Source organism: Apodemus sylvaticus, chromosome 2, assembly GCF_947179515.1.
Source record: "Apodemus sylvaticus chromosome 2, mApoSyl1.1, whole genome shotgun sequence".
NCBI classification, from domain to species: Eukaryota; Metazoa; Chordata; class Mammalia; order Rodentia; family Muridae; genus Apodemus; species Apodemus sylvaticus.
Window position 1 is genome coordinate 53,327,625 of NC_067473.1, and position 53,720 is coordinate 53,381,344.

At 46.1% G+C, this 53,720-nt stretch overlaps 2 protein-coding genes across 2 annotated transcripts; both read left to right on the forward strand.

Annotated features, from left to right (window-relative positions):
• The first annotated feature begins 11,768 nt into the window (after positions 1–11,768).
• On the forward strand, positions 11,769–14,858 carry Hilpda (hypoxia inducible lipid droplet associated). The gene is made up of 2 exons (XM_052172454.1): positions 11,769–12,114; positions 14,029–14,858. Exon 2 carries the CDS (start codon positions 14,085–14,087, stop codon positions 14,277–14,279), a length of 195 nt encoding a protein of 64 aa, XP_052028414.1. The 5' UTR covers positions 11,769–12,114; positions 14,029–14,084; the 3' UTR covers positions 14,280–14,858.
• A 7,558-nt stretch (positions 14,859–22,416) lies between these two features.
• On the forward strand, positions 22,417–33,096 carry Garin1a (golgi associated RAB2 interactor 1A). The gene is made up of 5 exons (XM_052172455.1): positions 22,417–22,569; positions 25,183–25,364; positions 27,603–27,852; positions 29,574–29,692; positions 32,907–33,096. The coding sequence occupies exons 1-5, from the start codon at positions 22,417–22,419 to the stop codon at positions 33,094–33,096; spliced, it is 894 nt and encodes a 297-aa protein (XP_052028415.1).
• The last annotated feature ends 20,624 nt before the right edge of the window (positions 33,097–53,720 follow it).

Consider the following 53,720-nt stretch of genomic DNA (forward strand, 5'->3'; position numbering starts at 1 on the left):
CTAGCCTAGTCTACAGAGTGAAATCTAGGACAGCCTGGACTACACAGAGAAACCTTGTCTCGGAAAAACCAAAAATCCAAAAAAAACAAAAACCAAAAAAAAAAAAAAAAAAAAAAAAAAAAAAAAAAAAAGACAGGTTAGCTCAGTGCCAAAGCTGGTAGAGCAGCTGGGGCTGGGAAGAGAACACCCTGACTCTTTGTTTCCCCTTTCCTGACAAACCTCCTTCTATTCTTGGCTTAGTAGCGAACTCTCTGTAGAGTAGATACCTCCTAACTGACAGCCTCAGTGAAAGCGCTGCAGCCCTTCCTGAGAGCCCTGTCTCCATCGCCCTGTCCCCTAGAACCCGGAGGGAGGCAGACAAAGCTGTTTGCTGTTTCTGGCTCTCAGTGCTCCCTATCCTGGATTCACCTGGTTATGTCATTCAGGGTTTATGTCTCTCAGCTGATGAGTGTGTGTCTCTAAAGAGCCCTTGTACTGCTCTTAAAGGTTATTACAGAGCTAGAAAATGCACAGCAGTGGTGGGGTTACTTCCCCAGCACGTGTGAAGCTCTGGGTTCCATCTAGAAGGTGGAGGAGGAGCAGGAGGAGGAGGGGGAGGGGGAAGAGGAACAGGAAGAGGAGGGGAGGAGGGGGAGAGTAAGACAAGGGAAAAAGAATAATTAGGATTGCTCTGAGAGGTTTAAGATTTTTATTCTTATTTATTCTTATTCTTATTACTATTACTATTACTATTATTATTATTTTAGACAGGCTATTACTATGTAGCCCAGGCTGTCCTAGAACTCACTCTGTAGACCAGGCTGGTCTCAAGCTTGGAGATTCATCTGCCTCTGTCTCGCAAGTACTGGAATTAAAGGTGTGTGCCACCACTGCTGGCTAACTCAGTGGTTTTTAAATATTACCGACTTGTCCAACTCTTACTACTAAATCCTTGTCTTCCACAAAAGAAGCCCCACGCTGGTTAGCGTCACGCCCTACATCCTCCTCTCCTGGCTTCTGTCAACCACTCAGCTGCTGAGTCTTTTTAGATATTAAGATCTGCACACTAGTTGCGAATATTTTACCTAGACTGAACCTGTCCATCCCACCTAAGCCACTGAGGCCCGGTCACTCCCCAGCCTAGAGCATCGAGAAAACCAAGTTTCTTAAGAGTTAAAAGGTCAGGCCGGAGAAGTGGCTCAGTGGTTAAGAGCACCGACTGCTCTTCCAGAGGTCCTGAGTTCAATTCCCAGCAACCACATGGTGGCTCATAACCATCAGTAATGAGACCTGATGCCCTTTTCTGCTGTGTCTGAAGACAGTGACACTGTACTGTGAATACAGAAAATAAAAAAAAAAAAAAGAGTTAAAAGTCAGCCTGGGCTACATAGCTCCAGGCCAGCCTGAGCTACAGAGTTAAAGTAAGTGAAAGACTAAGACTCTGTTTCAAACAAAACAAAAGACAGCTCTTTAGAACTCAGTGTGGAAACAGTCTCCGAACTAAGTTTGCTTGATGGGCAGTTGATCCATCCAGCCCAGGAGACACTCCCGAGTCTGTGTGTTAGGACAGGTGTGTGTGTGTTCTGAAAACCTTTGTGCCTGTCATAGCTCAGAGCTGTTGACATTCTTATTGCCTTCGTCACGCCTTGTGACCCGTAATGTCTGGGATAAGGACAATGGCTTTCATATTGGTACACGGCTCTGTATCAATGGCATGTGATGTTGTGGTTTTGCACCTGAGACCAAGCATAGTCTATCCCCACAGTAGATTTAGGTTTTGACCTGGGGTGTAGCTCAGAAACACAGCCCTTACCTCATGTGCTCAAAGCTCGGGGGTTCCTGAGCACTTCTAGTTTGTTCTCAGCCAGACAAGAAGGCAAGTCTCTGCTTTCCTCGTTCCTAAAGCCCACGCACCTTCCTATAAAAGGGGTGCAGTGTGAAAGCTCCCAAGAGTCTCCTGAGGAGAAGACTTAGTTTGTGAAGCCCTTGGAGGGAAAAGATAGAAATTCAAAGTCTTTCCAATGTCTAAGAACAAGTCAAGGACCAGTCAGTATCCAAGTGCAATAACCAGTCCATCGAGGCCAGTCTCTCGAGTCACATTGCCCAACTCACCAAGGACGGATATTTTTAGGTGCCAGACAGGACAGGAAAAAATGCCAATATCATCAGATCCCAAGAACTGTCTTCAGCCTGCTCTTGAAGCCGGGCCCCTAGGTCTGCAGGGTAAGGCAGACGACAGGCCCTGCTCTGGGCTGAAGCTGCTTTCCTGGCCCTCGTCTCTCCCTGGCATCACCACACACTTCACTTGGATTGTCTCCTCCAGGGCTCACTGTCCACCCCGTTTCCAGGAAAAGCACATTGCTGCTCTAAAACAGGGCGGTGCCCTGAGCGAGATTCCCAGTTTTTCTGTCTGTATTCCTCAGCTGAGGACATGTGACTGTCCTGTGGGACTGTTCGGCTACCTATCTCTCCCCTGGCCTCTTCCTCATCCAAAACAGGCTTAACCCAGTTCTGCAGCTGCGCTCTATTGAAACAGGACAGGCAGAAACCATATTTATGCTCTAAATGAAAGCACAGAGACTTAGCTATTTTGGAGAAAAAAATTGAGATATGAGATGATAAATTGGGGGCATTAATTTGGCCTCAGTTCCCAACATTTCCCCTAATTCTTTGTTTTTGTTTTTGGCATGTTATACTTGAGCCTCTGATCTCTTGATTCTACCCCCCCCCCCCCAAGTGTTGGGGTTACAGACATTCCTTACATGCTCACGAGGTACCCTAATCTTTCACTTAATTTTTTGGGGGAGAGGGTGGATTTTTCTTTCTTCTCTTTCTCTCCCTCTCCCCCCCCCCTCTCTCTTGGTTCTTTTGGATTTGATTTTTTCGAGACAGGGTTTCTCTGTGTAGCCCTGGCTGTCCTGGAACTCACTCTGTAGACCAGGTTGGCCTCGAACTCAGAAATCTGCCTGCCTCTGCCTCCCGGAGTGCTGGGATTACAGGCGTATGCCTGGCTCTAAGGTTATATATATATATATATATATATATGTGTGTGTGTGTGTGTGTGTGTGTGAGTGATAATAATGATATATATCTTTTAATGATAAATATTGTGTATGGTGGGGGTGGGGGTGTGCTATCGTGTGCATGTGGAGTTCCGAGGACAACTTTAGAGCTGGCTCTCTCCTTGTAGTTCTGGGGACTGAACTCAGTTCATCAAGCTTGTGGGGCAAGCCCCTGGCAGGCTTAGCCCTCTCTCTGGCCCCTCTTTTCCTCTTTTTGCCGCTCCCAGCAGCAGCTTCTGGCCTTCTTGGCTGGGTCAGGAGGCAGCAGGACATGCCTCCTTCCTCCACTAGCCAACTTGGAACTGAGCCACAGGGTTAGGCGGCTGGCAGGAGAAATGTCTGGGCATCTGGCTGGGATGGAGTTGCTAACCAGCTAGGGAAAGACAGAGTGTAGTTAAGGCCAAGCGTGTGTCAATGCAGCGTGTGTGTGTGTGTGTGTGTGTGTGTGTGTGTGTGTGTGTGTGTGTGTGTGTGTGTGTGAGAAGAGGTCATGATGTAGTAATTATGAATGAAAGTAGCCCCCAAAACAGGAAATCCCCACTGCACCCCAATACTTCTACTCACGTCTTCTCCTCACCTCCCCGCTCTGACAAGAGGCCCGCTTTCCTCGGTAGTTCCACAGCCCCTCACCAGGCCTTGTGTAGCTCACCCCAGGCTTGGTCCACTGGCTCCCCCATGCTCACAGCTGATTGTGGGTACTAAGATGTACCCGCTGGTTTTGTGTGTCGGTTTGACACAGGCTGGAGTTATCACAGAGAAAGGAGCTTCAGGTGAGGAAGTGCCTCCATGAGGTCCAGCTGTAAGGCATTTTCTCAATTAGTGATCAAGTGGGGAGGGCCCATTGTGGGTGGGGCCATCCCTGGGCTGGTAGTCTTGGATTCTATAAGAAAACAGACTGAGTAAGCCAGGGGAAGCAAGCCAGTAAGGAACATCCCTCCATGGCCTCTGCATCAGCTCCTGCTTCCTGACCTGCTTGAGTTCCAGTCCTGACTTCTTTTGGTGATGAACAGCAATGTGGAAGTGTAAGCTCAATAAACCCTTTCCTCCCCAACGTGCTTCTTGGTCATGATGTTTGTGCAGGAATAGAAACCCTGACTGAGACACAAGGCAAGAGGACAGATGGGAGGGACGCTCCAGCCAGGGTCTCACTTCAGTGACTTGGAGCAAGAAGAGTATGAAAGGTCTATGTGGATGCTTACCTGAAGCTTCCAAGATGGCGTGCTCAGTGGGAGGCAGCTCGCAGTGAGCTCTTCCATCTGCATAGCTTCTTCTGATGGACTGTGCAGGAGCCCCCACTGAGACAGAGATGGGAGTCCTCCTGCATCTCTCCGGAGCTTTTCACAAAGCTGTTGCTTTCAAACATCCTTCACACTTTGTAACAACATTGTTACTCTTCTGTAGCCTTGATTCAAGCAACCTTGGATTGACATCCTTACAAAGTTCTATACTGAGCGTGTATGGGCTTTCTCCCCCAATATTAGCTCTTAAAAGCAATACAGCATAGCTACTATTATTACATAGCATTCACAGTGCATTATGTGATACAGGTGTAATCTATGCAGAGGGCAGGCTCATGACTAATCTAAATTAAAGTTTTCGAAAGAATGTGCAAAAGCCACATGCAAAAACCATGGCAGTTTATGGACGGGACTTGAGAACCTGCAGCAGCAATGTCTTGAGACCAACTTCCTACGGATACCTAGAGGTGACAGGAGCAAATCCCCCCCCCTCCTCACTTTCCAGGCCTCAGCATGGCTGGGTATCATGGCCACGCCTGCACTATGAGCGCTCAGGGAGCTGAAGCAGTTCAAAGCCGATCTGGGGGCTCAGCGCCAGCCCAACTTGGGCTATGGAGGAAGACCCTATTTCAAAAACAAGCAAATAAAAAGGCTGGGCACAGTGGCTAATGCCTGTGATCCTAGCATTCAGGGGTTAGAAGCAGGAGGATCCTGAGTTCAAGGACAGCCTCAGCTACATAGATACCTCAAAGTCAGCCTGGGATAAACCTCTGACTTGAGAGGAAGAGAAGAGGACATTGGAGGACGCTATTATGTTTGGTTTCTTGCTTTCTTTTCTTCTGCTTCATTTTTTCCCCACCCCACAGGGTCCACCAGGCCACCTTGACCTTGAATTCACAGCAGTCTTGCCTTTGATCCCTAAATACTGAGATTACAGTGTGCACCACCATGCCCAACTTTGAATACAACTGTCTAAGAGACAAGAGTTTGTAGATCACTAATTACTAAACTTTAATTTTTTTTTACTGTTCTATAGTTTTTGAAGTTGGTCTGACTTGGTGGTCCACACCTGCAATCCCAGCACCTAAATGGAGATAGGAAGACCAGGAGTTCAAAAGCCAGCCTCAGATGCCTGTTGAATTTGAGGGTAGCCTGGGCTATATGAGACTGTCTTTGAAAAAGATACAAGTTCTGCGCCGGTGACATGATTCAGCAGCTAAGGACACCAGCTGCTCTTCCAGCAGATGGGTTTGATTCCCAGTGCCCACTCCATGCAGTTCTAGTGCTAGGGGATGTAATGCCTTCTTCTGGCCTCTGAGGTCATCAGCCACTCATATGGTGCATGACATACATGCAAGAAAAACATCCATGTGCATAAAATAAATGCACATAAAATATATTGGAGAGCAATTGAAGAGAAGACACCGCATGCTTGCCAGGCATGATGGCGCACACCTTAAATCTCAGTTCTCAAGAGGCAGAGGCAGACAGGGGTCTGGGAGTTTGGGGTCAACCTGGGTACATAGTGAGTTCCAGTCTAGTGAAGGCGCACAGTGAGACCCACAAAACAAATCCACAATGCCAATTCCTGTCACCTGCACAAACCTGTGCACACACATACACACACACACACGATCCTTTTCCTTTTCAATCTCAGTTTTCCCCAACAATATCTAGATAGGCCAAATTGGCCTCAAACTCATGAGTCTTCTGGCTTAGCCTGGCGTGGTTTATTTACTTAAGTACATGTTTATTTATTATGTGTGCACCCACGACTATGTGTGTGGTCACACGTGTGCGCATGTGAGGGTCAGAAGGCAACTTGAGGGAATCAGCCCTCTCCTTCCATCTTGTATGTTCAAGGACTAGTACAGGCCGCAGGCTTGGTAACAGCACTTTAGGTAAAGACAGTTCACCAGATCCCTGTGTCATTTTAAACCCTAGGTTCTCCCCCACATTTCACTATTCACCAATATTCCCCAGTGGGCCCAGGCAACAGCAGCCTGTGGTGCTGGTGGTGGGGCCCCTGAGTCCACGCCAAGCTGCTCTGATGAAGAAACCGTGAGCTGGAGGAGAGGAGTGACTTGTCTCAGCTCTTGTGTTTAGTAGCCAAAGAGCCAGATTCTGGATGGAGGCTACTGGCCCAGCTGGGCTGGCAACATCATTGTTTGTATTGGGTGCCTGCCCTGTGTGCACCTTTGGTGCTTCCTCTAGATGCCCTTTCCCCCTGCTGGCTTTCCACACCTTGCCCTGGCCTTTCCTCTCACTCCCCCTGGCATCTCACTATTTCACACAGTACAGAAAAAACAACACATGGGATGGATGGAGAAACTGGGTCAAGACTTAAGGCAGGCATGCGGGCAGAGCTCAGAGGTAGAATGTGTCCCAGCATGTGTAAGGCCATGCGTGGTCCAATCCCCACGACATCAAGGGGGTTAAAAAAAAAACCCAAAGAGTTTAGGCAGTACAATTTCAGAATATTTGTAAATTTTAATTTTTCTCTGATTATAACTGTAGCAGATACCAGTGGGGGGAAATTTGGAAGATAACTTATCATGTGACTCAGGATAAAATGTGTAACAAATACTGATAGAGCCAGGTGTACTGGTTAACACCTAAAACCCCAGCACTCAGGTGGCTGAGGCAGAAAGATTGACGTGAGTTCAGAGCCAAGCCACACTACCTGGTGAATTTCAGGCTGGTCTGGGCTCTAGAGTGAGACTCTGCCTTAAACACCATAACAAAAACAAAACCACACCAAAAACACTGGCAGTCATTCAGTAGCTGTTCTTTTATTTCCAACATTGTATGAAAATATCTCATTTATAGCACGTGGTTCATTCGGCAAATGTAAAAGTACCTACTTTACATCAGGCATTGCTCTGGGTTTAGGTATGTAGCAATTTTCAGAACAACCGGAATCCTCATCCTCACCAAGCTACAGTCTAATGGGAGAAAGTAGGCAACAGGAGACGGATTTGGGGGTGTTGGGCACTAGGGAGACAGTGAAGCCACGGAGGGGACCCAGGGGCGTGTGGGGGCTGGTACTGAAGCAGAGGGGCTGTTTAGGAAGGGCACTGTGAGAACTGACTTTAAGGTAGGGTCCAGAAGTGTGACCCAATCGTTCTCCCACTCATTCATCCAGCATTTAGTAAACATGTCTGACACAGAGGACCCGGCAGTGAATAGACCTTTACAATATGGGTCACACATCCTCCTGTCCAGGGCAGTGACTGCTGGGGTATCTTAGTCAGGGTTTCTATTCCTGCACAAACATCATGACCAAGAAGCAAGTTGGAGAGGAAAGGGTTTATTGAGCTTATAGTTTCACACTGCTGTTCATCACTAAAGGAAGTCAGGACTGGAACTCAAGCAGGTCAGGAAGCAGGAGCTGATGCAGAGGCTATGGAGGGATGTTACTGGCTTGCTTCCCCTGGCTTGCTCAGCCTGCTCTCTTATAGAACCCAAGGGCACCAGCCCAAAGGTGGAACCACCCACAAGGGGCCCTTTCCACTTGATCACTAATTGAGAAAATGCCCCACAGCTGGATCTCATGGAGGCACTTCCCCAACTGAAGCTCCTTTCTCTGTGATAACTCCAGCCTGTGTCAAGTTGACACACAAAACTAGCCAGTACATGGGGGTGGGGGGGGGACTGTTTTGTTTAGTGTTGATTTTTCCCCCCTTTTATTTTCTTCCTTCTTTCCTTCCTCATCAGATCCCTGCCCATGCCAGTTCTGGAGCTGGCCCTGAACTCTCTAAGCTATCTCAGCCTCCTCAGTGTTAGGATCAGGATGTGACCCGCCTAGTGTCACACTCAGCTTCCACAGCCTACCTCTGTCTCAGCCCCTCGGGTTGCTACGGCTACCTGGGAAGAGCAGAAACCTTGCTCTGCTCTACTTAATAGTTTGAAAACTGAAAAGTCCAAGATAGGGAGCAAGAATGAGTCTGTCCTAAATCCATTCTCTCTCTCTCTCTCTCTCTCTCTCTCTCTCTCTCTCTCTCTCTCTCTCTCTCTCTCTGTCTCTCTGAGAGAGGTTATATAGTTTTGACTGTCCAGACTGACCTCATACTCACAGAGATCCACCTGCCTGTTTCTCATGAGTGTTGGGATTAAATACCTCTAAGTATTTTTCATTTGAAGATATAAAAAGTCTAAAGCAAATATCTACTTTCCTCCCAAATAAAAAGACTGGCTCACCTTCCATCTTTGTTCCCTAAGGCTTCCACCCCCATTGTGAAAGTGTGTGGTAGATACTTTTCTATTACTGTAATATTCTGACAAACCTGTTATGAAATAGAGCGGGGTAGTCACTTTTCTATTACTATAATAAGGTATCCTGACAAAGGCAACTTGGAAGGCTTTTTTTGGGGTAGAATTTGAGGGTACCTGTCCATCATGGCAGGACTGCAAGGCTGGCAGCAGGAGCCTGAGGCAGCTGGTAACATTGTATCACATTGTATCTACCCTGCAAAAGTTCAGCTCTCTCCATTCAGTCCCCGACCCCTACTATAATGAACCTAATCCAGGAACTCCCTTACACACTTTCCCAGGAGTTGTTTCCATGGGGTTTCTAAATTCCATCAAGCCAATAATCAGGATTAACCAATACAGAAGGCCCCAGTAGCCCAGGCTGGCCCCAGTTGCCCAGGCTTGCTCCAGTAGCCTAGGCTGGCTTTGAACTCATTAATACAGTTGAAGCTGACATTGAAACGGCCCTCTAGCCTCAACGCTCCAGTACTAGGACTGTAGATATTCAACACCAAACCCAGTTTCCTGTTTCCTTCCTAAATGTTTCCCTGGGCTTTCTTAGTTCATCTTATCTTTCCTTTCCCACACTAATCATTACTAAAAATATTTTTGAGTTGCTGTAATTTGAATGGACCCATTTGTTTCCTAAATATTTAACCACTTTCTCTGGGCAGCTCATTTCCTTTTGACCTCTGTTTTCTTTTTTCTTAAACACACCAGAGGTTGGTTTCCTTTGTAAAGGCCCATGGGTTCTGTTATCCGAAGATGTCCTTATCTTACTCTTTTCAAAACAAATAAATGTTCTTGTCAGGAGCAGATCGCTTGTGCCGGTAATCACAGCACTTTGGGAGACTGAGGTAGAGATGAAGAACTGGCCAGTAAGACTCTGACTCAAAAGTTAATCATCTGACTTGATTCCTATATAATACATGCAATAAATTTCACATGAGTTATGAAATTTCTGGTGTATGTGCATGAGTAGGGGTGGGGAGACAAGCTAAACAAGGACTTACAAATCTCCCAAGTTGCCTTCACAAAAGATAGATATATATATAAATGACCCTGAACTGTTCATCCCACACATCCCCAGTGCTGGAATTCCAGGCATATGCCACCATCACACCTGATGTATGCAATGCTGGGGACTGGACCCAGGACTTGAGCATGCTAGGCAACAATGCCCAAGGTTCAGCATGTCATTCAGTGGTTCTGAATGCATTCAGAATTCTGCAACTATTACTAATTTCAGAACATTTTATCACCCACCATAAAAAGAAACCACCTGTGGGTATGATGGTTTCAATCCCCAGGGGCCAGAGGCAGTCCATCTGCGTTTCAGGCTAGCCTAATGCATATTTTATATGTAAGGTCTTATATAGCAAGACCTTGTACCAGAAACCAAAGGGGGGAAAATGAAGAAATTGCTCACCTTTTAGTGTGGTGACCACTAATCTATGTTGTCTCTTTTTTTCCAGGCCCTGCTCACTCCAGTCCTAATTTTTTTTTTTATATCTATTCTGGCCTGACATGTCACCTAAATGGAATCATGTTTGTGTCTGTTCTGTTATTTTGTGTGAATGTTTCACTTGTGAACACCACTGCTAGTTGTGAGCTGCCACGTGGGGCTGGGAATGGATCCTGGGTCACCTCTCCGGCTCTGGTTTCTGTTAGTTAGCATAACATTTGTCTCATCCACATTAGGACATATATATATATATATATATATATATATATATATATATATATATATATATATATATATATATATATATATACAAGTCGGTTTTGTTTCATTTATTTTACTTTTTCAAGACAGGGTGTCTGTGTGTAGCACTGCTATCCTGAAAGTCAACTCTGTAAACCAAGCTGGCCTTGAACTCGAGAGATCTGACTGCTTCCCTAGCCCTGGGATTAAGCCATTTTGTTTTAAGACAGTGTAGCTTGTAGGCCAGGCTGGCCCCTAACTTGCTAGGTACTGAAGATGGCCTTGAATTTATATAGCCCCTCCTTCATCCACCTCCCAAACGCTGGGAGTATGGGTGTGACGTTGGGCCAGATAAGTGCTCCCTATTCCATCTCCTGTACTTACTTTTTCTTAACATACCATGGAGACTGTGTTAAATACGTACGGACCTTTTCTCTTCCTGGTTTAAGGCAATCCCTGTACGAATGCCCTCACGATCTATATAACCAGCCTCTATTGATGGGCTTTCTCAATCCGCAGTGCTGGGAGTCCATACTCCACAGGAGGGGGTTTACCCGGGGGTTAATTCCCAGAAGTTGAACTCTGGGTAAAGGGGTACAGACACTGTGTATAATCCTGAACAGCACTGATGTGAGCTGCCCAGGAAGCCTGTCGTCTGCCGCACTGCACGTCTCTTCTTCCAGGCATCCCCGCCCTCTCCGTGACAGACAGATGTTCTAGAAAGTAGGGGAAAGGTCACGGCGGAAGTCAGCTTCCTCCCTCCGACTTTGTTTGGTTTAGAGGCGAGGGCTTCTCCCACACAGAACTGGCTCTTCCCCGGGTTCACTGACTAGCTAGCTGGTCCTGGAAGTCGTGAGAACGCATCCTTCCCCCGTCCCACACCCCCATACCCCGCCCTTTGCAGTAACTATCGTGTTCTCCTGTTCACTGTTAGACTCGAGGGCTTCCCCTACTCTCGGGAGCCCAAGGAATCTTTTCTGAGATTCCCTTTTGGGACAAGCACCTCTACTTTGCCTTGGTTAAGGCCGGCACTTTCCAGGGATGAAGCGTAGATCGTGACCTCATCTCTAATTCAAGTAAAGGCGCCTTTAAAAGAAAATAGCTTACTTTTTAAAGGCATCTAAAAGCCAATGCCCTAAGGACCGGAGCCACTTAAGACAACAAGGTGATTTGTCCAGACGCCGTAAAAAGCCGAGACCAAGGCCAGGAGGAGTATTTTACTTTCACTTGGGAAGGCTCGAGGCCAGACGCAGCTATACGATAAGAACCTGACTCAAGAAAGGAAGAAAAGAAAGGAAGGAGGAAGAAAGAAAGAAGGAAGGAAAGAAAGAGAAAAGACGAGGATAAAAGAAAGGAAAAAGAAAATAAAAGACGAACGAAGGGAGGGAGGGAGGAACCCCCGCCGGGCCTTCACCCCGCGCGTGGCTCCAAGAGCGGTGGTCACTTCAAGTTCCGCATCCAGAGATGGGGGAGGGGGAGGGGATAAAGTCGCCTTTCGGCTCCTGATTTCCTAAAAGGCGGCCGGCGGGGCTGAACCTCATGCTGTCCACTCCCGACCGCAGTGAATCAACGGTGAGCCGCGTGCTAACCGTGACTCCCCGAGCGCTCCGCAGCAACGACGCGGCTGACGCAGGGGCAGGGTGAACAGCGGACGTGCCCCGAGGCGAGCGCGCGGGTTCAGTGCGCGTGCGCGCTCTCCGAGGGCGGAGCCTCGCCCAGAAGGGGCGGGGCCTCGGGCGGTCCGTTTCTCTTTGCTACTTAATTCTATCCAGAGCGGTGCTTGCGTGGAGCTTCCACGTTTGCGACTCAGCGGACCTTCCTTACTCCTGCACGTCCTGGTGTGACTGTGAGCAGCCGTCTCCCGACTCTTCCTCCTGAGGTAACTGGCCCAGGACTCCCCCAGGCCGGAGGCCGAGTCCTGGATCCCTCGCCGGGTCCGTCGGGCTACCTTCGTTTGCGTCAGGCAGGGCTGTGCACTTGGAGCCTTCTCGGGCTCTCTGCGTGCGTCGCCCAGTCGATGAACTCCATGGGCCACCTTTGTTTGCCCACCAATTTCACCAAAGTACCTTAGCCTTCCCTTCCTGTCACCACATTTGAGGGTTGTAGTAGCTGCCCCCTTGAAGGCTGGGTTCTTGTTTGTAGGACAGCCTTGTGGCCTTGTGTACCTTCCAGAATGCCTGAGCTATTTGAAAGCATTCAAATATGTTTGGATACATTAACTAGATTTGCCTTTTTGCTACTTTGTGTTTGCTACTTTTTCTTTTGTGGTGCTTGGGATTGAACCTAGACTCTTGTATGTGCTAGGTATGTCTTATACCGCTGGGCTGCATCACCTACCAGCCCTTAGGTTACTTTTGAGACAAGTCTTCACTAAATCCGCCAAATTAGCTTTGCATTCTCTATAGCTAACCTTAAACATGCATTCGATCTGCCTCAGCCTCCTTCATAGCTGGGATTACAGGCTTTTGACATCCTTATTGTTTATAGTGATATTATATTCAAGAAGTTTATAAGTCCCCTGGTGATGGTGGTTGTAGGAGGCAGACACAGGTGGATCTCTGTGAGTTCGAGGCCAGCCTGGTCTAGAGCTAGTTCCAGGACAGCCTGGGGTACACAAAGAAACCGTGTCTGGGGATGGGGGGGTAGGAGGTGTGTTGCAATCAACTTGAATGTACAATACAGGAGAAACTTATAGAGCAGTTTGCTCTAGGACATATTCCTATTTCTTATTCTTGGGGTACTACAGCATGCTAGGCTAGGCAAGCACTCTATACCACTGAGTTATATTTCTCAGCCCACTTTTTTACTTTTTGAGTCAGGGTGTCACTAAGTTGCCCAAGCTGGGTTTTAACTCACTGTGTAGCTCAAGTATGCACCACCAGCCACACCTAGCATTTTCTTGTATTTCATATATATACACAATATATATGTATATATGTATATGTATATATATTATACATACATACACACACACACACACAGATTCATGGAAGCTGTTGGCCTCCATGTTTTGTATGCTGTGCATCATGGGTGTGTGTAGAGGCCAAAAGAAGATGTCAGATTCCCTAGGACTGGAATTACAGATGGTTGTGAACTGCCATGTGGCGGCTGGTCCTCTGCAAGAGCAGCCGGTGCTAACCTCGGAGCCATCTCTCCAACCCTATTTTCTTTTTTCTTTCTTTTTTTTTGGGGGGGGGTGGTTGTTTTTGTTTTTGTTTTTGGATTTTTTTTTTTTTTTTTCCCCAAGACAGGGTTTCTCTGTATAGCCCTGGCTGTCCTGGAACTCACTCTGTAAACCAGGCTGGCCTCGAACTTAGAAATCCACCCGCCTCTGCCTCCCAGAGTGCTGGGATTGCAGGTGTGCGCCACCACTGCCCCGCTCCCTATTTTCTTTATGCTGATGTAAGGTTAAGTCCTGGCACTGTAACGTAGGGTTTGTACCTTGTGCTTGGTGGGAATAGTCTTAAAGAGAGGTAAAGGTAGTTGGGTGTGTGGGATGTACCTGTAGGCCCAGCACTTAAGAGGACTGATTGCTTGCGTTTGAGGCTAGCCTGGGCTACATAGCAGGAAGAGGTAAAGACATACAGTTGTAAGCAGCGTGCTCCTGACATTATCCCAGCATCGTGTGTATTTGTTCCCCAGGCACGGGGTTTGCAGTGCCCCTATACTTGGAGGCCATGCCAGGAGCAGACTTGCAGTTGCCCCTGTCTCCCTGGCCGGCGGGGGGGCCCCCTCTTGCTCCTGAGAAAAGTAGGGTTGAGATGAACTCAGACTCTTCTTTCTTTCTTCACAGCATCTGGCAGCAGAAAACAGCTCTACCTCCCTGCAGAGGAGCTGGGCACCGTCGCCATGAAGTACATGCTGAACCTCTATGCGCTGGGGGTCTTGCTGACCCTGCTTTCTATCTTCGTTAGACTGATGGAGTCACTGGGAGGCTTACTGGAGAACCCATTGCCGGGGAGCTCCGGGATCACGCGAGGTCAACTAGCCAACACACAGCCTCCCAAGGGCCTTCCGGACCATACTTCCCGAGGAGTGCAATAAACCTCCCTCCAGGCATCAGCCATACTTTGACACACTAACTTCAGCATGTCCAACCACACGGTCCACTTCCCGAGAGGCAGCATCAAATGTCTCCGAAGAACTGTTACTGGGCCTGGCAGGGAATTTTTTTTGGATGTTCCCTTACCCTGGAAAAGAGCCTGTTTGCTGTAGAGGTGTGAGTGGGTTGTCTGTGACTCTGGGATGGAGGTGCACCAGTTTCAGCTGTTGGGAGAATGGCTTTTGGTTTTGTTTGTTTCAGCACTCCGTCCTAAAGCCCTCTGACTCGTTTGGACCTAAGTATCTTCGTTGGTGTACTATTGAGTTCTTTGGACAGCATCTTAAGGGGTTGTGGGTTGGCTGTGAAGACAGAGGGTGGATTATCCAGCGTCCAGGTCTAAGTTGTACATTGTGTTTTTTCTCCAGCGTAATACACATGTGTTTGTGTATAATGTCTAAAGGGCTATGGGATAATCAAGCCTGCTCAGGGTAGGGGTGTTCTAGCCACTATGTGGCTTACATAAATTTTTCTAATAATAATAAATGTGAATATATATATATTTCCACTGTGTGTCCTGGTGACATGCCTGCCCTTGAAATTAGTAAGGAAACTGTTTAAATTCTAGATCTGTAAGTAAACTTACAGAGATAGCTAGGCGGGTGGTGGCGCATGCCTTTAATCCCAGCACTGAGTTCAAGGCCAGCCTGGTCTACAGAGTGAGTTCCAGGACAGCCAGGACTACACAGAGAAACCCTGTCTCAAAAACAAAAAACAAACAAACAAAAAAACCCCAACAACAACAACAACAAAACCTTACAGAGATAATCTCTATTTTTGAGGCAAGATCTCACTGTGGAGCCCTGGTTGTCCTGGAAGTCACTATGTAGACCAGGCTGGCCTCATAGACACACCTGGTGCCTCTTTTGCCTCTCTAGTGCTGGGATTAAAAGTGTGCACCTCTACCCCTGGCCATTTTTACTTTCGAGATAGTCACATGTATCTAAGGCTGGCCTTGTCCCCCTGATCCACCTGCCTCTACCTTCTAAGGGTAAGACTATAGGCGTCTGTCTAAACTTAATATTTTCAAATTTAGAGCAAGAAAATGCTCAAAGCTTTGTTTAGAAACTGAATATGATAGTATATGCCTTTGATTCTCAGCACTTAGGAACCTGAGGCAGGAGGATTGCCAAAAATTCCAAGGACAGCCAGGGCTGCATAGCAAGACTGAATTGAACTCAAACAAAAAGTTTTGTTTAAATGTAAACTTACCTTGGGGACGGTACCTTTCAGGTCTGCACTGATATCAGCCAGCTACCTGAGCCGAGGAAACTCAACCTTGGCCCCCCCCATGGCCGCCCCCATGGATTCAACAAACTGTAGGTCTAGCTTTTGATTGTTAGTGCTCAAGATTGACCATAAAACAACTATAGTAGTTACATTGCATTAGGTACTATAAGTAATCTAGAGATAAGATATAGTTGGGGGCTGGAGAGATGGTTCAGTGGTTAAGAGTACAAACTGTTCTTCCAGAGGTCCTGAGTTCAATTCCCAGCAACCACATGGTGGCTCACAACCATGAGATCCGTTGCTCTCTTCTGGTATATCTGAGAACAGTTACAGTGTACTATTATAAATAAAATAAATAAATCTTAAAATAAGTGCAAGATTACCACACTTGAAAGAAAGGAAGAAAGAAAAAAGATGTAGTTGGGTCCTTTGCAGATAATATGCCATTTTATATGACACTTGTCTCCAAGGCAGTGTTGTGGCATAATCCCCTCCCCCCCCCCAGAACCATTTGGCCTTGTGACTGATCCATCTCTATAAAAGAGAACTGCCCTCTCCCAGCCCTGCCCCAGTCTAAGTGAGCCTTCTTGCCGACCTAGCCTATCTTGTTCTCCTCAGTGACTTATCCAGCTAAGTGGCTGTTTGATTCTGCTTGTCTGTTTAAGTCAGCTGCGAAGCGTCTGCGTGCTGCAGGTGATTTGCCTGTGAAGGTCATAAGTAACCTAGACTGGCTTTGAAATTTAGGATCTTTCCACCCCAGCCTCAAGGATCTGGGATTATAGCTACGTTCCAGGTGTTTCAGCCCTCAACCGGATCCCAGCGGCTTCGCCTACATTGAACAGTGGAAGGAGGGTTGTTTGTTCTGAAGCAGTCTCACTACATAGCCTAGAACTGATAATGAATAGCTGACGAGTGACCCGGACTGACCTCAGAGTCCCATCTGCTTCAAGTGCTGGGATTAAAGGTGTGTGTCATTAGGTTGGACAAAGAGGCTTCCTTCCCACAATCCACCTCTCTGATCCCTGCCCTGCATATGAAAGTATTCACTCTGATTTATTTATTTATTGGGTCTTGCTATGTAGCCCAGGCTGGCTTCAAATTTGTGATTCAGTTGTTGGGGTTAAAGACACGTCACACCTTGCTTCTGGGCACTACTGGTAAGCTAGTCTTGACTTTGCTGAGGTTACAGAAAGCTGCTATATTTCATTAGTGTAGTTCTGTCAGTCGTGTATTTGGAGGGCTAGTCTTAGCAGCACTGGTCAACAAGCCAAATGACCTCAATTTGACCTCTAAAACCTACACAGTAGAAGGAAAGAACATTGCCACAGCTTGTCCTCTGAAGTCTACACATGCACTGTACCATGCTGGCGCGCGCACGCACGCGCACACACACACACACACACACACCACCACCACCACCACCACCACCACCACCACTACCAGACACACACACCAGTACCACACACACAAAGTAAATGTAGATGAAAAATTTAACGTAATTGGAGGACTGGCAAGATGGCTCAGTGGATAGAAACTTTTACTGCCAAGCCTGATGACCTGAGTTTGATCCTGAGGACCCACAGGGCTGAAGGTGAGCTCCATCTGCAAGTTGTTCCCTGACCTTCACAAATGTGCCTCCACCCCCCCAAACAAACTAATGTATAAGTAAAAAGTATAACTGGGAAGCAAACACGGTGACACACGCCTGCCTTCCATGTAAGCCCATCTCCGTTGACTTTGTTTATGTGCACATAACCGTCTCTAATTTAGAGAGGGTCTTGCTGTGTAGTCTACACTTCCTTTGAACTCTTGGCAATCCTGCTGTAGTCTCCTAATTGGTGGAGTTCCAGGGGGTCACAGGTAGGTACCACCATGCCCAGCTAATTCCAATATTACTATGCATCAAGGACATACTAAGTTATAATGTAGCACGATCACTAAAAGTTTCAGTGGTATAGAACCGTTTTCCCGGGTCCCTAAAAAGAAGCAGGTATCTAAACAGTGTGGCCCCACCTGCTCCTGCTGGTTGGTACTCCATGATCATTAAGCTGAGCCCCCTTCACCCCACCCCCACCCCTGCCATTTCTCTCGTCTCCCAGACTGCTATTAACCTGGCCTCCCATTATCATGTATTAGATGTATGGGAATGTGGCTTATACTTTATTTTATTTTATTTTACTTTATTTTTTGGTAGAGCTTAGCTACATTGATAAACTTGTGCCTCACCTAGCTTGTTAAGTTTGAACCCGATATTGTGTCATTTAATTTTTTTTTCCTTTGAGGGAACTTATAGTAAGGGTGTCCTACCTACAGGAGAGGTGTGAGTTATCTACCAGGAAGGCCATTAGTGGTAGTCATCAGCATTCCCTAAGTATTCCTTCATTTGTTTGTTTTGAGACAGAGTCTCACTGTGTAGCCCAGAATGGCCTCAAACTCACAGCAGTCTTGCCTCCATCTCTTGCGCTGGGATTACAGGTGAACGGCTAGAAGCTCACTGTTGATTCCCATGTGGCTGGATGAGGCTATGTAAAATAATTCTACTCAATCAATTCTGAGTCGACGTAACATGCCTATTCTAGATTGGAATCTGTAAGGACTATTTCCCAACCTTTAGCATCCTCCCCAAGCCCTCTGCTTTGGTAACTAAAACTGACCTATATGGGACTTCATCACTGGTATTGACCTTGGAGTAAAGAAGCCACAGAGAGGGCTGGAGAGATGGCTCAGTGTTCACAACCATCTGTAACTCGATCTGACTCCTTCTGGAGTGTCTGAAGACACATATAAAATAAATAAATCTAAAAAACAACAACAAAAAAAGTCATAACTCTCAACTGATCCCCGGGGAACGGGAAATCAGCCTTTATTGTGTGAAGCTTTAGATCTTGGGGAGAGGGCTGGAGCAGGGGCAGGAACGGGGGCAGGGGTAGGGGCAGGGGGGCAGGGTTGCTCCTGCAATGTAGCAGCTTAGTTGGATCAATCCATTGCACACAGCACCTACAGAATTCCAGACCTTTCCTCTCTGTTCTTTCTCCAATAACACATGAGAAAATAGAGGAGGTGAAGATTAAAAACTCAGGAGACAGCAGGTGTTGGCAAGGATGTGGAGAAAGAGGAACACTCCTCCACTGCTGGTGGGGTTGCAAATTGGTACAACCACTCTGGAAATCAGTCTGGCGGTTCCTCAGAAAACTGGGCACGTCACTTCCAGAGGATCCTGCTATACCACTCCTGGGCATATACCCAGAGGATTCCCTAGCATGTAATAAGGATACGTGCTCCACTATGTTCATAGCAGTCTATTTATAATAGCCAGAAGCTGGAAAAAATCCAGATATCCCTCAACGGAAGAATGGATGCAAAAAATGTGGTATATATACACAATGGAGTACTATTCAGCCATTAGAAACAATGAATTCATGAAATTCTTAGGCAAATGGATGGAGCTGGAGAACATCATACTAAGTGAGGTAACCCAGTCTCAAAAGATCAATCATGGTATGCACTCACTAATAAGTGGATATTAGCCTAGAAAATTGGAATACCCAAAACATAATCAACACATCAAATGAGGTACAAGAAGAACGGAGGAGTGAGTGGCCCCTGGTTCTGGAAAGGCTCAGTGCAGCAGTATAGGGCAAAACCAGAACAGGGAAGTGGGAAGGAGTGGTTGGGAGAACAGGGGGAGGGAAGGGGGCTTATGGGACTTTCAGGGAGTGGGGGGCTGGAAAAGGGGAAATCATTTGAAATGTAAATAAAAAAATATATCGAATAAAAAATACTAAAAAAAAGAAAATAGAGGAGGAAACAGGCTTAAAAAAAATCTTTCGTGGACTGGAGAGATGGCTCAGCGGTTAAGAGCATTGACTACTCATCCAGAGGTCCTGAGTTCAAATCCCAGCAACCACATGGTGGCTCACAACCATCTGTAATGGGCATCTGATGCCTTCTTCTGGTGTGTCTGAAGACAGTGACAGTGTACCCACATACATTAAATAAATAAATCTTTAAAAAAATCTTTCGTAATAATCCTCTGACTCAGATTTTTATATAGCACAGAAACACGAGGTTATTTGAAAAGCTTCTGGTTCCCCCCATAGTTTCAAGAGTGTGAGAAGTGTTGTATCTGTGTGTGTGTTCTTGTATGAACTAGTACATGGCACGCGTATGTTCTTGTATGGGCTTGCACATGGCATGTGTGTGTTCTTGTATGGGCTTGTACATGCCATGTGTGTGTTCTTATATGGGCTTGTACATATAAGCTGTCAGAGCACCATTTCACGATGCAGCCTCAGCTATGGTGTAGTTCAGGTGGGCCTTGAATTTGTGATTCCCTTGCCTCTGCCTCTTGAGTTACAAACATGCCCTGGAACCATCTAAAATTCAGAGACTTGGGGACTTGCTACGTTAGGAAAGAACATCACAGTGGTGGGAACACGTGAGCAAGGAGGGAGAGAGCTAAGGCATAGCAAGTGTAAAAACCTCCAGCTGCCAAGTTTTAAGTCTGTTTTAACTGGAGGTCTGAACTCTATTGCCATCTAGTGGATGCTGAGGAGAAGGGAATGTGGCATCGTATTCAGCAGAAAAGGAGGGGAAGGAAGTGGGAGAAAAGAAGGAAGAAAAAACTATTTTGAAACAAATGGGATTAGGTTTTAGAATTCTATAAAACTTCAATATTTAAAATAGCATGAGATGATCCTATGACTAGACAATTTCAATAAGCTCTGGGAACTGGGAAGTGGCTCATGGGTAAAATTATCTGGCAATTATGGCAACCTAAATGCTGATCCCAGAACACATAGAAAAAGCCCATAGCAGCAGCCCGTGCTTCTGTGATCACAAGGCCCAGGAGAACTGAAGGAAGCTTGCTGCTGCCCACCTAACCTGGGGTACCCAGTGCAGAGAGGCCTGATTTCAAGATGAAAAGGTAGTGCCCAACACCTGAGGGCTGTCCTCTGACCTCCACACACAGCATGTGTGTGCATGGCCACACCCATTGCAAGAACACACAGATGGCTCGGCAGTTAATAACACCGATTGCTCTTCCCGAGGTCCTGAGTTCAATTCCCAGCATCCACATGGTGGCTCACAACCATCTGTAATGGGATCCGATGCCCTCTTCTGGCGAGTCTGAAGAGAGCAACAGTGCACTCACGTACATAAAGAAATACATCTTAAAAGAAAAAAGAAAGAACACACGTGCAGATACACTCACTTATCTCACACACAGAGAAAAGAAAAAGAGAAAGAAAGGAAGACAGGAAAACTAAAGAAAAAGATGTCTCAAAGTGAGTCGAGGGAGTTTCATTGCAATGAGGGTACCGCTGATTTCAGAAATCTCCACAAAAGGGCTGGCCACATGACTCTGAGGGTTAAGGCATCTGCTTTAGAGCTTGACAGACCCGTGTCCAATCCCCTAAAGGGGGAAGGCGAGGACCCTCAAGTTGTCTGCCCATAGGCATGCCCACGCATATATGCTCCAACAGAAAACACAAGCTTTTATTTTTATTTTTATTTATTTTTGATTTTTTTTTTTGAGACAGGGTTTGTCTGTGTAGCTCTAGCTGTCCTGGAACTCACTCTGTAGACCAGGCTGACCTTAGAAATCCACCTGCCTCTGCCTCCCAAGTGCTGGGATTAAAGGCGTGTGCCACTACCTCCCAGCAAACACAAGCTTTTTTAATCCCAGTCCTCGGTAGAGGCAGGAGGATCTCTGTGAGCTCAAAGACAGCCTGGTCTACGTAGTGAGTTCCAGGACTTCCAGGGCTACACAGTAAGACCTTATCTCAAACAAACAAAATTAGAAGCAAATTAATAGTAAGAGCCTGGTTCCATGCTAGAATTCCTAACACACCCAGTCAAAATATCTTAGTTTCTTAAACTGATGTGCTGCTTTTCAAATGTGTTTATTGACCAGGTGGTGGCACATACCTTTATTGGGGGCCTGGCCAGGTCACTGTCTAGGGAAGATCATTGTCCCTCTGCCTGGGGTAAGGGCCAATCTTTAGAATGTGAAAGTTTATTGCTTGTTTGTGGTCTTCTTCTAGTCCTGTGCGCCCCCTTGGGAGGCAGAGGTATGTGGCCCTCAGAGCTTGAGGCCAGCCTGGCCTACATACTCAATTCTGGGGCATCCAGGACAACATACTAAGACTCAATTATATGATAGAAAAGAAAACTGTTTATAAATACTTTGAAGTTTCTCTCCAAAAAGTTTTTCTAGTTGGAGAGAAAATGTGTGTGTGTGTGTGTGTGTGTGTGTGTGTGTGTGTCTGTGGTGGGGGGGGTGGAGAGGGGGGAGACGGTTCTTTCCTCCTGTCACTTCCATCTTGGGAGTCTTTAAACCCCTATCAGGCTTGGCGGCAAGCACTTTTTCCAGCTGAGCCATCCTGCCGACCCCCAAAGCCTGACTTTAGTAGACAATTTGAACTTACAAAGAGCTTTTATGTGAGGTTTCCAGTTATGAAAGAGGATCAAAGCCCATGGTTTTCCCAGAGACCTTCGCTGGGGGCCTGGCCAGCTCACTGCCTCGGGAAGGCCATTGTCCCTCTGCCTGGGGTAAGGACCAGTGTTTAGAATGTGGACGTTTACTGCTGGCTTGTGGTCGTCTCCCAGTCCTGTGCGCCCCCTTCCTGGCCCCCTCTCCCTTTCCTACTGTTAGCATTTTTTGATGTCATTCCTGCCATTGTGAGCTGGCAGGCCCCCCCAGCCCTGGAGGACATGCCAAACCATAAGCAGGCAGGGGGCTGGAGCTGGGGGGTGGGGAGGAGCCCTGGTTCCACCAACACCTTGGAGTTGGGCTGGGTCTGTGAGGAGCCCCAGAGATGTTCCCCAGCCCATTCTTCTTAAGAACCAATGAGTAAAATTAGGGGCCTCCCTCCTGCGATCAGGGACCCAGGCCCTGGAGTGGAACTTGGAGTAGAAGATGGCCTTCTTTGTCAACTGATTCATTCTCCAGAATTCAACTTGTTCTCTGACTCAGTGGTGTTTGAGAGCACCTTTATCCAGGTACCGCCTGCGTTGCAGGGATGAAAGCCTCCCTTCCCACAGCCTGCTCCCAAAGTCCCTTCCCTTTGTGCTTGTAGTGGGAGGGAATTCTACCCATGCTACATTTAAAGAGTTATGTAGTGTTTGGAACAAGAGAAAGTTTCATTTTGTTTTGTTTTCAAGACACTGTTTCACTATGTAGCCTTGGTTGGCCTAGGACTATGTAGACCAGGCTGGCCTCAAACTCACAGAGATCCTTCAGCCTCTGCCTCCTGAGTGCTGGGATTAAAGATGGATGCCACTACACCCAACTTAAGTTTCTTTTTAAATGTTTTGTTGTTGTTGTTTTTAAGATTTATTTAAGTTTTTTTTGTTGTTTTGTTTTGTTTTTTTTTTTCCTGAGACAGGGTGTCTCTGTGTAGCCCTGGCTGTCCTGGAACTCACTCTGTAGACCAGGCTGGCCTCGAACTCAGAGATCCACCTGCCTCTGCCTCCCAAGTGCTGGGATTACAGGCGTGAGCCACCACGCCCGGCTAAGATTTATTTAAGTTTTAATTGTCTATTTGTGCAAGCGAGGGCAGTGCCCAGGGGTTGGGGTGGGGATCAGAAGAAGGCATCAGACCCCCGGGAGCTGAAGTTATAAGCCCTTGTAAACTTGCTGACATTGGTGCTGGAAAGTGAACTCCAGGTTCTCTGTGAGATCAGTAAGGACTCATACTGGCAGAGACGTTTCTTTAGCTCTGAAAGCAGCCTCACAGAGCTCAGTTTAACTGTATTGATGGTACTTGTCAAGGCACATTTTATTTGAGACCATTTGAAATAGCAGTGTGTGATTACAGACACCCAGGGCATCCTCTCTGGACTTTGAGAGTTGAAAACTCTGCGTCAGACAGCAGAGGTCCTCGGCACTCTGTGGGAATCACTGTGGTTTGAGCAAGAGTAAGAACAGGCAGAGAAACTTGGAAGGACCCAGGTTAAGGTGGAGAGACTGGACTGAATGGAGGAGCTGATGTCAGGGACCCGCCTACATGAAGGGGGGAAGCGGTAGGGCGTTGTAGGGGGGATGGCGGGAATCATCCCAGGTAGGTGTAGGAATTCAGTGTTCGGTGTTTGCCGTGCCCCACTCTCCTGTGCTGCCTAAGTAGACACCTGTGATCCTGGGATCCGAGCTAGCAAGCCTGTGGCAAGGGATTTCTAGTCACTCCTCATCATATGTGGTACTTTTTTCCCCCCTTAAGATTTATTTATTTATTTCATGTATATGAGTACACTGTTGCTGTCTTCAGACACATCAGAAGAGGGCATCAGATCCCATTACAGAAGGTTGTGAGCCACCATGTGGTTGCTGGGAATCGAACTCAAGACCTCGAGAAGAGCAGTCAGTGCTCTTAACCGCTGAGCCATCTCTCCAGCCCAGGTGTGGTACTTCTGGCCTCTTACTTTGTTCTACATGATGTGACTTGGAGGCTGTTGAGAGGCTCCAAATGGGCTCTGCACAGCCCGTGAGAGACCTTCCTCTCCCTGAGATGACTTGCTCCTCAGTGGATTCCATTTCTCCCCCCTCCCTGTTTCCAACGTCCCTGTCACCGTGTGACCATCCCAAAGCGGGCTAGTGCCCAGCATTTGTTGAGCACCCCCTCTCAGTGGCTATGCCTCTGCTTTGTAGGGACTACAGATCCTATTTCATAGCACAGGCTCTGAGACATGTCACTTCCTTTTTCTCCCCAAAATCAGAATTCATTTTTTCCCTCGAAGCATTACTTGATCGGGTTGGTAGGAATTATTTTCAGTCTTCTTTGGGGTTCCCCTAGGTCCCCAATTGCCCCGAGCAATGCACAGTTGTCAGGGCTGCTCGGAGTCTGGAACACTGGGAGAAGGCTGCTGGCCTTAGGAACACAGGCATCTCTGCATAGGTTAGCTGTGGCAGTTGGTGTTTCTCTGCCCTGAACTGGGACAGTGCCCCAGTTTGGAGCGTCCACTGCCCCTTTCCTGCCACAGCCCCCAGGGAATTTGGGGAGCAGAAGTCCTTGTTTGAGTCCCTGCAACTTGCTGCCCTTCTTATCTGAGGGAAGCTCTCCAGCTCCCTACCCCTGCCCCACCCCCACCCCACCCCCTCCTCCGGGAGTTTCCTTGGTCTTTTCCATCTGCAGCTCTTTCAGCACTCTTCCTCCTGTCGACCTTTCTTCCTATGAGACCCCTTCCAGGCCATTAGAAAACTGTGCTGTTTCTCTGACCCAGGATGGGAAGTGTAAAATTTCCAATGCTACTCTTTTTTTACTAAACATCTTTTTTTTTCTCCGTTCCTTTGTTGTTTTAAGACAGGGTCTCCTGTAGCCCAGGCTGCCCTCTAACTCCACATAAAACCAAGAATGATCTGGAACTCCCAATTCTCCTGTCTCAACTCCCAAGTGACTAGTGTATCTTTTCAAAGTTAATGTGTGTTTCTCTACACAAAGCAGTACTATACAGGGTTGTTGTTGTTCACAAAACTTTGTCTAGGAAGAGCAACAAAAGAGACCAGTAGCAGGCAATGGTCTAGCTCACCCACCTGAGATGGTCTTGCCTGGTGTCTGCATCCTTCCATGCCTTGTCTGCTCTCTCTTTCTGACCCTTCTGTCTGGGACTGGTTTCCAGGTCACTAAACAAGGAACCTGGATGGATGCCTATGAAAGATCTGCCACTATGATCCTTGGAGTAACCTCTTCCGTACCCTCGTTACCACTCCCCAATATCCTCCTGATGGCCAATGTCACCTGGCCTCAAGGTCCGATTTCCACCTGTAGCACACTTGGTGCCCCTGTCATCACCCTCAGCAGGTAAAGAAAGGCCGGAGGGAGGGGCCGGAAGTGTGGGATGATTGGCAAGTGGTAATGCATACTGTGTAGGTGAAGGAAGGCCGGAGGGAGGGGCTGGAAGTGTGGGATGATTGGCAAGTGTAATGCAATACTGTGCAGGTGGGCAGACGTCAAACGGAAAGGAAGGGTAGTGCTCCAGGACAGTGCTCTTGAGTTCTTCAGAGTTCATCCATCTGTTTGCCTAACACACGTTGACTCAGCGTCTTTTTTCAATACTGTTCCTGTCTCGAGCTCAGTGTTTGAAGATCTTAGCCTCCCTTTACTTTAACTTTTAAGGTTTTGTTTTGATTGGTTGGTTGTATTGTTTTTGTTTTGAGACAGGGTCTACTTATGTCACCTTGTCTTGCCTGGAACTTATTTTATAGGAATTCACGAAGAGCCCAGCCTTGGCTTCCTGGTATTTTGTCAGCGTAAATGTGGGAGATTTTCAAAGAAAACTTTTGGGAGTTGTTTCTCTCCTTCTACTTTGTGGGTCCTGGGGATTGAACTCATGTCACTAGAGTTGACAATAAGCACCTTCACCTTTGGGGCCAACTTGCCAGCCCATAAATGGAGATATTAAAGTCAAAGTCAAATAGAGCTATGAGATATTGAAATTGAAAAAAAAAAAAAAGATACTACCAAACCCAGCATGGTAAGCCTGTCTTTAAAAGGGGTGGGGGTGTGTAGGGAGAGGTGGCTCAGTGTGAGTAAGAGTCCTTGCTGCTCTTCCTGAAGTCCTGAGTCAGTTTCCACCACCCAAGTCAGGCAGCTCACAGCCACCTACCTGTAACTCTGACACACACTTCTAGCTTCCAAAGAACCTGAATATATGTGGCATTCACACAGGTGAACACACACAATCTTAGAAAAAGAAAAGAATACAAGGGTTAATGATGTAGCTTGGCTGGTCACAAACACAATCTTAGAAAAAGAAAAAAATACAAGGGTTAATGATGTAGGCCTAGCACACACACACAGCCCTAGCGAGGTTCAGTACCATGTAAACCAAGCATGGTGGTACAAACGTGTATCCCAGAACTTGGGAGGGGCAGAGAGTATCAAAGAAAAGAAAAGTGTAAGGTCAGCATATAGGAGATGTGGGAGATTTTCGAATCTCCCACCATTCCTACCGGTTGCTTCAAGGAATCAAAGGTGTAGGGAAAGACTTAGAAATGAGTCAAAAGAGCTTTGTCCAAATCCCCGCTCAGGAAGACTGAGCAAACTTAAAACATTTTTCCATGGGTTCCTGTAGTTTATGCTTGTCACAGGCTCTGTAGATGAGCACTGTGCCTGTGTTGTGTGTGTGTATGTAGTATGTGGTGTGTGTGTGTGTGTGAGTGTGTGGTGTGTGAGTGTATAGTATGTGTGGTGTGTGTGTTTGTGTGGTGTCTGTATGTGTGTGTGGTGTTTCTGTGTGTAGTATGTGTGTGAGTGTGTGGTGTATGTGTAGTACGTGGTGTGAGTGAGTGTGTGTGTGTGTGTCAGGGTACAAGGCCAGAGGATGTGTTGGATGTCCCTGCTCTACCATAATCCATCTTATTGCCTTGAGGTGTCCTCTCAAGGAAGCTAATACACACTGGTCTGGCTAGGTTGGCTGGCCGGTGAGCCCCCAGCATCTGCCTGCCTGTTTTGGTATCCAGCCCTGAGGTCACAGGCATACATGACAATCCCTGGCTCTTTAAAAGCAAGAACAGAACAAAACAAACTAGCATGAGTGCTTGGGATTCGAACTCAGGCCTTCACGCTCGCACGATACGATGTGCGCTTTGGTCTGTCGACTCTCATAGAGCTTCTCCAATGCTAAAAAATCTCATAGAGCTTCTCCAATGCTTTACTACAAAATCTGAAATAGGTAATAATACTTCTCTCTCCCTGTTCCCCCACTCAAAAGTCTTATGAGCATAAAGTGAGACGCTATGCACCGATAGCACTGATGACACTGATGACGATGGGTGCAGGCAGATTCTTTTTATTTGATATTTCTTGAGACAAAGTCACATGGCTCAAGCTGAACTTGGTTGAGCTCCTGCCCTTTGCTCCCAACTGTTGGGATTTAGCCATACACCGAAAGGCATACTAGTCTTGACCAAGGATCAAAGATCCTGCAAATGAATGAGAAAGGCGTCAGACCCAGCAGCAGCTATTCCAGTCCTAGGGCAGGGGCATCCCGCAGGCAGCAGCAGAAGGCACCAGCACGGATTCCCCGCTTCTTCCCAGGATTCTTCCCCTGAAGTATGTGGAGCTACAAATCTACGATCAGGCCCAGCGCATCCTTCGGGTTAGGACAGTGACTGAGAAGATCTACTACCTGAGGCTCCACGAGAAACATCCACAGGCTGTGTTTCAGTTCTGGATCCGCTTGGTGAAAATTTTACAGAGAGGTCTGTCTATCACCACCAAAGACCCAAGGATCCAGTTCACTCACTGCCTGGTGCCCAAGATACCCAACTCCTCCACTGAAATAACAGTAAGTGGGGGGCGCGCTCCCGGGGTCTGCAGAGAAGTGAACAGAAATGTATATATCCAAGTACATACTCACACGCCCATATGCACACCCTCGTACATTCCCATATGCAAATGGATACCTGGCCTTTCATATAGCCGGTCACTCATCCACAGATCCACTCAACACCTTGGATCAGAAATATTTTGGAAAAAAACAAACACTGTTCCCTTCTCACTGTCTCCTGAACAATACAATGGGACAGTTATTTACATAGTATTGTGCTGTATGGGGTGTGAGCAAAAGCTATGCCATTGCAAATAAGGGACTTGAGTATAGTGGGCTTTTATACTGAAGGGGGGTGTCTTAGGGTTTTACTGCTGTGAACAGACACCATGAACAAGACAACTCTTTTTTTTTTTTTTATTTTGGATTTGGTTTTTTTGAGACAGGGTTTCTCTGTGTAGCCCTGGCTGTCCTGGAACTCACTCTGTAGACCAGGCTGGCCTCGAACTCAGAAATCTGCCTGTCTCTGCCTCCCAGAGTGCTGGGATTACAGGCGTGTGCCACCACCGCCTGGCAAAGACAACTTTTATAAGGACGACATTTGATTGGGGCTGGCTTACGGGTTCAGAGGTTCAGTTAGTCCATTATCATCAAGGTAGGAGCACGGCAGCATCCAGGCAGGCATGGTGCAGGCAGAGCTGAGAGTTCTACATCTTCGTCTGAAGGCTGCTAGAAGAAGACTAGCTTCTAGGCAGCTGGGATGAGGGTCTTAGAGCTCACACTCACAGTGACACAGCGACTCCAGCAAGACCACACTTTCTAGTAGTGCCATTCCCTGGGCCAAGAATATATAAACCATCACGGTGGGGCTATGGGGATCCTGGAGCCAATCCCCATGATCTTAGGGACAAGCATGTATGTTACTGAATACAGTGCTGCTGATATTAAAACAGACTATGTTCTGTGATGGGCACTTCCCCTCATTTAGTCATTGCTTCTTCACCTCTGGAACACATTTGAAAGACTCCTAAAATGAGGGGTAAGAGGTGACATCTCTAGTTTTTAGTGAATTTGAACATAGATACGTGTGCATTTATGGGCTTTTATTCTTTTTGTACTTTTGTAAAGATGGGATCTCACCATGTAGCCCAGGCTGGCCTCAAACTCAAGATCTCCCTCTCTCAGCTCCCACGACTTCTGCTCTTGCTGTGGGGGGAAGCAGGCCCCCAAGCTCGATGCCGGACAAGTGCTAGACAACCTGCTCTACCGCTGAGCTAGGGCCTTTTAATATTTACTTTGTTTTAGGTTTTTTTTTTTTTTTTCTGTGTGCGAGTGCTGTTATTGAGACAGCTCTCCCTCTGTAGCTCAGGCTGGGCTAGGATTCACTATGTAGCCCAGGTTACCCTCACACTTCAGCTATCCTCCAGCCTTAGCTTCCCTAGTGCTGGGATTGCAAGCACACACCACTACCCTGAGCTCCTGCGGGTTATGAGGTTTTCCTGGGCAGAAGCACGGGTGGAAAGCTTGCTAGAGATGGCTCTGAATTGGAGATCTTAAAAACCGATCTCTTTCCCGGCCTTTATTAAGGTGTGTGGTTTTGGTGTTTTGATAGTTACTGGTTTTGGAGATCAGCAGTTCTAGGGTTCACATTCTACTCTCTGGATAGCATGGCTTCCACAGCACATCAGAGCCCTGCTCGAGAGAGCACAGGGCCCCCTGACTTACACCTCCCTTTACAGCCTGAAAGCAGCCTGCCGGCATCCTCCCAGAACAGCGAGACCATAATGCTGCTAACAGCAGAGCGGGACAGCAGAAGTCTCTTAGAACTCCCAAACAAACACCAGCTCTCCAGAGACAGGTGAGTCCTGCGTTGTCAGCCCTAGCCTTGCCCTAGCCTGAATTCACAGGGCCTGTGACTCTAGCCATCTAGCCCTCTTTTATCGTAGATATCGTAGGTCACAGGACTTCGTCCCCTAAACTTGGTTGCAAGCTTGTGCTTGAAAACCAAGCACAAGCTTGGTTCTGTGGCCTTCGGGCACCGGAATGCTCATTCCACAGAGAAACTCCACCGTTTTCACATGGCGATATGCAACAAAAGGATGGAAAATGAGTAAACTAATTCCAAAAAATGTGAACTAATAAGTCAGTTAGCTGCTGACTCACTGAACCCCGCTCATACAGGCCTCCCCTGCAGTCTCTGTTTGCCCTCCCTACCTCTTGGGTGTAATGGACAGTGACTAAAGACTCCTCCTAACTCCAAATCTCAATTAATTCCCTACCAAGCAGCCAAAGACTGGAGGACATCCATGGTCAGGGCGAGTCTTAAGTTGTTGTCAACCCATAATTCATCTTTTTAATCTCTGTGATTTTTTTCCCAGTGGGAGGAGGGTTTTCGTTGTCTCACTGTAAAAGCTGCCTCTGGACAGTCCCTATAGAAAAGCTGATCCTTTCAGATTGCAAAAGCAGCCTCACTTTTGAAGTTAAAATGTCTGATGCCTGAGTATACTTTATATGCTCAACCTGGACCTCCTCTTCCCTCCCCTCCCCTCCCCTCCCCTCCTCTCCCCGCCCCTCCCCTTCTCTCCTCTCCTCTCCTCTCCTCCCCTCTCCTCCCCTCCCCTCCTCTCCTCTCCTCTCTCCTGTCCTCCCCTCCCCTCCCCTCTCCTCTCCTCTCCTGTCCTCCCCTCCCCTCCTCTCCTCTCCTCTCTCCTGTCCTCCCCTCCCCTCCCCTCCCCTCCCCTCTCCTCTCCTCTCCTCTCCTCTCCTCTCCTCCCCTCCCCTCCCGTCTCCTCTCCTCTCCTCTCCTGTCCTCCCCTCCCCTCCTCTACTCTCCTCTCTCCTGTCCTCCCCTCCCCTCTCCTCCCCTCTCCTCCCCTCTCCTCTCCTCCCCTCTCCTCCCCTCCCCTCTTCTCTTCTCCTCTCTCCTGTCCTCCCCTCCCCTCTCCTCTCCTCCCCTTCCCTCCCCTCTTCTCTTCTCCTCTCTCCTGTCCTCCCCTCCCCTCTCCTCCCTCTCCTCTCTTCCCTTCCCCTTCCCTCTCTTCTCCTCTCCTGTCCCTTCTTCTCCCCTCCCCTCTGCTCCCCTCCCCTTGTCTCTCCTCCCTTCATTCCTCTTCTCTCCACTCCATTCTCTTCTCCCTCCTTTCTCCTTTCCTCCCTATGCCCCCCACCCCACCTCCGCAGTGAGCTTCTTGTCATCCTCGCTGACTTTATACTCCGGATCCTCCTGCCTCCTTCCCCCCCCTCCCCAGGGCTAGTGTGGAATGTGCTAGCATGGCTTCCTGCATGCTAGTCAATCACTGCGCTGTCCACGCAGCCACACCCCCAGTCCTGCCCTCTTTGTTCTGTTTGCTTGTTTGTTTTGTTTTGTTTTGTTTGACTCAGGGTTCTGCCCTGTAGCTCTGAATATACTTGAACTTACCATAAGCCTGCCTCGGCCTCCAAAAAATGTCCCTTCTTCGGACCTGAAGTTATGGCTCATTGGTTAAGAGGATTCAGGCTGAGTTCCCACACCCATGTGACAGCACAGGACTGTGACTCTAGTTTCAGGGGATCCAACAGGCTTTTCTGGCCTTCTTAAGCACCAGGCACACAACTGGTGAGCAGACACACATGAAAACCAAACATCCTGCGTTAGGTAGGGTCCCAGTGCTATGAAGAGACACCATAACCAGAACATCTCTTATTTTTGTTTTTTTTAATATTATATATATATGTGTGTATATATATATAATACATATATATATATATATGTATTATATATATATATATAAGCACGCTGTTGCTGTCTTCAGACACACCAGAAGAGGGCATCAGATCCCATTACAGATGGTTGTGAGCCACCATGTGGTTTCTGGGAATTGAACTCAGGACCTCTGGAAGAGCAGTCAGTGCTCTTAACCACTGAACCATTTCTCCAACCCCAGAGCATCTATTATAAAAGACAACATTTAGTTGGGACTATCCTACAGGTTCAGAAGTTCGGTCCATTATCATCAAGAAAGGAACATGGCAGCTTCCAGGCAGGCATGGCCCAGGAGGAACTGAGAGTTCTCAACCTGGACCAACTTTGGATCTTCATCCAAAGAAGTCAGGAGCAGACTGTCTTCCAGGCAGCTAGGAGGAGGGTCTCAAAGCCCACCCCTACTGTGACAAACCCTCTAACAAGGCCATACCTCCTAACAGTGCCACTCCCTGGGCCAACCATATTTAAGCCATGACACATCCATACACATAAAATAATAAAAATATTTACATTTTCCTAGTGGGAGACACCCTCATCACTTTCTCTTACCATTTCCTAATGATTTAAGTTGATTTTTCTTCTTAAAAGCTTTCTTGGGTTATTTTGTTGTTGTTTGGGTGTTTTGTTTTGTTATTTTTATTTTATTTTTGAGACAGGAGATGACTACTGATCTGTCTGGTCTCCACTTGCCAAGTATGGGATTACAGGAGTGCACTAACAGACCATTGTATTGGCACCTGTTTGTTTTGGATTTTTTGATTGGTTGGTTGGTTGTGTTTGTTTTGTTTTTGTTTTTGAGACCGTGTCTCACTGTTTAGCTCTTAGCTGGCTTGAAACTCACTGTGTAGACCAAATTAGTTTTGAACTCACGGACATCTGCCTGCCTCTGCTTCCTCTGCCTCTTTACTGTTGGGATTAAAAGCATGCACGATTAGGTCCTGCATTGTTTGTTTGTTTGTTTTTCTAAGACAAAGTTCCAGTGTATAACTCTGGCTAGCCTGGAACTCAGGTCCCCTGGCAGACAAATATGTGCTCTTAACCACTCCAGCTTTTAAAAATAGTTTATTTAAGGAGAAGTTTTTGTGTGAATGGGCATTTTTGCCCATAGTACCTGTGGGAACCAAAAAAAGGGCATCAGAGTCTCTATATCTGGAGTCATCATCAGGTTAAGATGCCATGTAGGTACTGGGAGCCCAACCCAGGCCTTCTGGAAGAGTAGCAAGAGCTATTAACTATTGAGACATTGTTCTAGCCCTTAAGTGGATCTTTAACAATTGTTTCCTTCTTCTCTGTTGCTTTCTATGACCTGGGAATCTCTGGACTCCCTCAGACACACTGATACTGCCACAAAAAAAGACAACTCCGGCAAGCGCGAGACAGCCCAGCTCGAGGCATCTTCGATTAGTATGCCCATGAGAGCCACTTTGAGCCACAGTCTTTGGGAACAACAGGACTCAAGTGAGAACTTACTGCAGGCTCCTGTAGCCAGCTCCCTAGGAGAGAACCTTTTGGGACCCTAATACCTAGCCAGAATGGGGTGTCAGCCCTGTCTTCTATGAGTTTGCTCTGCCTCCTACAGTGCTGCTTCCCACAGTGGGCCAAGTAACCATGGGAGAGATGATATGGTACTTATGCCAAGATGCTCTTCTACTTCCACCAATAAACCTCCAATGGAGTCCTCGTTGTTGGAGGTTGTGTTTTGGGGAAGGGATGGCTAGAAATTACAGCTTACTCATCAGAAATAAATGGGAAGAAAGCTATGACACCAAAACAGGAGCCACATGGTTGTTAAGGGGCCACATTGTTGTACATTGTTATAATAAGTCTCCATACCTTATAAGAATAAGTTTCTGTTTCCTAAACCTAATGCATCCTGCAAGCCATGTTTCTCAACCTGTGCTGAACTTGTGACCCCATGCTATATACCTACCACTTTGCTAAACTCCTGAACGCCTATGGTATCTCCCCTTCCACGGGATGTATTCTTGCACTACCAGGTAACCTCAATCCCTGAGTTCCCTGTCTTAGAGTTTCATGGCTGTGAAGAGACACCATGACAAAACTCTGTGAAGAGTTTATAAGGCAACTCTTATAAAAGAAGACATTTAATCGAGGCTGGCATGCAGTTTCAGAGAGGTTCAGTCCATTATCATCATGGTGGCAAGCAGGGCAACATACAAGCACACATAGTACAGGAAAGGGAATTTAGAGTTGATCCCCAGGCCACAGAGGGAGACGGCGAGCCACACTGGACCGAGCTTGAGTGTAGAGACCTCAAATCCCATTTCCACAAGGACACACTTCCTTCAACAACGCCGTATCTCCTAATAGTGTCCCTCCCTATGGGCCAAGCATTCAAACACATGGGTCTATGGGAGCCATGCCAATTCAAACCATCCCAGCCGTCCCCTGCCCCTTCTGTCCAGGTATTGACAGCCAATAATCTCAACAGTTGTTTTCTAACAACCCTAACCCTTCCCCATAAATGGGACCTCAGAAGCCAGTGAGGGGCTATTCTCTGAAACCCCAACTTAGGGGGAGGTGGCTGTCTGGCCAGTCCTTTGTGCACTTCTAAATAAAGATTGCTTTAATCAGATAGTCGTAGAAACGGTGTTTGTTTGTTTGTTTGTTTTTGTCTGTTCTACCACATGCCAGTTGAAAGCCTGTAGTAGCTAAGCTGGAGACATCCAGTGCAAAGGAAAGGGCCTCTGTGGAGAGATCTAAGTTCCTTTTGTCTAAGAGACAGTAGGAAGCTGGGCGGTGATGGCCCATGCCTTAAGTCACGAATTTGGAAGGCAAAGGCAGGCTGATATCAGTGAGTTCAAGGCCAGCCTGGTCTATAGAGCAAGTTCCAGGACAGCCAGGGCTACACAGAGAACCCCTGATCTGAAAACCTGTGCTAAAGGGAAAGATGGGGTGGGGGGGCGAGAAAGGGAGTTGGAACAGAGGCAGGACTTTGGTATAAAGAAATCCCAAAAATGATATGGTGTTCAGACAGGCGATAGCCCCACCCATCTCAAATAAGAACTCGAGGGTTCCTCTCTCAACTCCCCGTGTTAGGCTAGCTCTTGGCCATGAGCAAGTGGGTTACTAATGGAATCCCTTGACTGTTCCCTCCTAGGACCTAATGAAAGCAAATTGGGAAATCTTGTATGTTTACAGGTTTCTGAGCAAATATTTCATACTTATGTAGGGGATGATCAAAGCTGTTCCCAGCTTCTAGACAATTAGTAATATTTGCTCAGAAGATATCACTGTAATACCCAAACACCATGAACTCCTCTGTTTGATGCCCTGTTTGGCATGTGATATTGAAATCATCGGAGAGAACAGGGGAGAGGGGCAAGTTTCCTGTCCTTGGAGAAAGCCTGGAGCAGCTGCTGAACTCTATTTTAAAGACAAAGGGGCATTGATGGTTAAATGACATTTGTACCACATAGCCCTCAAATAAAGGTTGGAGGACCTGCCTTCTTGTATCTCACATCACGTGTGTTGCAGGAGGAAAAACAGGTTGTCTCTTTCACAGGCAGGCTTGGTTAATCTAGGACTAAATCCTGGCAAGATTGATGTGAATCGTGATTGGGGAAGGAGGCGAAAAGGGAGCCTCAGACTGGGAGGTTAGGTTATGATAGCTTATTTACTCATAAGTAACAACAGACAAATAGGTAACGAAACGGGATTGTATTCATTCACACACACACTTCACTAACCTCCGGTCTGGCCCGATGTTGTAGCCTGGCTCAATGGCGGTAAGGTCCAGGATGTGTCCTGCTTTCCGGTCCTGCTGGAGCTCTATCCAAGGTGCAGGTGCCCGGGTCTGTGGACTCGATCTCTCAGCACTGTGGTATCTCTGTGGGACTCCGGGAGTGAGTGAGATGCGGCAGCCAGACCAGGGTATTAAAGCTACTTTTAGCCAATCATAATTAAGGTGTTCACACGTTACTTCATCAGGCATTTACCTTATCCTACACTCTAGGCTTGGTTTCCATGGTTACTTTCATCTATAGTATAGTTTCCTTACATCTTGTTGCTTACAATTGAGTTATACCAAGACGCTGAGAGGGTATCTAATGTTTGTGGCTTTCTTCCTGCCTCCATGAAAAATACAAGGAGAAACCAAATGTCCTTTGAATATTGTGCTGGTTAGTTTCCCGTCAACTTAACATAGGCTAGAGTCCTAAGAGACAAGGGAACCAAAATCGAGAAAAATGCCGTCATCAGACTGGCCTATGGTGGCTTTCCACCCCTGTGGGCATTTTATTGAGTAATGACTGATGTGGGAGGGCCCAGCCTGCTGTGCTGTGGTGGCACCATCCTTGGGCAGGCTGTGTAAGAAAGCAGGCTGAGCAAGCCTTATGGAGCAAGCCAGTAAGTAGCATTTCTCCATGATCTCTGCTTCAGGGGTCATACGGCTTCTCTCAGTGATAAATAATACAGTGTGAGTCGAAATAAACTGTGTTCTTCCCAAGTTGCTTTGGTGGTATTCACCATAGGCTAGGGCAGACAATACAAAGTAGACTAGGGCAGACATATTTGCTATTAAATAAGCTGACCATTGCCGTTGCTGGAGAAGGAAAATAGACACTGAGCCCAGGTGAGACTAATAGGAGAGTGACCATATCTCCCAAAGGACAATATAATACATATTTAACTCTCACAATGTCCTTGGGATAAACCTTAAGGCCCCCGGTGTTCACACACACTTAGAGTCCCTATCCTTGAGATCTGAAGATCTCGCTCTGTAGCCCAGGCTGCTCGTGAGCTCACAGCCAGCCATCTGGCTCTCCTTCCTAAGTGCTAGGATTACAAGCCTGGGCCACCACACCCAGCTTCCATCACCAGTTCTACTGCCTGGGTTTATGTTTCTGTCAGTTCTTACTTGAACTGTTGTGGTGATTCTATTGGTCAAACCCTAGTATCACCATAACAGTAAGGGGGTAACATCATTGGATTCTCGCTATATGTAAATATGCCGCTATACTTTTACAAAGACATTTGACTCAGTCCACACCACAACCCACCTGGAGGCAGATACTTATTAGCACATTTTGTGAAGGATGAAGCCACGGAGAGGTTATCTGAGGTCACATAGGGAGTCAGTATTTTAACTCAGTCTGTCTGACTCCAAAGCTTGTAACATTTATATGTATTTGGTTTTGACGGGGTTTCTCTGTAGAGCCTTGGTTGTCTTAAAACTTGCTATATAGACAGATCTGGCTTCAAACTGCTTCTGCTCCCCACGTTTCTGGGATCACAGGCACATGCTGGGTACCTGGTCAGAGTCCACTCTTTGGCTGAACCTGTGATCTTTTTCCCAGTCCCTTCTTCCACACTACCAAAAGGGCAGCCTTTTTAAAAGCATTATATATATATATATATATATATATATATATATATATATATATATGCCAGAGTTTCCTTCTTCATAAACCCAAACCCTTTGACATGAAATGACTGGAACCCCATTGATAGCCCCATGCTCTCTATTTGCTGCAATCCCCTAGAACATTTTGTATCCAGCATGCCAAGTTCCTTGTGGGTTCCTAAATTTGCATTGCTTTCAGATACTGCTAAGGCAGTCTATATGTTCACTCCATCCAGTATACTCTTGCTTTTTCTATACCCCCCTCCAAGATACTGGCCCTTGCTGATGGAATTCCCTGTGACTAATGTTGTCTGTCATGTTGGATAGTCGTGTTCCTAAGTATATTATAGTTATTTCTTCCATGTCAGTCTCCTTAGAGGAACAACCAACTCCAAGAACAGACTCCATTTTGAAATCAATTAGAATACTCAAAGGAGAAGCTAGCTCTTACTCAAACCAAAAGGAATTCATTGGAAGGATGTGGGTTGCCTTGGGAAATTGTTATGGCATTTGTGGAAATGACCATAGATGCAATTTAATTATAATGAAAAGATTCATTGATTAGTACTTGGGAGGTTTAGGAATGAGTCTCATTAGCACATGTTCAGGTCCAGCTCAGGCTCCAGGGTGAGACCTTACCTCAAAACAACAACAAAAAAAAAAAAAAAAAAAAAAAAAAAAACCCAAAAAATTAAGGTTAAGCCGGGCAGTGGTGGCGCACGCCTGTAATCCCAGCACTCTGGGAGGCAGAAGTAGAGTCAGGTGGATTTCTGAGTTCGAGGCTAACCTGGTCTACAGAGTTCCAGGACAGCCAGGGCTATACAGAGAAACCCTGTCTCAAAAAAAAAAAATTAAGGTTATATGTGGTGTCATGCACACTTAATCCCAGCAGTTGGGTGGCAGAGGTAGGTGCATCTCTATTGACAAAGTTTGAGGTCACCCTGGTCTACTCAGGCCAAACAGAGCTACATTAAGAGACCGACTCAAAAAAGGTAAGACAATAGATTAAAAATAAAATAATATAAATATAAACTAAAAATAAGTAAGAATTAAGTAAATAAAATCCCACTTGCCTTTCCACCAGATAACAGAATCAAACTGCACTGGGCATTTGACATCAGCCACCAGAATTCCTTTGTAGCAATTTCAATTTCCCTTAGGAAAAGCACCCAGCCTGCTGCAGCATCTGACCAGATGGCCAATTAGCTTCCCCTCCCTGGCTCCTCAGTGACGTCCTGGTGTCACACTCTGAGATTCCCTGAGGCTCCAGTCCTGCATTGGTGTCACGCTCTGAAAGACCCTTCATTTGTCCCTTTGGTTTTGTGATGGCTAAAGAAACTTCATTTATGCTAGGCTTTCGTGTGGAACCACCACTTCCACAGGCTTTGAGAATCTATACTCTCTGCTAAGTTTCAAAGTTCAAGTTCTCCGATGATAAGCTGTTCTAGTGGCTAGTCAGATGGCAATTAAGGAGGTCAAGTGACATAGGGTAATTATCTCATGACTTTTTTCTTTCCTTGGAAAGGACAAGTTTGGTTTTTGTTTGGGGTAAAACAAAACCAAACAGAACTCGGAGATACCCTTAGCTCCCAGCCACAGCACAACCTATGAGGTGTGGCCCCTGTTTCAGCCCATTTTGTAACCTGGGGCAGGTCAAATGATAATTAATGCTGATATTTCTTCATTTGCTGTGCTGATGAAATAAGCTTTCTTTGATTGATTGAACCCCCTTGTGTCTTTTGTGTGCAGTGATGGTTTAAGTCTGAGCCATCTCCAGTGTGAGAGGTGCAGACGTGTGTGTGGGAGCCAGAGAGTAACATCAGGGTCTTCTTCAACACCTTTTCCATTCTTTTTATTTACTTAAGTCTCATTTAGTACTACTGTGTGCAAGGCATGAGCACATGTGTGCCACGGGGCATGTGAGCCTTGGAGGGCACATTTCATGAGTCCCTCCTGACACCCAAGGGTTGAACCTGGGTCATCAGGTCAGGTTTGTGCAGCACCTTTATTCTCTAATTCATTTTGCCCACCCTCCATCTTTTTTTTATAATTATTTTTTCCAATACAAATTCTCTTCACTAACCCTAGAGATTACCAACTGACTAGACTAACAAACCAGCGAGTCTCAGAGACTGCTGTTCTAGGACTGTTTCTGCCTCCTCAACCTGAGGATTATAGGTACATAATAGCTTCCTGGCTTTTTATGCAGGTGTACCATAGGTCCTATAATCTGAAGTGGGTACTGGGGACCCATTCAGGTCCTTATGCACATCCATTGAACAAGTTACTGACAGAATCTCTTCAACCTAGAGGTGCTATTTTTTTGGGGGGGGGAGGACACAGAAACTTTTGGATGTGGGATTTAGTTGGCATAGTAGGTCTACAGAGGATATGTCTCTGAAGTTATACCAGGCCCTGGTTCCAGTATCCTTCCTGCTTCCTATGTGCTGTGGGGCAAAGCTTCACCACACACCTGCCTCCTCTTTCTCCAACCACGCCCTCCCCCATGACAGAATGAGATTCTAAATAGCCCTCTTTCTTCTCAAAAACTGTTTCTGTCACAGTGTCATAAAAGTAACTGACAGAGGTTCCAAGGGAATTGTGGGAAGTCCAACTGGTTCTCCATTAAATCATCTTTTTTAAAAAAATTTATTTATTTATTATAATTCATTTATTATTTATTATTATTTATTATAGAGTGTGAGTACACTCTAGCTGTCTTCAGACACACTAGAAGAGGGTGTCAGATCTTGTTACAGGTGGTTGTGAGCCACCATGTGGTTGCTAGGATTTGAACTCAGGACCTTCAGAAGGCCAGTCAGTGCTCTTATCTGCTGAGCCAGATCTCCAGCCTCCATTAAATCACCTTTTTCAAGTGTTGCTACTCTATGGCCATCCCCTGCTACCTATATTCTACAACATCCAAAGACATATGCACTCTTTATTCACCATTTACAACAGTGAAATGACTTCTTACATAATGCCTTCGTTTCAAAATGATACACTGTTGTCGTTTTAAGGTCTCTGAAAACCAGGCTGACCTAGAATTCACAGCAATCTTTCTGTTTCATCCTCTCAAGTGTTGGGGTTTCAGGAATGAGCCACCATAACATTTGTGCTGGGCTAGGGTTTGAACCTGGGACTTTGTGCATTCCAAGTAATTACCCTACCAACTGAGCTGTATCTCACAACTGAGAGTGTTCCAGAATCTGTAAAACTTCTGTTGCCATGAATTTCAGATACTATTCAACCTATATTTGTTTTTATGCACATAATTTAAAATGATTAAAAGGAGGTGTGGCGGTTTAAATATATATGGCCCCCACAGATTTCTGTGTTTGAATACTTGGCCCATAGGGAATGGCACTATTAGGAAGTGTGACCCTATTGAAGTAGGTGTGGCCTTGTTGGAGGAACTAGGGGTGTGGGCTTTGAGGGCCTCCTATGCTCATGTTCTGCCCGGTGAGGCACACAGTCTCCTGCTATCTTTGGATCAAGATGTAGAACTCTTAACTTCTCCAACACCATGCCTGCCTGGATGCTGCCATGTTCTCATATGATGATAATGGGCTCTTCTGAAACTATAAGCTAACCCCAATTAAACGTTGCCTTGGTCATGGTATCTCTTCACAGAAATGAAACCCAAACTCAGAGAGCCTGGAGAGATGGCTCAACCTTTAATCACACCTGAGGTATTGATCAAGGATCAGGGTTCAGTTCCCAGCATCCACACAGTGGCTCACAACATCTGTAACCCAGTTCGAGGGCATCTGACCTTCTCAGGTACCAGGCTCATATGTGTGCACATACATCCATTCAGACAAAACATTCAAACACATAAAACAAAACAAATAAATCTTCTGAAATATCGCAAGGAGGCCAGTGCCTTGCTAGTTTTCTAGTGGGGAGGCCTTTCAATCAAATCCCAAATCCCTGATGATGTTTTTGCTTGTGTGATGCATGCTCTTTTCTGTTGGCTGAGTAGGGTCTCCATTTCATTTGGGTACCACTGTTTTCTGCCCTTACTGTGTGGAAGGCATACTTGGCTTACCGGTAAAGGTGATCCTGGCCAGAAGAACCACATTCTCTAGAGCAGTGGTTCTCAACCTTTATAATTGGCTGGCACTGTTTAACACCATTTCCCAAGTTGTGTTGGCCCCCAACCATAATACTATTTTTGTTACTACTCCATAGCTGTAATTTTGCTACTGTTATGAATTGTAAATGTTTGTGTTTTCCTGGGGTCTAAGGTGACCCCTGTAAAAGGGTTGTTTGATACCCCAAAGGGGTCTCAACCCGTAGGATGAGAACCACTGCTCTAGAGTAAGAGGCATCAAAACTAACATCTGCCTCAGGTCTCTGGCTTTGCTTTTTTTGTTTGTTGTAGTTGCTTTGAGACAGTCTTTATATCCTAGGCTGGCCTTAAACTAATGATCTTCCAATGGATTCCCAGCACCCTTGGGTGAATAATCACTACCACCCCTGCTTCTCAACTTCAGATGTGCAAGTAATAGAAAAATTTCACATAACATGTGTAGTCTGCTTTCTGTACAGGAGTTTTAATCCAGTAACATGGCTGCTCTAGCAAGCGATCATGTCCCTTCTAGGTCTATTTGATCCTGTCAGAATGAAGAAACACCCTGAATTATAATATGCTCTGGCTGGAATACAGACACACCCTTAGAACACACTTCTAATCCCTAACAATAAAGAGAAGGTTAATTTGTGCATAGAAGGAAAAAAGTCATGTTTGGAAGTGATGTCTAATTGAGGGGCAGACAAAATTATGAGTCAGAGAAAGATTTGTCAGAATGAGTCAGAGATAGGATATGCCCAACTCTCAAGAGAACAGCACAGGAAATAGAGGCTACTTTAGAGTGGTCAGGGAGAGAAATGTGTGGGGTGTGTTTGTGTGTGTGTGTGTGTGTGTGTGTGTGGTGTTAGTTTTAGCAGGATAGTATTACAGAGACAGGTTGCAGAAAGGACAAGCTAGACACAGATGAAGACAGAATGAGCCAGAGAATGAGAGTCAGAAGATTAGAACATATTGCCAAAGGTAGTATGAGGCCAAGCAGAGCAATTCAGTCAGAAGCCGAGAGAAGCTGGATTGAATCAGCCAGCTGGAAGATTAGACTGTATGGAGGCTAGAAGCTTCCAGGCCTAGGCTTACAGATACAACAGGGAAAGAAATGTTCCGGGCTCAGCCCAAGCCCTGTATTTGCACAGCTTGGGCACAACTTCTCATCCCTCCATCAAATAAAAGTGAATTTTACGACTTTCTGTTGTGACAGAAGATCTGAGCTAATGGACTTAAAATGAAGACAGGAGGCCGGGGATATAGTTCAGTGGTACAGAACTCATTCATCATGCATGAGGTTGTGCGTCCAAGATCCAGCATCACTAAACAAATAACATGTAAAAGAGCAGGAAGAGGAAGGTGGGTGAGGACTGAGCTAGCCCAGTGATGGAGAACTTGTCTAGATGTGTGTGCACACATGTCCATCCCAAGTATCACAGAGAAGGAAGAAGGGGGGTTGGGGAGGAAGTGAAAGAGGAGGCGGGAAAGAGGAAACAGACTCAGGAAAGGCCTGGGTTCTGGAAGGTTTTGTGGGGACACCAAGTAGGTTTGTTAGGAGAGGTATTTATACATAGACAGCCTGTTTCTGAGGGGAGTTCCAGCCCATGAGGCAGAGCAGAAGCCCTTTCCTATAAGGTTCAGAGGCATGAGGCAGGCTCTGTGTCAGGTGACTGAGGAGTAGTCTGTGGAATGTGCTTGTGGTCAGAGTATACTGGTGTGGCAGTGCAGGGTGAGGAGAACAAGAATGCAGAAAGACAAGTTACTTTAGTTCTAAAAACCAATTACTGTGATTTTGGTCATTGTCACTGTTAGGCCAAAATGGAGGAACTTTACAAAATGATGTGGCTGTGTCTAAGGAGCTCTGTGTAGGGACTGTGAGGAGGAACATCCAGGATGCTGGAGAAAGGTTAGCTCAGGTGCCAGCATCCAGCAGGCAGCAGCAGAGGGCTCTTGACTGACGGGGCTGAGTGCTTGAGGGGAGCTTTGTACCTACAGTGAAGCTCAGGGATGTGTCAAAAGTCATGATTAAAAACAAGCAAACGAAAAACTAGAAGAAGAAAAAATGTAAAAAGAGAAAATATGATTCATGTACTGCATTTGCAATTATTTGTAAAATACTGCAAACGCATAAAGATTTAACCAATGGTACCAAGATCTGCTTGGAGGGTTACTGAAAGGGAAGTGTGTGGGGAAGGGAAGGAAGTTGTTGCGGGAATTATTTAAAAAGTCGACCCGCCATCTCTTGTGCCCCGCCACACCACAACTCCATGTTCTGGCGGGGTCCTGCTCAGTGTGTTCTTGCTGTCTCTCCCAGCTAGCTCCCACAGCAGCCCAGCTGTGTTCACTCTCTGCCATAAACCCCTGTAATTGGCGGACCCACATTCCAGTAACCAAGTAAATCAAAACTCTTAAAGCTGAATTAACCAATCAGATTTATGTATGAATAATATTACAATTTACAAGATGTCAATACAATAATTTGAGAGCCAATTGATAATGATAAAAGCTTTATCCCAATATTTCTAACCTTATAAAAACAGCTATTTGTGGCTAGTTCTCCTCCCTTCTCCTGCGACCTGTCTCCCCAACACTCTGCCTCCCTTTTCCTGTTCAATCACAGGCCTTCCACTGCCCTAATGTGATTGGACAGGGAAAATCCTGTGACATAAGGTGAAGATTAAAGCCACTTCCCATACATGGAAGATCTGGACTCCATAACTGTCTACCTGTTTTCTGGCAGATCTGTGTGGACTACACGGGAGGGCTCATTGTCTCTAGTTTCCATGTAGCTTGGCCAGCAGTAAAGCCAGGTAGGAGACCAGGGGAGTAGTGGAGAGGGAGTCAGTTCTGCCCCATGCGCATATAAGATTGCTTGCTCTAGGATGTTTCCACCCACCCTATCCCTGCTCCAGTAACCACTTGGCTACCTGGATGCTCCCTTTCTGAATTTAAAATCAGAAGAAGTGTTAGCAATTAGATAATTGATATCAGATAGATAATCAAGTAAATGATGCAACGAACATTGCATCCTCACAGTCACCCTTTCCCTTCAGATTATTGTTCCCCAAGTGTCTTTTCTTAGTTTCCTTCACCTCCAGTTGGAGCCCCCTAGTCGCTTTCCAACAACCCCCTCTAACTTAGGTTGGCCTTGTCCCGTCCTGTGCCTGTAGCCGAGTAGTCTAATTGAAGGTACTCTGTTTCCACGCAAGGGATGCTGTGCAGGCATCATATGTGGCTTATTCGTTTGCGTATCCTCTCGTTCCTACCAGAAACCTGATTAAAGCTGGTTAGGCAAGTGCACTTCTGCCATTACCAGCTCTGACTGTCCCTAACACTGTCTTTCTGAGAACAGGGAAAAGCTCCAGTTCCGGCTTCCCCTAGAAATTGGTTTCCCAGAAACTGTTTCTTAGAAGAAAATAACACCAGGAAAGAGATTAGTAAAGCATTTAAAGACCATCAAACACAGCATCAGAAAGAGAAAAGTAGCAAAATATTGTTATCTAGAAGCCGATTAAGGGCCCCTGGGACGCGGCATCTGCAACAACAGTCTCCAGAACAAAGTGAAGATGTCTTCTAAGATTCCGCCAAGGTAGAAGTCAGAGCAGGGGCAATGCCCTGAAGGGTAACATCAAGATAAACCCTCTTCAACTCTGTGACAGAAATTAAAGCTTCACGGTTGTCCCTGGAAATCTCTAGAAAAATAGAAGAGAGTTAAGGGAGACTCCCCTGGTGCTGATGAGGCAAACAGAGAGCGGAGCATGTAGGGAAAGAAAAACAGTCTTGAACCAAGGGACTACTTGGACCATTGACTTGCAGAAATAAACCATGAGAGGCCAGGCTGGAAAAATCCAAAACCAGGATTTACAAAGACGGAAACAGCAATATTGAGTAGTAAACTTTCATCATTTAGTGTAAATGTTTAAGGGCTGGAGAGATGGCTCAGCCGGTAAAGACAGACTAAATTTAATCCCTGGGACTCACATGGTGGAAGGAGAGAACTGACTACAGCAAGTTGTCCTTTGACTCCTACATGCACACCTACACACACACACACACACACACCTTCACACACACATACACCTTCATACACCTTCACACCACACACACACACACATACACACACACCTTCACACACCTCCACACCACACACACACACACACACTCACACACTCACACACCTTCACACCTTCACACACCACACACACCTTCACACACCACACACACCTTCACACACCACACACACCTTCACACACACACACCTTCATACACCTTCACACCACACACACACACATAAACACACACCTTCACACACCTCCACACCACACACATACACTCACACACTCACACACCTTCACACCACACACACACACCTTCACACCTTCACACACTACACATACCTTCACACACCCTCACATACCTTCACACCTTCACACACCACACACACACATACATACCTTCACACACCTTCACACCACACACACACACACACACACACACACACACACACACACACACGCACTTCACACACCTTCACACACCTTCACACACACACACACACACACACACACACACACACACACACACACACACGAGTCCACTGTCCTGATAATTCAGTTTCTGCCTGCGTTTCAACCAGCCTCTTACTCTAGCACAGACAGCCCTGATGTTGTCTCCCCCCTCAGAGTCTCCAGGAACAGCTAGCTGCGCCTGTGAAAGAAGGCAGAAGGCCACCCTCCTCCTGAGGGCCCCCTCCCCCTGCTCATCCCAGGACCAGACCAGGCCCAGGAAATAGGAACCAAGCAGAAGGAGATTGCTTGGATCGCTAACTCTTCCTGTACACTGCAAACCCATCCTTCACGTTTTCACGAGCTCATCCAAAGCAGACCAAAGATGCTACTAAAGTGGCATAACAAAGCCTGTCACCCCAAAATATTTTATTAATTTAACAATAATGACTGTACTGGCTAGTTGGGTGTCACCTTGACACAAGCTAGAGTCAGCAAGGGAGAGCCCCAATTAAGAAAATGCTTGTATAAAATAGGACTCTAGGCAAGCCTTTAGGGCATTTTTTAAATTACTGGTTTATGGGGAGGGTCCAGCCCACTGGGCCGGTGGTCCTGGGCTCTGTAAGAGAGCAGGCTGAGCCAGCCACGAGGATGGAGTCAGTAAGCAGCACTACTGTGGCTCTGCATCAGCTCTTGCATTCAGATTCTTGCCCTGCTTGAGCTCCTGTCCTGACTTCCTTTGATGATGCGCTGTTTTATGGAACTGTGAGTGAAATAAGCCCCGTCCTCCCCGAGTTGCTTTGGTCATGGGGTTTCATCACAGCAATAGTAACAGCCAAGTAAGACAATGGCACTCCGTTTTCATTATTTTGAGTCATCAATCTGTAATGGAATTTCACTGGGTTTTGGATAGCACATTCGATCTATCAAGCAAAACAAAACAGGGTCTCACATAGCTCAGGGTAATGTCAAATTCACTGTGTGTTTAAGAATGACCTTGAACTTCTCATCCACGTGCTCTACCTCATGAATTCTGGGATAGGGTGCGCAGCTATACCTAGTCTCTGTAACATGAGGCTTCTGCATGCCAAGCAAGCACTTCGTCAACTGAGTCATGTCCCTAGCCAGAGTCCAACCTTGTGAGTCTGCCTTTGTAATTTCTGCCTTCTAGGTTCATTTCTGATTCTATTCATGACTTCCAATCGAGTAACTTGGAACATTTACCTACTGATGTAAGTTGTCCTATGGGTTTCCTTTTATATTACAGTTGGAACAGCGTGCTTTATTGTATACGTACAAGTAGATTCTGATCACTGTGAAAGGATACGACAAAGTGATCGTTATGAACAGAGGATTTTGTGGAACAAGACTGAAAACCACTGGTAGGTGACTGACCTGCTCTTTACTGGTTCTCTGCTCGCTTGGTCACCAGCTCCACTTCCCGATCCTCCTCCCCCCTTCCCACTAGAGCCGGATCTTTAGCTCAACTCTTCCCAGCCCTTGTTCTGGGTTCTTGGGCTGGCAAGACTCTATTGGCTTCATTTTCTCCTAAGAACAAACCCAGTCATTCTGTACAGCTTCCTCAGAGCCACTCAGGTTACGTCCTGACCTACTCACTCCAGCTTGATCTGAAGTCTCTTCTGGGCTGTCACTACAAATGAGAGTGCTCCTCTGCTGCAGATGAGGGTGATCCTCTGCTGATGAGAGTGCTCCTCTACTGATGAGAGTGCTCCTCTACTGATGAGAGTGCTCCTCTGCTGCAGGTGAGGGTGCTCCTCTGCTGTCAGTGGAGTCAGTGTCCAATGCTTCTTTGTTATGCAACCATAGCTCCCTTCAGCTGAGCTCCTGGAACTACTTAGGGACAGCCTGTCATCTCTATGACCTGTGTCTTCCTCACACCTTCGACAGTTTATTCTCTGACAGCAAGGCATAATGAAGGTTGTTTTCTACAATGATAGACATCCTTTAAAGGATGCTATTACCAAAGTCTTTGTTTTTGTAGTTCCTATTGCAATACTACAAAGCAACCAGGTCAAGTTCTCCTGGGCAACCATTACAGTGAAATTTAGTGATATGAATAGTTGAACTAAGAAAACTGTCTTGACACCTTACTTTTGCAGAATATCCACAGTGTCAGTTTCAGATTTGTAATTAAGTTGTTTGGCTTATGTATCCAATGGTGCAGATTTTAAAGTTCTTTGGGGCCTTGTGTACTTTAAAAGGAAAAGAGCCTGGGAGGGGGACAAACTAAACACTAAACCAAATAAAACGGGCTGAGGAGATGCTTCAAAGGTTAAGAGCTCTCGCAGAAGGCCTGAGTCTGTTCCTAGCACCCATCGCAGGCAGCTCAAAACTGCCTGTAACTCAAGACCAAGAGATCCAGTGCTTTCTGTCCTCCGTGGGCATCTGTCTGCACACACATGATGAACGTGACTTCACACACAGGCACAGAATACAAATAATAATGCATCTCTGAAGAACTTATTAGCCAACCATAGTGATATGATTCTATAATCCTCATATTGGTGAGACTGTAACAAGCAGATCTCAGGTTCGAGGCCAGCTGAGGCTACATAGTGAGAGACCCTGTCTCAAGTAAACAAAACTAAACAGTATTATGTTCTTAATGTATGTGTCAAGCGTTATTCAATGACATGCCTGCTTCACAAAAGCTAGTCGCTGCCCACGGCTATCCTTTATAACTAATTACATCCCAGTCCTAGGTGGGCTCCTAGTCACCAGGCTAACAACTCCGTTTCCAGGCTTCTTTGTCCATGGGTGTGGTTGTATATGTGTCTGAATTCTGACCAATAGAATGTGAGCAAAAGTGATTATGTCATTTCTAGACCATCCTTGTAAAAGGTGTGTGTGTGTGTGTGTGTGTGTGTGTGTGTGTGGTGTCCTATCCTCTTCTCACTGATCAGAATGCTAGTGTGATACCAGGAGCCAGTGCAGCCAACTTGGGGCTCAGAGGCAAAAGCCACATGACAGAGACAGTGGGACAGCTTTGGACTACCTATCCTACTGTGAGAAAACTTAAAATTGTGTTTTGTTTAATCTCTAGATATAGGGGAAGCTTTGGCTGTGTATTTAATACCTAAATAGTGTTTTATGTCACTACCTTTATTCCTCTTTATTGGTACTTATTTTTATCTTTATAATTTTATATTTTATATCCATATTTGTTTGTTGAGATAGGGTTTCTCTGTTTAGCCCTGGCTGTACTGGAACTCACTCTGTACACCAGGCTAGCCTTGAACTTGGATATCTCCCTGCCTTTCTGAGTCCTGGGATTAAAGGTGTGTGCACCATTGCCTGGCTTATATCTGCATTTTAAAACCAGACTGTTAGCAAGCTGATGAAGGAGTTTTTTCTATTAGCTCATATGTTCATTTACCTTCGTGTGCTTAACGTTTTAGGACTATTTTTGCTACCATTACAATTGAACGAGCCGCAGGCTGTCCATAGAATTCTGGAGCCACATTCTTTCCTTCTCAACATTCTTTCTACACTGTTCCATGGTCTTGTGACATCTGAAAGTGCTGAGAAGTCCGAGCCATCCTGGTTTCTATGCTCAGTGGTCTGTCACCTCCGTCTCTCTGGATCTTTGCAGTAGAATGCTTCTCTTTTTATTCCTAAGTAACTTAGGAGTTTCTTAAAGGCCATTCCTGCCTCTCTCTTACACTTACCTTGGAACATGGTGAGTCCTGTTGGGTTGCCATTTTGAGTGGGTTTTGTTTTATTCCAGAAATAGATTTTTTTTAATTCCTATTTTTGTGTACTTTTTGTTTGGCTCTATTCATTTTTTTTTTATTCAAAGGGAGCTCTAGCCATGCTGGATGGACACGTCACACTGGTTGATGTCCCTCCAGTCACTGTGTCCCCCCACTCTGTGGTCTTCCACAGGATGTCCCCAAGTCTGTCACTAACATCACTGACACTCTTTTTCCATCATGCCAACCATAGCCCCTCGTGTAACTTCAAGAATTTGGGAGTTTTCCTTCTGTTTTTTTTTTTTTCATTTTTTTTTTTACCTCCTGTCTTATTCTGGTTCCGTTAGCCTTTTTTCCATATTATATTTAATTTCTACTGAAGTACAGGGCAGACACTTGTCAAGTATTTTCTCCTGTTTTCTGGAATCACTGCTCTTGTGATGTACAGTCATTTGTGTATTTTCCTTGAGGGGAGAGAGCAGTCTCTTGTACAGATCCCGTGGTAGAGCTTTACTAAAAAATTATAACTAATTTTTAAAAAAAATATTTGTCTTGAATTTAAAAAGTTTTTAGCTATAATTTCTATTTCATAAGAAGTTAGTGGCTGGAGAACTGACCTAACTAACAAGGAGCAAGGCAAACCCAGCAACCTGCAGGACAGTTCACTAATGCTTTTAGGGCCGTATACTACGGAAGAGACTTTATAAACTAAGCACAAGCCCAGTTCCTGCAGATGCTCCTGTTACCCCAACACGCAGGAGCTAGAGGCAGAGTCAACAGTTCAAAGTCATTGGCCATCCTCAACTACACAGTGAGTTCAAGCCAGCCTGGATACCCGAGACTTCAAAACCAAACCAAAACTAAAACTCCAGCACATGCAATACACTGTTGTTACTATGTTCTCCAAAAAATGGGAGCAGGCTGGCTGTTTAAAAAAAAATTGTCTAAGGGCTGGAGAGGTTAGTGCTAAAACACTTACCTAGTATTTGCAAGACCCTGAATTCAATCCCCAGTACCACACACATGCATGTACACATGAACACACACATGCACAGGCACATGCACACAAGCATACACACACACACACACACACACAGAGAGAGAGAGAGAGAGAGAGAGAGAGAGAGAGAGAGAAAGCGCTTTGCATTTTTTAATATTCTCAGAGACTATGTGTTTGTGAAATAGAGGATGCTTTATATTATAATAGGTTTAAAGAGAACAGATTGACCCCAAAGATTACACTTAAGGCTAAGGTTCCTTATTCACACAAACACCCTGGTGCCTCTGGACATTTAGAAAGAGATATATTTCAGAGCTAAGCTTGGTAGCTTACTCTAGCTACCAAGTAGCTACTCTTGGTAGAGGAGTGTGCAAGCACTGTTGGCCACATAATGAGCTCCAGGGCAGCCTGGGCTGGTGTCATCTGTGGCAAAATAATCTTTTTGTGTACTGAAAATGAAATCCAAGGCCTCACACTTATTAGGACAGTGCTTTCACTGTGAGTCATACCCGCCACCCTGGGATGGTTTTGTGTCACACCATTGTGAGGCTCTTACTTTATCCTTTAGTCCATCTTAGCACCTGGCACAGTGCAGTGACATTATTCTTACTCACTGTGGTACAGCCACCACCACCCCCCCCAGCACTAACTCACATTCCTTTTTTATTTTTTGCATTTTATTTATTTATATAAATCATTATATTCATTTATATTTCAAACAACATCTCTCTTCTCAGTTACTCTTCCACAAACTCCCCATCCCATTCCCTCTCTTCCCCTTCCCCTTTGCCTCCACCTTCTCACCCACTCCTACCTCACCACTCTAGCATCCCCCTATGATGGGGCATCGAGCCTCCACAGGACCAAGGGTCTCCTCTCCCATTGATGTTAGATAAGGCAATCCTCTGCCACATAAGTAGCTGGAGCCATAGATCCCTCCATGTACTCTTTGGTTGGTGGTTTAGTTCCTGGGAGCTCTGGGAGGGGGATCCAGTTAATAGTGTTCTTCTTATGGGGTTGCAAACCCCTTCAGCTCCTTCAGTCCTTCCCCTAGCTCTTCCATTGGGGTCCCCAGGCTCAGTCTGATGGTTGGCTGTGAGTATCTGCATCTGTATTGGTCAGAAAGATGCTGGTAGAACCTCTCAGGGAACAGCCATCTCGGGCTCCTGTCAGCAAGCACTTCTTGACATCAGCAATCGTGTAGGGGGTTGGTGTCTGCAGATGGAATGGATCACTAGATGGGGCAGTCTCTGGATGACCTCACATTCCTAAAGAGAAATTCTGTACCTATAAAACACCAACTCCATGTTTCCCTCTGACTAACCTTTAAAACATTCTTGCAGGATTTGGTGACATATACCTTTGATCCCAGTACTTGGGAGGCAGAGGCAGGCAGATCTTTGTGAATTTGGGGCCATCCTGGTCTACAGAGTGAGTTTCAGGACAGCCAAAGCTACATAGTGAGATCCTGTCTTGAAGCAAAAAAAAAAAAAAAAAAAAAAAACCAGAAGATAGAAAGGAAAGATGGAAGAAAAGAAGGAAGGAAGGAAGAAAGGGAGGGAAGGAGGAAGGGAGGGAGGGAGGGAGGAAGGAAGGAAGGAAGGAAGGAAGGAAGGAAGGAAGGAAGGAAGGAAAGAAAGAAAGAAGTCTTAAAATAGCATTTCTTAAGTGGCACAAAGCCTGGACCCAGAAACAACAGATCGCCCAGATAGATATTCTGGTTACCTTGAGCAAGTGTCAAAACGTGTCCTCCTAGAAATCACCACAGTTACCATCAGATGTGCAATGAATGGTGATTATGGTAATCCTAGATCCATGTAACACACAAGGAGCACAAGGCAGCGTTTTCTAGTGTTGGAGTACACAGTTACATTCCCCAGAAGCCATACCTTGGTCATGCTGAGGTTCAGATATCCTGTAAATTAACTTTACTTCCTTATCATCTAGAACTATTAGGAAATAGCCCTATCATTTGCTGTAAAATTATTCCTTAAGAGTGAGCAGTAATTTTATTAGTACTAGCATCAGCCTGACTCAGGTTTGACTCCATGTAATTTTAAATATCCAGATTTGGTTTGTGGGGATGATTCAACAGGTAAAGGAAGGTGCTTGCTGCAGAGGCTCAATCCCCGGCTCCACATGGTGGCAGAAGAGAGCAGGCTTCCCTTGCCCTCCACCTGCAAACCACAGCAGCACCATGTTTACACCTACATACAAACTAATAAATACATATAAAGAAATTCCTAATTTTTTTCATTCACAATTCAGCATTGGAATGAAAGTTTTATACTGGGCGGGGGAGGGCGAGGTTAGGGAGGAAGATGGTCATGGAAGAGGGTGTGCCTTCTCCCTACAATAGTTCCTCACAGAAAGGTCACTTGAGCTGCTTGTGTCTTTAATGGACACATGGCCATACTGCAAGGGAAGCCCCACAATCTATACTCTATTCCAGATGCTCTGTGCCCAAGTAAATGTCGGTAATTCCACACTAAAGAAATGAACATCAAACAGTTATACTACTATGTATGTCTGGAAGAATTTTGTTGTTTTTTTTGTTTTGTTTTGTTTTTCAAGGTTTGGTTTCTCTGTGTACTCCTGGCTATCCTGGAACTTGCTCTGTAGACCAGGCTGGTCTTGAACTTACAGATTCTCCTGTCTCTGCCTCCTAAGTGCTGAGATTAGAGGCATTAGTGCCACCACTGCCCAGCCAAGAAAAAAGTTTTTAATATTGAGGTTATCTTTTGGTCTTTCTGCTTCCTTCCTTCTTTTCACAGTTGTAGACAATATTGTGCTTAACAGAAAAAAAGCAGAGAAGTATTAGGGGTTGCAAGCATCTGTTACATAGTTATTAAAATGATTCAAAGCACTGGCTTTGGACGGCTAGTGGGAACACAGAGAAAAAGATAGACACCTTGAAAAACCATTCATACAATTATTTAGCATCTTTTTTAGAGTCACAGTTAACCTTCTAGATCAGGTGCTGAAGTCTCCTACGGAAGGTTGAGGACACCGCAGAAGTGAGCCAAATGGAAAGGAGCAAGGTTAACTTTCCGGTTGACGCTGGGATGTCTCAGAGGTTAAATTTTCCCAGCTCCGTATCTAAGCCCGTAGGTTATGTTATGGTTCAGTGCTGACTGAGAAAAAGGATCACAGCTTTTTAACAGCTATGACTTTTGTACCACAGTTTCAGTTTCCGGGGAATGCAAGCCACAGGGTGTGGTTTATGACCCTATCCTTAGAGAATCTTACCATGGGGGACATTTTTTCCCCACATAGTAAGCAAAAGAAAATGAGGAATGCAAGTTAGACATCCCATCGCTACTCTGGGGGTTGTGACAGGGTTTTGGATAGGTGTGGCCTTGTGGCTATGGAAGAGGGCGGGCGGAACCAGACTGGGAAAGCCTTGGGACCCTCCACCTCTCTCTGACTTTATGATGAAATACAGGAATAATATCCAGCTCTGTCTTTTCCATATCTTTTTTT

Bases quoted from the DNA above. Each gene is read 5' to 3' on its own strand.
- Hilpda (XM_052172454.1), top strand. From the start codon at position 14,085: ATGAAGTACATGCTGAACCTCTATGCGCTGGGGGTCTTGCTGACCCTG.
- Garin1a (XM_052172455.1), top strand. From the start codon at position 22,417: ATGAGTAAAATTAGGGGCCTCCCTCCTGCGATCAGGGACCCAGGCCCT. The intron at 27,853-29,573 runs GTAAGTGGGGGG...CTCCCTTTACAG, and splicing joins ACTCCTCCACTGAAATAACA to CCTGAAAGCAGCCTGCCGGC. The intron at 29,693-32,906 runs GTGAGTCCTGCG...GGACTCCCTCAG, and splicing joins CACCAGCTCTCCAGAGACAG to ACACACTGATACTGCCACAA.